At 37.6% G+C, this 72089-nt stretch overlaps 2 protein-coding genes and 1 non-coding gene across 3 annotated transcripts; all 3 read left to right on the forward strand.

Moving 5' to 3' along the window:
* Positions 1-10622: 10622 nt before the first annotated feature.
* On the forward strand, positions 10623-15591 carry LOC111876983 (uncharacterized). Its single transcript, XM_023873538.3, has 7 exons — positions 10623-11328; positions 13178-13684; positions 13768-13878; positions 13983-14102; positions 14203-14250; positions 14351-14781; positions 14874-15591. Exons 1-7 carry the CDS (start codon positions 10854-10856, stop codon positions 15504-15506), a joined length of 2325 nt encoding a protein of 774 aa, XP_023729306.1. The 5' UTR covers positions 10623-10853; the 3' UTR covers positions 15507-15591.
* A 1018-nt stretch (positions 15592-16609) lies between these two features.
* LOC122196714 (uncharacterized) lies at positions 16610-17901 on the forward strand. Its single transcript, XM_042899846.2, has 2 exons — positions 16610-16996; positions 17089-17901. Exons 1-2 carry the CDS (start codon positions 16610-16612, stop codon positions 17434-17436), a joined length of 735 nt encoding a protein of 244 aa, XP_042755780.2. The 3' UTR covers positions 17437-17901.
* A 2434-nt stretch (positions 17902-20335) lies between these two features.
* LOC111876991 (small nucleolar RNA Z103) lies at positions 20336-20439 on the forward strand. The gene has a single exon (XR_002845204.1). It is a non-coding gene; the product is annotated as a small nucleolar RNA Z103 (small nucleolar RNA).
* The last annotated feature ends 51650 nt before the right edge of the window (positions 20440-72089 follow it).

Raw genomic sequence — 72089 nt, forward strand, 5'->3', positions numbered from 1 at the left:
AGAGGTACTTCCTTGTTCCTCAGCACCTTGATCTTCCGATCCCTGATGGCCACCGGTCTCTCGGCATAATTCAGGCTCGCATCCACCTGAATATCCTCCAATGGAACCACTGCCGACTCATCGGCTATGCACTTCCTCAATTGCGACACATGAAAAGTGTCGTGGATCTGACCCAACTCCGCTGGCAACTCCAACCGATAGGCTACCCGGCCTATCCTTGCAATCACACAAAATGGCCCAATATACCGGGGCCCCAACTTTCCCTTCTTCCTGAATCGAATCACTCCTTTCCAAGGAGAGACCTTCAGGAGAACGAAGTCGCCGACCTGAAATTCAAGCTCGGATCGGCGCCTGTCGGCATAACTCTTCTGTCGGCTCTGGGCAGTCAATAACCTCTGTCTAACTTGCTGAATCTGTTCTGACGTCTGGAGCACAATCTCCGTGCTGCCCATCACTCTCTGACCCACCTCTCCCCAGCAAATGGGGGTCCGACACCTCCTACCATACAACAGCTCAAAAGGTGGCATACCAATGCTCGAATGATGGCTGTTGTTGTAGGAAAACTCTGCTAAGGGTAAATATGCATCCCAGCTACCCCCGAAGTCTAACACACACGCTCGAAGCATGTCCTCCAGTGTCTGAATCGTCCGCTCGCTCTGACCGTCTGTTTGGGGATGGTATGCGGTACTAAAATGCAATTTAGTACCCAGCTCCTCATGAAATTTCTTCCAGAACCTGGAAGTGAAACGCACATCACGGTCTGAAACAATCGAGATCGGTACCCCATGCCGAGATACCACCTCTCTCACATATATCTCCGCCAACTTCTCCGCTGAAGAACTCTCACTGATGGCAAGGAAGTGTGCACTTTTCGTCAACCTATCCACAATCACCCAAATTGCATCAACTCCCCTGGCAGTCCTCGGCAATTTGGTGATGAAATCTATAGTGATTTGTTCCCACTTCCACTCGGGAATCTCCAATGGCTGTAACTTGCCATGCGGTCTCTGGTGCTCGGCCTTAACCCTACGACAGGTCAAGCACCTCTCAACGAACCATGCGACGTCCCTCTTCATACAGGGCCACCAATACTCCTTCCTCAAATCCAAATACATCTTCGTAGCACCGGGATGGATCGATAATTTCGATCTATGAGCCTCTTCCATCAAAGTAATACGCGTACCGCCCACGAACGGTACCCAAATCCGACCCTGAAACGTCATAAGCCCTCGTCCATCCTTAACGAACTCTGAAATTAACCCCACAACCCGCTCTTTCTTCTGCATTTCTGATCGCACCACTTCGGCCTGTGCCCCACGAATAACATCCAATACTGGAGTCATCACAGTCAGTCTCAAACATACATCTCGCAATGGAGTGCTCTCCGCCCTACGGCTCAATGCATCGGCTACCACATTAGCCTTGCCTGGGTGGTACAGGATCTCACAATCATAATCCTTGACCACATCCAACCACCTCCTCTGACGCATATTTAGGTTGGGCTGATCCATCAAATACTTCAAACTCTTATGGTCCGTGTATATCGTACATCGAACCCCATACAAGTAGTGACGCCAAATCTTGAGAGCGAACACTACTGCCCCCAACTCTAAATCATGCGTGGGATATCTCGCCTCATGAGGCTTCAACTGCCTCGACGCATAAGCTATCACATGACCCCTCTGCATCAACACTGCACCCAGTCCCGAAATCGATGCGTCACAATATACCACAAAATCTTCCATCCCTTCTGGGAGAGCTAATACCGGGGCTTCGCACAACCTCTGGCGAAGTGTCTCAAAGGAGGTCTGCTGCTCGGGCCCCCATGAGAATGCAACACCCTTCCGGGTCAATCTGGTGAGTGGCACTGAGATCTTGGAGAAATCCTTGATGAATCTCCGATAATACCCTGCCAACCCAAGGAAGCTCCTGATCTCAGAAGGTGACTTCGGCACCTCCCAACTCATCACCGCCTCAACTTTGGCCGGATCGACCAATATCCCTTTCTGATTGACGACATGTCCTAGAAATTGGACCTCCCGCAGCCAGAAGTCACATTTGGAGAACTTTGCATAAAGCTTCTCCGACCTCAATACCTCGAGGACCTCCCTCAAATTCTCCTCATGCTGCTCTCTAGATCTAGAATACACCAGAATGTCGTCGATAAATACAATCACTGACCGATCCAACATCGGTCTGCATACCCTATTCATGAGATCCATGAACACAGTCGGGGCATTGGTGAGCCCGAAAGGCATCACCACAAACTCATAATGCCCATATCGCGTCCTAAACGCTGTCTTCTGGACATCCCCATCCCGCACTCTCACCTGATGGTACCCTGACCTCAGATCGATCTTGGAAAACCAAGATGCTCCCTGCAACTGATCGAATAAATCATCGATCCTCGACAACGGGTAACGGTTCTTGACCGTTAACTTGTTCAACTCCCGGTAATCAATGCACATCCGGTGTGAACCATCCTTCTTCTTGACGAACAGAATAGGTGCTCCCCATGGCGAGCTACTCGGCCGAATGAATCCCTTCCCCAGCAACTCCTGGAGCTGCAAGGACAACTCTTGCATCTCTGGAGGTTCAAGACGATAAGGCACTTTAGCAATAGGCGCGGCCCCCGGAACTAGATCGATACCAAACTCTACTTGCCTCACAGGAGGTACTCCCGGCAGCTCCTCGGGGAAAACATCTGGAAACTCGCGCACCACAGGGACCTCCTTAACTGATTTCGGTCTCTCGGAAACCTCCCGCGTATCCATCACATACGCCACAAAATCCTTACAGCCCTGCTGTAGACACTGCCTCGCCCTGGCGGCCGAACAAAAAGCTGATCCCGAACGGGTACCCTCGCCGTACACCGAAAGAACTCCCCCACTATGGTCTCGTATAGTCACCAACTGACGCTCACAATCGATGACAGCGCCGAATCGGCTCAACCAGTCCATGCCCACGATGACACAGACATCACCCATCGCAATAGGAATCAGGTCAATCGGGAATTCAACCCCGAAAATCTCTAGTACACATCCCCGAAGAACTTCCGTGGCACAAATCACTTTCTCGTCAGCTATAGAAACTCTCAAAGGTCGACTCAACGACTCACGACTAACGCTGATATGTTGACTAAAGGCTAAGGACACAAAGGACCTACTCGCACCTGAGTCAAATAACACTAAGGCAGGCACAGAGTTCACAAGGAAAGTACCTACGCATATAATAACATAAGCATAACATCTCGACATAAAATAAATACATGAATTACAACATACCTACCACGACATCGGGCGCAGCGCGGACCTCCTCCGCAGTCAGCTGAAAGGCTCTTCCCCGAGCCCTCGGGGCCTCGGCCTTCACCGGTCGAGTCGCAGTAGCTCCGGCAGCAGGTGCAGATCCCTGAAGAAGCTGAGGGCACTCGGCCTTCCTATGGCCTGTCTGGTTGCAATGAAAGCAAACCGTAAATCCCTTGGGACACTCCCTAGCAATGTGCCCCTCCTTGCCACACTTGTAGCAAGCACCAGATCGACACGCCCCCTCATGACCCTTGCCGCACTTTCCGCAAGTGCGGCCCTTCGAACCTCCTTTGCTCGCATCGGCGGACTTTATCCGCTTGGCTGCCGGCTGGAACTGAGCCGGTCGCCGGTTCACCCGCTGAGACTCAGCCTCCTCCCTGGCCTGGGTCTCCAACTCGATCTCGCGCTTCCTGGCATTCGCCTGAAGCTCAGCAAAAGTATGATAAGTGGAGTTTGACACAAACTCCCGGATATCCCTCCTCAACACTCCCAAGTACCGGCTCATCCGAGCCTGATCAGTGGATACCAGCTCGGGGCAGAACATCGCCCTCTCATGAAACTTCCGCGTGATCACCGCAACAGAATCAGTACCCTGCTTGAGGGTTAAGAACTCCTGTACCAATCGTTCCCTCTCCACCGGGGGAACGTACTCATCCCTGAACATGGCAGTAAACCCTCCCATGTCACTGCTGTAGTCTCTGCCAAAGTGAAGTTCGCCGTCACGAACTTCCACCAGTCCTTCGCTCCCAGACAGAGCTGGTTCAATGCGAACCGTACCCTCAGGTGCTCCGGGCATGAACAAGTGTAGAAGCACCCCTCTATATCCGCGATCCACCTCATCGCAGCAATCGGATCCTACGTCCCATCGAACTCCGGTGGCTTCGTGTTGCTGAACTCTCGGAACAGCAACGAGTCACCCCCCTGTGGTCTAGCAGCGGCCACAGCTGCGGTAGCTGCAGCGGTTGCAGCCTCAGTCAATGCGGTGTACCGCTCATCAAACGTCTCCATCAAGGTGGTCTTAATAGACCCAAACATCTCCGGGATCTCAGCCCGGATCGCCGCCGCTACCTCCTCGTGAATCATCTGACGAATCTCCTTGTCACTCACACTGCTCGAACTTGCTCCGTGGCGTGGTCTAACCATGATATCTCTGAAATACAACATAAATCTATCAGAGACTCCATCGAGTATAATCATACTCGATAACGCAACCCTACTCAGTCTCCGATATCCAGGGATTCTTACTTGGGCCTCCCATTGACCCGGTGTCTTCGGTAGTACGGGCCCAATACTACCGACCACACCGCATCAGCAGTCATCCCAAATCTTCCTCCCCAAACCCCGGATAGTGAGTACTCTACTTCTGTTATGCACTATCTACTCGCACACTAACAAAGCATCTCATATCGGCAAACTTCCCTAGACTAAGGCATCACAAATCAGGCCACTCTAGTCCTATCATGAATACCTAGTCTTCTAGCATGCATAACAATTCATATCATATAATATTGTAAGGTATTTTGGGGATCTTTACCGTTCGGGCGCTGACTGATCGTACACACTGCTTCTTTCTTGCTTACCACAAAACCATTTACAAAAGTTTATGCCTTTATTTAAAAAGTTTCCTCAAATCCTCGGTTTGAGTTCAGTTACCCCGAAGGTGCACCTGAATCCCTCAAACCAAGGCTCTGATACCAATTGTAACAACGCAAATTTTCAAACAAATTTTTCATTTAAAAAAATATATTTATTTCCATTCAAAACAAGGCATAAATAGTTTAAGTATTCTGTCAAATACAAATAGTCAAAATCCCAAGATCATAAAAGCATTCTTTAGTGTGTATCGATCACGCCGGCGCCTTCCCACGGTCCTCGCTAGTACCTGAAATACATGCACAACAACTGTAAGCATAAATGCTTAGTGAGTTCCCCAATATACAACTTACGCACATACGCCTTTCCAGGCCCTGACCTTCCGGTCCATGTGTCTCAAGGGACTTCCGTCCCTGCTGGGTAAACCTTCCGGTCCTACCCACGCCGACCTTCCGGTCCATCACACAATATATTGCCTTCCGGCCCATAATATAATCGCCTTCCGGCCCATAACATACATAGCACATATAACAAGCAGCTTACCACATATAGCATACATATCACATATCATAGCTGACCTTCCGGTCATACAGTCAAACCCTTCCGGGTACAGTATAGTGAGAAGACTCACCTCGCGAATGCTGAAAGCTAGCAAATCCTGAAATCACTCGTGCACAATCCGACGAGCTACAACCTCCCTATAACATCACATATCCCTCATTAACACTTATATCTTCTAAGTGTGACTATCCCTAAGAAGTCAGACTTAGGTCAACTCTGGTCAACGGTCAACGGTCAACTCGACCAGACTCGGCGAGTGCCATGGCGACTCGGCGAGTCTAGACGTCCTCCCCAACTTCCCTTGATGTTCCCTTTCTACTCGTCGAGTATCCCTCTTGGCTCGACGAGATCCTCGTGGAAGAATCGCGGGGCCACCCCGACTCCACTCGTCGAGTCTGAAGAACAGCTCGACGAGTTCCAGTAAATCTCCAAGCTACTCGCCGAGTCTGTTCATCGGACTCGGCGAGTCCATGCCATGCAGTCGATCAAACTGCTTCCTGAGATAAGTTTTGTCCCGAATACACAAGCATGGGACCTTCTGGGCCTCTAAAGGTCCTAATACAAGGTTATATTCGATTGGGTAACAAGGTAATAATCCATCTAATCATCAAATGGGTTCCATAAACCCTAGATCCATGCACACATCAAAATAACAGAAATGATCCGAAATGTTACCTGGATAACGCACCCTCTGTGTCCCCAAACCTCAGAACTCGAATCCCTTGCAGTTCCTTTAGCCAAACTCTTCTCCCCTTGCACCACAACTTCTTCAAGTCACCAATGGCCTTCAATCTTGCTCTAGATGCCCACAGCCGCTTAGGGTTCTTCTCAATCGACTAAAAGACGAACAATGACGGCATATAATGCGTTATATACGACCCAAACCTGAACGGTTAGGGTTTTCGCTAAACAGCGTAGACTCGCCGAGTCCATATCTGGACTCGTCGAGTCCAGTCGCGATCCCGCGACCAAGTCTGCGATCCTACTCGGCGAGTCTAGGCTCCAACTCGCCGATTCCCCTCTTAAATCACCCCAAAAACATAATTTAATAATACCTGAGATTCCGGGCTGTTACACCTTCACTTGGAGTTTACGGCCCAAGTGATGTTCCTTGGCCGTAAACTCCCTTTAAGGGATGATTTTGATGTCATTTACTCCCCAATCAAGTTACAAGTATCAAAGGGTAATTGTCTTAAAGCCTTAGGGGTGTTTAGGGCACTCTTAGCCCTTGAAAAAGGGGTTTACGGCCCAAGAGCATAGCCTTGGCCGTAAACTCCTAAAACTATATGATTTTGAAGTGTTTTGGTGTCCAAAATAGCTACAAGCATTAGAGGGTAAATGTCTTAAGCCTTAGGGGTGATTTAGGGCACTTATAGCCCTTGAAAAAGGGGTTTACGGCCCAAGAAATATCCTTGGCCGTAAACTCCTATAACGAGTGGTTCTTGATTGATTTCTAGCCTCTAATGTTTATACATTAAGTCCTTAACTAGTTGCCTAACAATGAAATGGGACTAGGTAGCTTTTAGGCCTTGTTTTGGAGTTTACAACCCAAGAACGCTCTTGGGCCGTAAGCTCCCGGATCTTGTATTTTAGACATGTAATCTATGTTATAAAGCATAAAACAAGTAATAAAACACATCTAGGAAAGTAGACTCACAATCTGGGATGAAAACCCGAAGATCCGTGAGAGAGAAAATGGCTTTTCTCTATTTGGAATTGTGAATTATGAATTAATTTAATTCAGAAATCTATTTATAGTCCTGAAATATTTTGGCATAAAATATTTTTATTCTGGAAATTGGACTGAAACATTTTGAAACTTGGAATGCTCAAATTTCACAAAACCAGGAGCATCCACTCTCCTGATATCTCCTTAAACGTAAACCCTAATGTACACAAACTTATTCAGAAAAGTCTGAAAATCACTGAGTCTGGACTAGCTTCTATTGAATAGATAAAGTTCGTACAAATGGAAATTGCGGGTTGTCACAGGCGCTGCCCTTAGACCCCGCCAAAGGGGAGCTGCCCCTTTGGAAACCCCGGACCCCCGACTAGTCATCGAACCGGCTTCTGACTCAATCTTATACATGCATGCACTTCGCACAACCCCCGTACATATATTAGAGTATAAATCATGAAGCCCCTTAGCTCACATGTTAGTTACAATTACTTAAAATGACATGGTGACACTAAAATCACCAATAACAAAGGGGTTGTTTGATTTGTTGCTGATCGGTCTGGCCAAACGTTTTTGTCTGATTCGGTTCGGTCAGGTTGTTTGATTTGTATCTGACCCGGTCCACATATCCTACTCATTCCATAAAAAAGAGTTGATTCGGCCCGCAGTAAAAAAAGGGTTGACTGATTCTTTTTCCTTCTTCCAAAATGCGCATCCTTTACACATCTTCTTCCTCATCGCCAAGTTTATGAAGGTGTTATATGTTTCTTCGAAGCGAAAATGTTTGAAGTTTGTTGACCACCTCTGCATCCCTTTGTAGCAGAAGATGGAGACCAAACGACTGTAGCATGTAACAAAAATTTTATTTGTTTTTTATGCTCGGTAGATTGCTTTAATAAGTTAAAGTAAGGTATGAAGAGGTTTGAAGTAGAGGGTCTAGTGATACGCCACGCAACACACACACAACAGTTTTTAAGTTAGAAGTCTTCTGAAAAACAAACAGCTGCAAAGGGCCAATTCCTACGCGAGTGCTACGCGACGCAACAATAAGTGGTCAGAAGTGGTTTTTTAGAAAAAAGAAACAGCACTGAACAAACGCAAGTCTACAACTCCATCACGCCCCCTCAGACGCCGACCTCCTTCTCCAGCGTTGCCCTCCTCCATCCCCGTTGCCGTCCTCCGTCATCGTTAGTTTCATATATCCTCTCCTCTCTATCTCTGCAAAACGATTTCAATGGAAGATTTGATCTCCTCGTTTGTTATAGAAATATCAATCATCTATTCAAACTATAGTTGCTGCTCAAACACTTTGGAATATTACTCAGGTAACAATTTTTTCAAGTGAATGGAACTGTGCAGTCAGCAGAACCACACCTTCAATATTTTGTGTTCAGATTTCTTTATGATTCTATCAATTGCTTTTTTTTCCTTTAGGGAATATGTTTGATGAACTTGAACAAGTGATGTTTATGTTATGCAGGTTGTGATTATCTCTTTAGTTGAGTTAGGATTTTTACAGTAAGCAAATAGATTGCAAGATTTTGTTATCATACAGTAAGAAAATAGATTGGTCAACATCCAATTATTATATTTATATAAAGTTAATGATTTGTATGGCCTGATGCACTCTTGTTGAAAGTTAAGGGTGTATTTTACATCAATCAAACTATGATATTGATATCATTTTTAGTGAAAGTGATGTCATTTTTTTAACAGCACTACCAAAATTCAGTGACCACTTAATATATGGTCACTAATAAATGTTTTAGAGACTAGATTTTGAGTCGTCACTAAAAAATTGGTCACTAAAAGTGACTTTTCTTGTAGTGATAGTACTCTCGGCCCTATGCCCCCATGTCACCTAAAAAAACTAGTTTCTTAAAAAAGACATTTCATTTCTTAAAAAAAAAAACTCATTACCAAATCTATTTAAATTAGATATTTTTCTATTTTTTCTTTTTTGTTTTCGATTCAAACACAATTTCCATTCTAGTATACTAAAGAACTTTCGGTTGCAGTTTTTGTTCCAAAAAATTAGGACAGATACATGGAGAGGGTAAATATATCATTGATTACATAAGGTTCTTGTGAAAAAATCTAAAGAAATCAAGAATGTGACGAAAAGAAACCTCTATTTGATCAAGTTATTGATTTCTTGCTTTTGTTTGCCTCCGCAAATCAAAGAAAAAGATATTTGTCTTTTGTTGCACCTACCTCTGGTTAGATATTCATGGACCTCTTTATCTTCATAAACACAAAACCACATGTTTACAGGGAAGAATAAAGAAAAATTGCTTGCAGGAGACAACCAAGAAGAAGAAGAAAAGACGCCATTACTGCAGACATCACCTCTTGAACTCTCAGATATGCTCTACTACACTCCTTATCTGTTTGCTCCATCTCTATCTATGAGTGTAAATTGAATTACAAACTAATACTCATATAGGGAAAAGTTCAATAGAGAACCATAATCATCGGTTCTTCAAGGAACCAAATCTTTTTTTCAATTTCTAGAGCTTATTTTTATCGAAAAAAAAAATCTAAAAATATCTAAATTCGTATATTAACATTGTGAATGTAAAAAATATTTTTTGGATTCACCGTGTGAATCCATATTCACGTTGTGAATTTTCAAAGATTCACATTGTGAATTTGACGTAAAAATTCGAATTTTGTATCATTGGAAAAATGATAAAAAGTTATGAATTTCTGTATTTTTAGTTTTTTTTTTTTGATAAAAAATAAGTTCTAAAAGTTGAAAAAAAAATTGGTTCTTTGGTTAATTATAGTTCTCTACTGAACCTAACCCTACTCATATATTCGAGTTCATCAGCATTTGAATGATTATTTTATTTTTGACCTTGATTTTGTAAAAAGCGAAAAAGAATATTCATATGGGGACTGGGGATGTAATTAACTGTTTCCTATATGAAATCCATGATTTCAAAGTCCTAACTAATTTTGAGTTCGGTTTCATTCTTATTTTTCGAATTTGATGAAGAATTTAGGGAATTATGATAATAAGATTTAGGCTATTTATCACAGTGGAACATGAATTTCATATTTTAATTAACACCCTGAATTTTAAAACAGGGAATCCATATTTAGTAAAACTGTCATACCAAGCTTCCAATATTAACCTTATTTGTAAACTTTATATCAATAAGCTCTAATTCAAATGTCACAGTGGCAGAAGCTTGAACTCCAGGTAGATGACTGCATATACAAAGGTGTTCGTTCTTTTCATTTTGTAGTAAAAGAATGAGGTTCAGTTACTTCTATTATATTTTGATAAATAATTTCATATTAAATTCGTCTCAACTTTTGTAACAAATATTCTTTGCTTAAAACTTTTATTATATGAGGGAATTACTTGGGGAGGACGCAATTTTAAAGTCGCTTTTGTGGGCACCACAAATCAACTTTATCTTTATATAACATGTGAATATAGAAGGAGGATTGACAGAAACAAACCAAAAATACAAAGAAAGTAGTCTCAATGATCAATGTTTCAAGCTAAACGTTGGTTGCTGAAAACGTTCTTATACACAGTTTACTGATAAATTTCTACTCAAATAAATAAAGATATTTTTTCCACATGTTAAAGTGGCTTTTGTGGGCACCACAAATCAAATCCGTTTTCCTATATAAGACATGTATGCAAGAGGAGTAACCAGGATTTAAAGAAAGAAAGAAATAAAAAAAAAAATACAAAGATGGCAGGCTCAAGCTCTACTCCACATGTCACACTAGAAGTTGGTGAAGAAAACCCATACCCACACCCATCAAATGTTTATACCCCCAGTTTTGTTACCTTGAAGTTAAGTGGAAGGGATGAGTATGAGATTTGGAAAACACAAATGCTATGTCTGTTAGAGAGTCATGGTATGCTTGGTTTCATTGATGGAACACATGTCAGCCCTCAAACCAGTCATAATGTTTCAGAGAAGGAGAACGTGGGTGAAGACCATCAAACTCATCACAAGCTGTGGAGAAGATCAGATGCTCTGGTGAAGGGTTGGATTCTTGGTGCTCTCTCTAAACAAACACTCACCTATGTTGTGGATCGTCTCAAAGCAAAGCTCTCTCAAGAGAGAAATGTAGCTGACTTCTGTGGAAAAGAAGTATGGGATGAATTGGAGACCATGTATGCTCCGGCTGTTGTTCCACCAGAATTGCTAGTCGTTGAAGGTAAAATCTTTAAACTAACACTCATATATGATGATGCATTTATAGCTTTTAATGTAAAAGAGTTGAGTCTAGACTGTCTAGTGTTAAGTTGTGACGTCTATTCCCGACTGCGACTAAGACCATCTCCAATGGGAGTTCAATAGAGGGTTTAACGGGGAGTTTAATCTCATTAAACTCAAAATCCCCATTATGGGAAAGTGACTAGGATTCAATGGAATGGGGAGTTCAATCCCTATTCAACTCTATATTCTCTCTCCTCACACACACACACACACACACACATATATATATATATATATATATATATATATATATATATATATAAATTATTTTTTATTTTAATTTTTTAATTAATGTTAATTTTAATTGTAGTTTTTAATTTTTAATTTCATGCTAATTAATTTTTTAAAAATAATAATAAATAAAAAGAAAATGATAAATGATGTGACAATCCATTAAATTTTATAGAGTTTAATGGAATGTAGAGTTTAATGGGTAAATTGTATAGTGAGTGAAATATATATGTATCAATCCAATAAACTCATATGAGTTCAATGCATTGGAGATGGTCTAAGCAGTGGGGTTCCTAGGGTTTAATTGCTAAATTGTAAACTCTTATTCCTTAAATTGTGACTCAAATCAAAAGAAACAAAGGGTTCTGGCTTTTGAGAGGCAAGTCTCTCCCAATTCCCATGTCACTGACTAAATCTGTTGCAAAGATATAACATGTAAAATGACCTAAAAACCCTTAACACTTGCATTAGCTTGTTTGACCATTGATTGGTGGACTTTACCTCTATGCACATACGATGTTTATATGAAGTATAGCAGAGTGCCCCGTTAAAATAATCTTTTAGACCCGGCCCATAAGCCGTTTTAGGCCTGCAATTGAATGTATGTATGTAAGGGTGTTCGTTTGGATGGATCGGTTTAATCCGATCCAAGTGAATCCAAATTAATTTCGGTTTTCAAAACATAGATCCAAATAGTCAAAACTAAATTCAAATCCGATCCGATCCAACCAAATTATAATTCGGTTGGATCGGTTTTTTACAATTCGGTTTTCAAAAATTAAGACATTTCAACCAATATATAACTTTAGTATTAACTTACCTTATAATATAAACTAAAAAAATATTGTTTAATTAGTTGTGAATTAAAACTTATAAATAACTATCAAGAAAAATATATTATAATTTACTACTTTATAGACAATCTTTTTTTTATAAGAAGTATATATTAAAGTATTATAATAGATGGAAATTTTTAATATACTAAAAGAATAATTTATTAAAGATATATATTAAAAAGAACAAAATAATAAATTGCAATTCGGTTTTTTTAGACTATTCGGTTTTTATTTTGTAAACCAAAACCAATCCAAAATCCAAAATAATAATTCGGTTTTGCTAAAAACCAATCCAAAAATCCGAATATCCGAACCAAATAGTCCGATCCAAATTGTCCAATTGGACAATTCGGTTTTATCCAAATAGTGAACAGTCCTATATGTATGTCTCTATGTGTGCATGATGCATGTGCGTGTGTATGTATGTCAATGGTTTTCTTTTTCATCCTTTGAAATCCCTAACGGATTGCTCTCGAGTTTCATTTAACGAGAGAAAGGAAGAGAAAAGAAAATAAGATTCAAGTTAATTTTCTTTATAAACTATCTTCCTAAATCGGAAATTAAGGAACCAGAGAGAAAGGAAAGGAAGATCAATTCCTTACTTTTGTTTTCTTCCGTTTTCTTTTCGGGAGTGGAGTGTAAATGTTTGGATTAAATTAGAGGATCCACATATATTCAGTCTTTAGTTATCACCTTTATAACAACATGATGGAAATTTAGATACATTACGAGATCAAGAAAGAGCAGAGGATCAGAAACAATTGTATAAGGCTACCCTCGGAGGAGAATGGACTGGTGTTGAAATAGTTTTGAGGGAACGAGAAGTTACAGTGTTAAATAAAATCACAAATAACGGAAACACAGCGCTCCATGTAGCAGTTGGTACTTCCAAGAAGCCATGGTTCTTGCAGCAACTGTTGGATGTCATACCAGAGAACACACAGCTATTGGATGTGAGAAATTCAGATGGAAGCACACTGCTCCATGTTGCTGCTATAGTTGGCAACACCGAAGCTGTTGACATACTGGTGCAAGGAAACCCAGATTTGTTGTTAGCCAAGGACAACGAGGGTCACACACCACTAGCCATAGCTCTCTCTAATATGCATACCGAGACGTCTAAGCAACTGTTGAAATACATTAATACTGACATAGAGAAGGATGCGCTGTTTTCTGGCACAAGTGGTGATGAGCATTTAGTTAATGTTATTTCCTCCAAAGATTTTGGTAAGTGTCGGCTCGACTCCAGTTCAAATAGTTAAAAGAACTACCCACTTAAACGAAAATGGCTGACTTTGGAATATATGTAGGCTTTGCGAAGGATCTGATGCAGCATTACAAAACATTGCATACTGATGCTGTGCTGATGGTTATAGCTCAAAATTTCCCATGCGAACTTAGTATATTGGAAGAATATATAGGTTTGTTGATTTTTAACTTGATTCTGCATGTTCTTTTACATATTGTGTAATTATTTATAGGGCGTCACAACAGAATTTCTTGTAATCCACTTTTTATACTGAAGGGACTGATATGGTCGAGCAACGAGTCTTCTCTTGCCAAACCTGTGGAGATTGTATTTTTTACATTTTGGAAAGATGTAGTCCATGTGTATCCTTGCTTTGTATTCTCCCATGCTGTATCGGTAGGTCATGAGTCTATGTTTCCTTCAATTTTTAACTTGTTGGTTGCGCATTCCGATCATAACCTGGTCCATCTAACAAACATTCTATCGACTAATGCAGTGACTGAATATTGTCTTATGCTTTTACTGCGGATCGGTAGGATATTAGGTAAGATGAATCATCAAGTACCATCATTGTATTACCAAAAAAAAAAAAAGACCAAAAGTTATTCCTTTGTTTGAGATGCTCATTTGGGTGTATGTTGCAGTGTTTCCATTTATTAAAGAGAGAGTTCAAATTCATGAAGATGCTATGGAACTATTAGAGGATGCATGTCGTTTGACAATTAAAACAAAACATCCCAGCTCTTTCCCTCAGTATTACACAAATCCAATTCTTGAAGCCGCAAGACAAAATTCATACGAGGTGGTACAGCGTATTGTGTCTTTCTTCCCAAGTGCAATTATGAGTGCTAATGAAGATGGCCACAACGTTATTCAATATGCTGTGATAAATCGATCAGAAAAGGTTTACAACCTACTCTATGAAATGAGCGAAGATAGGAATATATATCGAACAATTAAAGACTCTTCTGGGAATAACCTATTGCACTTGGCTGCAAGATTGGCACCATCCAATAAACTGAATCTTATATCAGGGGCAGCTTTACAGATACAACGAGAACTACTATGGTTTAAGGTAGGAATCTCTATGATTCAAAATCGCCATATATGATGATTAAATATCAACATTTGCTTATTAAGCCTTGTTAACATATTGTAATCTTGTAGGAAGTTGAAGGATTTGTGTGTCCTCTAAGCATCATTCAAAAGAACTCTAGCGGCGAAACACCAAAAATGGTATTTACTAGAGAGCACAAAGACTTGGTGATTGAGGGAGAAAAGTGGATGAAGTCTACTGCAGAGTCTTATACAATTACAGCGGCATTGATCATCACCATTGTGTTTGCAGCAGCCATTACAGTTCCCGGAGGAAGCAACCAGGATACTGGAATACCAATTTTTACCTACAAAACCGCCTTCACAATATTCGCAATATCAGATGCCATATCATTATTTGCAGCTGTTACGTCACTATTAATGTTTTTGTCGATTCTCACAGCACGTTTTGCTGAGCAAGACTTTCTCTTCAAGTTGCCTACAAAGTTGATAATTGGTTTGGCCACCTTGTTCATTTCAACCACAGCCATGATAGTAGCTTTTGCTACAACTTTGTATCTTGTATTTGGTCGAAGCCACTCAAGGGTTCTTATCCCTATAGCTGTGTTGACATGCCTACCAATTACTTCGTTTGTGACCTTACAGTTCCCTCTTGTCCTAGACTTGATGAGTGCCACATATGGTCGTAGTATTTTTGGTAAGAAAAGAGATTATTCTTATTGGGATAGAGAAATACTAATTTGATAATATATTTAAGATCATGGAATCATAGTGGAGGTTGTGTAATACATTGTAATGCCTTCATTCTTGGAAAATAGCTATTGTGAAATCATAGTTTACAGTACTGTAAGGTCCTGAAACGGATCTTACCAGTGATCAAACAATAACAACAATCGATAATAATAAAGAACAAAATAGAAACATGAATCTAAACAAGCTTGCACATGCTTCTATTAGCAAAAACGTCTGGTACAACTTGTGGAATAGCAGCCGAAACCCTGTGACATCAACAACCATTAAACAACCTAGTACACCTCTATTTATAAAGGACCTGGGCCGGCCTTGGGTTTACGGCCGTAAATAGGCTTACGGCCGTAAACTCGTAGCTAGACTACCAAAAATGTGTAATTAAACTAAAGAACCTATTATAGTGAAAGCCTAGACCAAACCATTAATTAGACCCTTCAATCTCCCTCTTGATTTGGTGCTAGCTTGAAGTTAATCTTTGTCCACAATCATCACATCATCTTGCCCCATAGCTCCATTCCACATTCGCTTGTTTATAATCTCAGCAACCATAGAGGTTTATTCTTTCGTGGCTGACTCAAATATCTGATCAGCAACTCCGATCTAATAATGGCTTAGATGATGAATGTCCCATCTTCTAAACAGGAACAAATCCCTTCTATCGTACAAACGAATGCATTCCTCCTTTAGTTTGATGACAGTAGATGCTGTGGTTTCATCAAATACCCAATAGAGCATAGAGCTTAAGGATCCATCCGGGTAACTTTGAAGCACGGGAATTTGCTTGACCTGATTTGTAGCAGGCCACATCACCACCTGGAGTGGATGCTTATAATTAGTAAAGTAATATGCCGGGATGGGAAAAAATTGAAAGTTAAATGGTTGTAACTTAAAGAAAACACAAAAAACGCTATAATTGGTTGATTTTTGAAACAATATGCAAATATGATTGATTTTTTTAAATAGAACGCTTTGCTAAGATAATATTTGAAAGTTATGATGTTTAAACATAAAGAAAACCAAACAGTGTGATGCTCATTTGGGTTTATGTTGCAGTGTCTCCATTTATTAAAGAGAGAGTTTGAATTCATGAAGATGCTATGGAACTATTAGAGGATGCATGCCGTTTGGCAATTAAAACAAAACATCCCAGCTCTTTCCCTCAGTATTATGCAAATCCAATTCTTGAAGCCGCAAGACAAAATTCATATGAGGTGGTACAACGTATTGTGTATTTCTTCCCAAGTGCAATTATGAGTGCGAATGAAGATGGTCACAACGTTATTCAATATGCTCTGATAAATCGATCAGAAAAGGTTTACAACCTACTTGATGAAATGAGCGAACATAGGAATATATGTCGAACAATTAAAGACTCTTCTGGGAATAACCTATTGCACTTGGCTGCAAGATTGGCACCATCCACTAAACTGAATCTTATATCAGGGGCAGCTTTACAGATACAACGAGAACTACTATGGTTTAAGGTAGGAATCTCTATGATTCAAAATCGCCATACATGATGATTAAATATCAACATTTGTTTATTAAGCCTTGTTAACATATTGTAATCTTGTAGGAAGTTGAAGGATTTGTGTGTCCTCTAAGCATCATTCAAAAGAACTCTAGCGGCGAAACACCAAAAATGGTATTTACTAGAGAGCACAAAGACTTGGTGATTGAGGGAGAAAAATCGATGAAGTCTACTGCAAAGTCTTATACAATTACAGCTGCATGCATTGATCATCACCATTGTGTTTGCAGCAGCCATTACAGTTCCCGGAGGAAGCAACCAGGATACTGGAATACCAATTTTTACCTACAAAACCGCCTTCACTATATTCGCAATATCAGATGCCATATCATTATTTGCAGCTGTTACGTCACTATTAATGTTTTTGTCGATTCTCACTGCACGTTTTGCTGAGCAAGACTTTCTCTTCAAGTTGCCTACAAAGTTGATAATTGGTTTGACCACCTTGTTCATTTCAACCACAGCCATGATAGTAGCTTTTGCTGCAACTTTGTATCTTGTATTTGGTCGAAGCCACTCAAGGGTTCTTATCCCTATAGCTGTGTTGACATGCCTACCAATTACTTCGTTTGCGACCTTGCAGTTCCCTCTTGTCCTTGACTTGATGAGTGCCATATATGGGCGTAGTATTTTTGGTAAGAAAAGAGATTATTCTTATTGGGATAGAGAAATACTGATTTGATAATATATTTGAGATCATGGGGATCATATATAGTGGAAGTTGTGAACTACATTGTAATGGTTTGATTCTTGGAAAATAGCTGTTGTGAAATCATAGAGTAAAATAGCCTGGATTTGTCATTACCGAAACATATTAACTACAAAATAATATAGTGATCTTATCATTATACACGGCCATGTTGGGTTATTCGGTTGGTTTAACGGGTCATGAGTTGGATCCGATCCAGAAGTGTTTGATCGCGCCTTGCTAAAATAAAGGGATTATACCCATGATTTTAGAAGTTGCACATGAGAAATGGTTAAGTTAGACCGAGTTTATGGGAGATGACGTTGATAAGCATGTTCATGTTTATTTTAATTATAAATAGGTGTATTATTTCATTTGTTTTGCACCTCGATCTATTTTTCATTCAAATATAGGAGCTTTCTCTCTGCAAGCATACTTTCACATACATACGTTAGTAGTGTGTGTGTTTTTTTAAGGGACCTGAACCTATAGGCTATACTAACACTGAAATATATAATTGCTTCTTAAGGTTTTATTTCATTTTATTGAAAGACATAAACTGCTTTTTAAGGTTTAGTCTTGCTAGTATGCATTTTTTTACTCTAATTTTTCTCCCACTAATAGCAATGAAGCCAGTGACATTAGGAATTGGCTTCTGATATGATTTTCCCAAGTTGTAGGTTTGTTGGGATTTATAAAACAATGACGGTAGTAAAAAATTACTCATACAGGAACAACTTTATTTTTTAAAGAGAGTTACAACTCTATATCTTGTATTTCACTTACTTTCTTTCTTCATACATTTTACAACAGCACACTACATCTATTTATAGGACAACAAACTAAGGAAATAGTGAAATACTTAAGAGTTAAGAAAACTTAATGGCTAAGTGTTGAAATGAGAGATACCAAAGGGCCTTTGGCCTAGCGGTAAGGAATGACTCTCTCAAATGAGATGTCATGGGTTCAAGTCTCACTATGAAACATAGGTGGTGTCTAGGATTAGATTAGAGTAGAATAGTTTGCCGTTTAAAAAAAAAATGTTAGAAATTAATGATAGTCTTACTCACCCCATGTTTCTCCAAAAACTGCCATGTGTCCATATTAGTCACCATTATTAATTTTTATCTTTAGCCCCTTCTTCATTGTTGACTTTGATCGACTTGAGTTCGACTTCTAACACTTCCCCTCAAACCCAACTGCACATGCCAACTAAATTCACTATTTTCAAAAATCTATGTGCCTTCAAAGCCTTCGTGAAAATATCTTCTATCTTCCACATATTTTTATATGATTTTATGTTGATATGCTTGTTTCGACTGTATGACACATGATTCTTTGAAAGTAAAACTGTAGATTCGTTATCAATATATACTTTAGCCAGATCTTTATATGTGAAATATAATTCACTCAAAATATTCTTCAACCATATAGCTTGACATGTGCATGTTGCAGCTGCCATATATATTAATTCCCATATTCCTTAATGAGTATGCTTAAAGTATTTATAATCAAAATATTGTCTTTCTTTCAATTGTCTGCTACAAAATGATGAAATTGGATATGCCATCATTGACCTTAGCAAACAACCGAAAATCTAATCTAATCTTAATAAAAGACTCTTTTAAGTTCCACGTGTCACCCTTTTAAACCCATGTTTTTCCACGTGGCAATTTCTCCAGCGTTGCTCAATTGTTTTCCCACTCTTTTTCTCATTAATGAAATCGACGATTATATCCCTATAAATCAGCATTTCAATTTTGAATAGTTTATCTTATACCAAAATACCTGCGATAAATATGGAAACGAAAAACGTTTTCGACCAAAATTTGTAATCAATTAAACAATTAATCGACGTCGGCCTGTATCTTTCTTCCTCCTAAATCCCAGAGGCTCAAAGCATCTCTCATATCCAATAAACATAAGTTGGTTTCTTTCCGTAAGCGTGCTTGCCATGGTTACTTCTCTCAAAGCCTAGGTATATATCGATACATGTTTGACAAAAACGATTGAAATGTCTTCCTTGTCCAACCCTTACGTAAGCAACCATCTAATCAATATGTATGTGAATTGCGGTTATTTGGAATATGCAAGTAAGGTGTTCGACGAAATAGGTGACAAAACTATTTTGTTTTGGATGGCTCTTATTTCCTATCAATCCGTGTTTTGTGTCTTTTCAATTTAGAAATTTCGAAACCACAAAAGGATTTTGGATTTAATCCCGTGACAGTCGTCTGAAATCATATCTTTTTGTAGGGCTGTAATAAATTGATGTAGTGATCCCTTTTTTCTGATGGTTTTTCAATCACAATCCAATTTGGATGTTTATATTTATGCATGATGATGATTGTTTAATTATTCCAATTTAATTCAAGAATGGAATCACAATACTCATACTTATTCTTAATGTTCGTTGTGATTAATTTCATGTCGATGTTTCGTTTTTTCCCAAATTGCATATTTTGTGTCAATTTGACTGTTAAACGAGCATACTAATGACTGTTTAATTATACCCATAATTCATGAATGAATAACAAACCTCCTACTGATGACTGTTTGAGAAATCTGGTTTGTTTATTTGCTGTTAATTTTATGAAATTAAGATTGGAAGCGATGATTAAAGGCCCATTTGATCAAGTGGATTGTAATGAGCTCAGATATTAAAGTTCTCTTTACAAGAGAGAATAAAAGCCATAAATATGATCCATCCTTTCCTTTAATTACTTTATGTTTATTTTTTCAAGTCATTTTATTAGGTTATTGAGTTGCTCATTTTTGAATAATTAAAGCTGCAAATGTTCTATTTTTGTGTTAATATATTTTTAGAAACAATTTAATTGAAAAATAATCAACTCATCATTTAGTATGATAAGAGCTCTCATAACTATGTTACACCTGTTATCGGGAGTTATTGTACAAAGATAAATGAATGATTATTTTCTTTGATTATAAAGGAACTAAATCGGTGCCTTTATTTAATGTGTAATATTTTTGATTTTTTGCATTAAAAGGGTAATTTCTGTAACTTTATGTTTTTACAAAGTAAATTCTACAATTTTCTTCCTTTAAAAGATAACTTCTCTCATTATTTTTTTTTCAATATGCATGACATGTATTTGCCTTATTTTGAGGATGATTTAGTCCGTGATGCAGTTTGTTCATTATATCAATATGGTTTAACCCCTTTTATTCTAATTTATTTGTTATACCAATGTACTATCAAATATATATTGAGCATACATTGTTATATTTTATAATAATGGAAATTTTTATGAAGTAAATTACTATTTTACCCCTTCTAATTTTTCCAATATAATTTGATTTTTTTTGCTAATAACAGTATTGCATTTTATGTTTCGCATTTGATAGGGGTAAAATGGTCATTTTTATGAAACCTATGTTTTAGTGGTAAAAATAGGCCAAGAACCAATATAATTTGCTTTTTTCCTAATAAAAACAATGCACTTTTAGCTAAATATATGGTATTTTTTATTTTTAATTCTATGATGTAGTTGCTTTCTTCATTTTGAGGATGATTTAACATTTGTGCAGTTTGTTCATTATCTCATTATGGTTTAAGCCTTTCATTCTAATTTATTTCTATTTTTCCCATGAAACTACTTTTTTGTATAAACATAATATGATTAGCAAAAAGGCATTCTACTATAAAAATTTTAAGATAAATTAAAATCTGGGTGTTATTAAATGAAAGTAGGTCGCGATTAGACGAAAACAATGAAAACTAATATGCCATAATATAGGCATTGTAATATAGACAATTTAAGAAATCAAACGCAATTAATTTGCAATAAAAGGGTAATTATGTAAATTTAAGTAAAATATAGCAACATAAATGCAAAATATGTATTATTATGCAATTATACTTTTTTTGCACATTATGTAGTTAGATGTACTTTTTTAAATAAGGCATTGTAATATAGAAATTTTAATTTATATGAAAAGTAGGGTGTTATTAAATGAAACGTAGGCTTCTATTATACGATATAAATGGAATGATGCTATAACTTTACATTAATATTAAGTAGGATGCAATTAAACGAAAGTAGGTTGCTATAAATGAAAAGTAGGTATCATTTATGTCTTATTAGGAAAAAATGGGCTAATTATCTTAAATTTGAAATTATAGGGCTATTTATGTAAAATTATATAGTATGTCATCGTGAGTTCCAAAATTAGTCAATTTATACCAACGTACTTTTTATTTACAACAAACATACACATAATATGACATAAATAGGAAGTATGATGCTATTAAACGAAAAATAATATAAGTTTACATTGCTTTAATTTAGGTTGCTATTAAACAAAAAACATATTTTAGAAATGTACTCAAAATTAAACAAAAAACTGAGTTTCAAATGTGTCAAAGTTTTGGGGTTTTTTTTCAAAGTACAATGTCTAATAAGGAAAAATTAGAAGAACATTAAAAAAAATTATATGTTTAAATACAACAACATATGACTTTTTGTATCTGATTTAATTTATGCTACTTTTAGGTTGATTAGCAATACTTTACAATTACCTCTTTTACTATTTGCTTGATTATTTGCCTAGTGTGTTCAACTTATGAACTTATGTATTTTTCAAAGTAACAAGTACAAATGTCTTAGTTTCACATTATTCTTATTTATACATTGTACTTTTTAAATATAATTTCATAATTGTAGTTTCAATTTACAAATAACTTCTTAACCTTAAAAAGTACAATGTTATTTTTGGTTTGTCAATGAAACTACATGGCTATTTTTTGTTTTGCCTATGAATGTGTTATGTAATTTCTGTTTTGCCCACATAACTATTTTTTTGTACACAAATAGAAAGTAAATGACCATTTTACCCCTTTCATTTTTTCAATAAAATTAGTACTAATTTTGGCTAATATAACAACGTAAATTATATTGTTGTCCTTTTTTTAACTAAAAGAATTTTACAACTAATAGCAATGTACTTTGAAAATACATTGTTGTAATTTATAAAACTTCACATTATTTTTCTTAAAATCAAAGTTACGCCATATTTTTTGTTGATAAAATATTTTAATTTTTGTCTATATAATGATTATAAAAATAACAACCGTGGTTTCCACGGGTTATAACCTAGTATCTTGTATACCAAACATTTTTTAATTATCAGGAAATAATCGTGGAAAAAAAAAAGGTCAGTTACATTTCTACTTAATAGAAATCATTGACTTTCCAATGTGTAATTAATATTTGATAAGATAGTAAAATTCTGATTTTACCCCTAGATAAACGATTAGTCCAAAATCATTCTCACGTTCCTAACCTTTTTTTCATTCTAAATATAACCTGTAACATCCCGAGGTTGAGGTATTTTCAATTGCAATCCTTTTTATTATTAAATATTGCATTTTGGCCCCCGTGTATGAGAAAGAGTACAAAATGGCCCATAATGGCATTATTGTAATTTTCAATCGGACACACGTACATTGGGCGTACTACATGGTACGCTAGGCATAAGGAGCATTAAAAGAAACAACGTCGTTTTAGGAGTACGCTGGACGTACAATGCGTACGATGGGTGTACTCTGTCCGGACAAAAACCCTAATCTTGAAGGTTTAGACCTTATATATTGAACATTTAGTCCCATTTCCCCACCCCATTCCAGCCTCCGTCATTAGAAACGTCTTCTCTTGCAAACCCTAGCTCCATTGTTGCATTTTGATGCTTGAGTGTGTGTTTTTGTGGTTTCAAAGGAAGAAGAAGGTGGTGATGAAGCTTTGAAGCTAGAGTCTAGAAGCAAGCTTGGATCTAGAAGTCTTGCATTATTCTCTATCAGAAGGTATAAAGTTCCTATGTTGGAGACCGTGTACTACTGAAGGTCTCAACCTGGAAGGGTATGTGTTGGGGTTTGAGCATTCTAACACTCCTCAGTGTACATGCAACCCTAAATACCTTGGATCTATGTTTTTCTCTATTATACATACAAATATGAACATCCAAGGTATTATCCTAATCTAGCATACAAAACAATGAATATAACAAGATAGAATACATACCTCTTTGATGTAGAATATCTTCATGAAGCTTGAGTGCCTAGTGCCTCAAGTGTGACACCTCAAATGGTTCACACAACACCAAATACATTTGGAATAACTTGAAAGAAACTTGAACACTCCATGAAAATCGGCTAGCCCTTTTTTCCACACATAATGGCCGATTTTTCCCAAAGAATGTGATCTTATATAGTTGTTACAACTAGGGTAAACCATAATTGTCATGGCTTTCCATTTCTTTGGATCCATGGTTCAAATACACCATGGAGCATCCATGGAACATCTTATGGGTTTTAGCCCAACTTGACAATCCATGGAGCATTAGCCCACTATATAAGTATGGATGATTTACACAATCAACCCATATATTTAATTAGCCTTCTTTTGATCACTTAATTAATATTAGATTAATTCTTGATCAATACTAATTAAATAATCTTATTAATATATTAGAACTTATAATATATTAATCAACCTTAAGTGTTATTTCTCTCATTATAGTCTATCCAAGTGCATGATGCCATGCAACCCAAATGGACCATGTCGGGTCGGGTCAAGTCTTACCAATTATAGTTATGGACTTAGGCATTAATCCAATAGTCTCCCACTTGGATAAGACTAAAACTACTATTCCAAGTATGACTTCAAGAACCGACTGGCAATCGTAGCTCTCAAAAGCTTCCGTCGAACTCTAACCTTGTCAATGATCTCTGACCTTTGTCAATGACTTGTCCATTAGATAAGTGATCATATATTCCTCCATTCAGGATATCATATGGACTGAGACATGGATTATCAATCATTCTCTCTGTCCATTTGTTGTTTCCCGATTTCCGATTCGTGATGACTGACTGATTGAACAAATCAAATCAGCCCTGGCTTGGCCAAGCACACACATGTATCATCATTAAATCATCAAGGGGCCCACATATATCGCTTTTATCCCTGATGGTAAAAGGAATGGATAAACTTCGACTCATATGGCTTGTTTTACTACTTGTTGAATCATACATAAAGGCACGTTTTATAACATCGAGTTACCAATGTGTTTTCGTGAAATCAATGTACAACCAACTCATACTAACAACTCATATCTCTAGGTTTGAAGAATATAAGATATTATTGTCTCATGATCACTCGTGATAAAATCCATGAAGTGATTCCAATGAGCGCGGGTTGAATCTAATACTCAGAACTTATGAGCACTCATGAGTGTTGTAGCACCACCTTGTCTAACATCTTAGACCTCTACAAGCCCAACCCATGACAGTCTTGATTTGTATCTACTTCCAACATATGACCGACTGTGGATGATTTGAATAACTTAGTCATTCAGAAAGAATAACCTAGTTTATTCTGGAAGTCAAAACACGCAAAATGAAACACAAGAATAAATGAATCTAATATGGTATCAAAACTATGTGTCACACCCCCGAACCAGGCGGCGGAAACGTTCGGGGGCTGTCGTGACTCAATTGAATACCATAACATTGAATATATATGAAACGTAACAACATTCGTCACCATGCATTAATATAGTACAACCAGTAAAGTTTACATGAAGTACATTGTTTAAACATTACATTCCCAAAAATAAATTGTTTGATTCGTACATAAATAAACTGCTAGCCATCACTGAACATGATTTCCTTTGATTCACTGGTTCCCTGAGAATACAAGTATTTTGAAAAACGTCAACATGTGAAATGTTGGTGAGTTCATAAGCTGTATTTGAAGAAAAACAATGTTTCGTATCGTTTGAAAACCACCAGAAAATCCGATATTTTCTGCAAAAGAAAAGCTTTTGAAAACGTTTGTGAAGATCCATAGGTATGCTTGTTTGTTTCTATACTTGTAAAAATTGTTCATTAAAATTGTATGCATTTCGAATCCGTATGTATTGAAAACCCTAGGAAAACCCGATGTTTTCCTAATTCTTTGAATTCCATGAATTTACATTGAAACCATTGCAACGTGTGAAGTTGTTAATACCAGGCGACGTTGGATTATTTTTGAGCATGATTAATTGCTACAAACACGCATTACACAAACGACTAGTTTATAGCTATACTAACGATCCCGTAGGCGTCGTCCTTACTAATCACCTTATCCAACCGCCCTGACTACGTGTAGTCCCACATCCGAAGAGAAAGAGGACACGAAGGCCTCGATGACTCCATTATCCGGTTGGGGATAAAAAAAGTACGAGGGGTCCCAGACCCGCCTCGCATGAAATGTAGACTCTACTAGCAATACCTAAGGACCCTTGGGGACCAGTAGTATACAAGCCATTGAAAGTCCTTTTACGTTGTGTTAGATCGGTAAAACCCAACACTTCGTAAGATAGAGGTCTTCGGGCCTTAAGATCAGGTCATTGGGCTAGCTAGGCCTAACAAACAAGATTTTACACTTTTGGGGCCCAAAGATGGTGCGTAGACGTCTGTGCACACTCGCATGTATATTGAATTCCCAAACGTTACTTGTATGAATCGTAGTGTCGTAGTGTTAGTAGTTTCAGATTTTTATTGGTTCGAGACCGAACCAATTCGTTTAACAACGACTTTTGGTATTGTAATCTATTGTATTTCGTCGATAGTCGCGGTGCCATTATTTGATCAAATTGCATGTATTGAATAAGCCTTGGAAGTTTTCTGTTTTCAGCCCCTCATTGTTTGTAAAATTCACTTTTTCACCCTTTAATTAAATACTTTCCGGTTTGGTCCTTAAATCAATTTTCTTGACATTTTAACACCAAAAATTATTGAAATTAATATTTTTCAGCATATTTTTCATAGAAAACAGTTTAAGTCCTTGTAATTTCAGTTTTCTCGGTTATAACCCTTCTTTTTCGCAATTTTGACAATTTTGGCCCAAATTGTAAAATTTTTGCAACTTTGGTCCTTTTTAAATTTAAAAAGTATTTTAAACCTTTGAAAAGGACTTGGAACACTTATAGTCCACTGTTTTGCAGAAAAATACAGTTTTGGCCCTCCAAAACAGAAAATCTCGCATAATGGGCCTCATTGGGCCGAAAATGTCATTTTTAGCCCATTAAGCTTGAAATTTATGTTTTTAATCCCCTAAATGAGTATATTTCCAGTAATTGTTTTATTGAAACTGTTTTGACACACCTCATCCATCAGAATTCGTGATATGTCAATTTGGGCCCTTAATTTTGTATTTTTCACATTTTAGGTCCAAAAATTGTGTTTTTAGCCCAAAGAAATTGTTACTAAGCCATTTAGCTATTTTTCTAGAAACACTTTGTATGTAGAAATATATTTGATGCTAAAATCATTTAACATAAGGTATATCTCGATTTTGAGGGATTTTATGGCTAGATCCAACATTATAACACACAAAAGCACACATATAAGCATGGAAATCATACAAAGCATACAAACACATATAGATCTACACTTTCACTTGTATTCCCCCCCCCCCCCCCCCCACAAAACTCATAAAAACAGAAAATAGGGGGTATGAAGCTCACCTTGTTTGAAGTTTTCGGTTTTTGAAGAAAAGATGAAAGGAAATGAAGTGATTTTCGGCCTTAGCACCTTTCCTTGGTAGATCTCGAGTTTGGTGACTTCTAAGGTGCATGATCACAAGTTGGAATAGATTTAGAAGAGGTTTTTGATGGAATGAAATAGCTAGATCATGGATATAAGTAAATACTTACCTAAGATGATGATTAGCTTGAAAGATCCACTTGGAAGCTTCTAAATTTCGAGATTTTTGAGTGGGGAGGGAGGAGTTTTCTTGAGAGAGTTGAGAGATTTTTGTGAATGTGTGTGTGTTTGAGTATGGCCGAGAGTGAGAGAGAGGAGAGAAGAGAAGTGATTTTGAAGTGATGTTTGCATGGAAGAATGAGATATAATGCATGGATATCCAATGAATAAAAATGAGGTGGCAATGGTAAAGTCAACTCTCCTCTTGGGCTTGATTTGGGCCGAAAACATGGAAGCAAAAAAAGAAATTTGGGCCTTTTGCTCCTAAGCCCAATATTAGAGTTAGTTTGGGTGAATTTTATCATAAAAGAATATAGTATGATTTTTCCGTTTTTTTTTGTTGGACTAGTTTAGGGTATTCATGGATCAAAGCTTTTACTTCATTCCATTCCAGGCCCAAGATGGCCCAAAATGTTGAAATAAATTAGTGTGGGTCTAATTAGAGCCCAATTAGGGTTCTAAGCCCATGATAGTCCAATTGGAAGCTTATTGGTCCATTTGGATCCTACAAGGAAGTCCTAGTCCAAAGTGGACTTAAACAAGGGCTTCTAGGGTCTCCAATTGTTTGATGACTATTTGTAGTACTTGCACGATGTATTTGATTGAAGTTTTTGAAGTCATAATCATAGGTGTTACACATGTTCTTAAGTTTTTGATTCACATTAGCTTGAATGTATAGATTACATGACACAAAATCTCCAGTTGTGACATCATCCCCCCGTTAGAGGGAATTTCGTCCCGAAATTCTGTTTGAAAGCTAGATTTGAGAATGCTAGAATAGGTGAGGGTACTTTTGCTTCATTTGATCTTCGCGCTCCCACGTGAATTCTGGCCCACGCCTTGCGTTCCACCATACCTTCACGATCAGGATGCGACTCTGCTTAGTACGCTTCACCTCCCTGTCCATGATTTCGATTGGTTCTTCGATAAACAGGAGATTCTCATTGATTTCGATTTCGTCAAGAGGAATGACAAGGGTTTCGTCTGATAGGCACTTCTTTAGGTTAGAGACATGAAACACGGGGTGTACACCGTTTAGCTCCGCGGGTAGTTGTAGTCTGTATGCTACTGGGCCTATTCGGGCGACAATTTCGAAAGGTCCAATGTATCGAGGGTTCAGCTTTCCCCGCTTTCCGAAACGTATAACCCCTTTCCAGGGTGAGACTTTCAATAGTACTCGATCACCGACCTGGAATTCTAAGGGCTTTCGCCATTTATCGGTGTAGCTCTTTTGTCGGTCACGCGATGCTTGTAATCGAGCTCTGATCTGAACGATCTTTTCTGTGGTTTCGCGAATGATCTCCGGTCCTGTTAGTGCCCTGTCCGACGTATGTGTTCTTGCTAGCTGGATGTCACCTACTTCAGCCCAACATAACGGTGATCTACATTTACGCCCGTATAGTGCTTCGAAAGGAGCCACCTTGATGCTCGAATGGTAACTATTGTTATATGAGAATTCAATCAACGGTAGGTGGGTATCCCAAGACTTTCCAAAGTCTATCACACATGCACGAAGCATGTCTTCAAGCGTCTGAATGGTTCGTTCGCTTTGACCGTCCGTTTGTGGGTGATATGCGGTGCTCATGTCGAGGTGAGTTCCCATTGCCTTGTGGAGTGATTGCCAAAAGCGCGATGTGACCCTACTGTCCTTATCCGAGATGATAGATTTTGACACCCCATGGAGTCTTACGATTTCTCGTAGGTACAAACGTGTCAGTCTCTCCATCTTGTAGGATTCTTTGATTGGCAGGAAATGGGCAGATTTCGTCAGTCGGTCGATTATTACCCATATGGTGTCCAGTCCGTCCGACGTCTTGGGCAGCTTGGTCACGAAATCCATAGATATCCCCTCCCATTTCCACTCAGGGATTGCCGGTTGCTGTAACAATCCTGAAGGTTTCTGGTACTCCACCTTTACTTTGGCGCACGTAAGGCACTTACTAACATAGGTCACGATTTCCGCCTTCATGTTAGGCCACCAATAGTGTTGTTTAATGTCCAAATACATCTTGTCCGAACCAGGATGAATGGAGTATCGTGTCTTGTGGGCTTCCTTCATAACAGTCTCCCTAAATTCTCCGATTTTTGGGACCCAAATACGGTTCGTGAAGTAGTATACCCCATTCTCCCTTGCTTCAAGGTTCTTTTCCATCCCGCGCAATGCCTCGCTAATTCTATTTTCCGTTTTCATAGCCTCCGACTGGATTGATGCAATTTGAGTGGCCAGATGAGACTGAATGGTTATCGAGTGCGTTTTCGTACGGCGATTAGAGTACTCCTTCCGACTTAATGCATCAGCTACCACGTTGGCCTTGCCTGGATGGTACTTGATCTCGCATTCGTAGTCGTTTAGTAATTCCACCCATCTTCGTTGTCTCATGTTCAGCTCTTTCTGATTCAGGATGTGCTGGAGGCTCTTGTGGTCCATGAAGATGGTGCACTTTGTACCGTACAGGTAGTGCCTCCAGATTTTCAGAGCGAAGACCACGGCTCCCAGTTCTAGGTCATGGGTCGTGTAATTTACTTCGTGCGTCTTTAGCTGGCGGGACGCATATGCTATCACTCTTCCACGTTGCATGAGAACGCAACCTAAGCCCTGATTCGACGCGTCACAGTAGACCACAAAATCTTCCGTTCCTTCAGGTAGAGATAGTACAGGAGCGCTACAGAGAGCTTGCTTCAAGGTTCGAAACGCAATCTCTTGTCGAGCTGTCCACTTGAATGGCACGCCCTTTTGCGTAAGCAAGGTAAGCGGCTTGGCGATCTTAGAGAAGTTTTGGATGAATCTCCTATAGTAGCCTGCTAGGCCTAAGAACTGACGAATTTCTGTGGGCGTAGTCGGAGTTGCCCATCCTTCCACAGCTTTGACCTTAGAGGGATCCACATGAATTCCGTCTTGGCTAACTACGTGGCCTAGAAAATTCACGCTCCGGAGCCAGAACTCACACTTGGAGAGTTTGGCGTAAAGCTTTTCCGATCGTAGAGTCTCTAGGACTTGTCGGAGATGTTGGCCATGCTCCTCTTTGCTTCGAGAATAGACGAGGATGTCATCGATAAACACAATGACGAAGTTGTCAAGGAACGGTCGACAGATTCGATTCATTAGGTCCATGAATGCGGCAAGTGCATTTGTTAGACCGAAGGGCACTACGACGAATTCATAATGTCCGTAGCGGGTTCGGAAAGCGGTTTTTGGAATGTCTTCTTCTCGGACTTTGAGTTGGTGGTATCCGGACCGTAGATCTATTTTAGAAAAATAGCTAGCTCCTTGGAGCTGGTCGAATAGATCATCGATTCGTGGGAGTCGGTAGCGATTTTTAACAGTGAGTTTATTTAACTCTCTGTAATCGATGCACATTCTGAAACATCCGTCCTTCTTTTTGACAAAGAGCACCGGAGCTCCCCATGGCGAGTAGCTAGGTCGGATAAATCCCTTGTCCAGAAGCTCACTGAGTTGGCTGGACAGTTGCTGCATTTCAGCAGGAGCCAACCGATATGGTGATTTAGCGAGAGGAGTTGCTCCTGGAACGAGGTCGATTCGGAACTCAACCTGTCTCTCTGGGGGTACTCCTGGAAGATCTTCAGGAAACACGTCCGGAAATTCATACGCTACCGGAATATCTTGAATGTTAGTTTCTTCTTTGGTTTTGTCCACTATGTGAGCCAAGAACGCCAAATTGTTCTTTCGCAGATGTTTTTGTGCTTTGATGCACGAGATAAGACGAAGATTCGTGCTAGGTTTGTCCCCGTAAATTACTAGGGTTTCATAATTTGGGAGACGAAGGCGAACGGCCTTCTCGTGGCACATAATCTCAGCATGGTGGGGGCTTAACCAATCCATGCCGATAATCACATCGAAACTCCTAATTGATACTGGCATTAGGTCTATTCGAAAAACGTGTTGGTTGAGGGTTAGGGTACATCCGATGTAGATTTCCGCAGTGGATTCGGTTTTCCCATTGGCCATTTCCACCGTATAGGTTTCATTTAGCTTCTGGGGTTGTTGTTTTAATAAATATCTAAACTTCTTGCTTACGAAACTTCGCTCCGCTCCGGTATCAAATAAGATGCATGCATAAGTGTGGTTTAGGAGGAACGTACCGGTCACAACTGCGGGGTCCTGAACTGCATCACTCTGACCCATAGTCAGCATTCTTCCCGCTCCTCTGTTTCCTGAGTTGTTGTTAGGGCAATCTCGGCGGAAATGCCCCGTCCTTCCACACCCGAAACAGGTGTGGCTAGGCCCTGCATTGTTGCCGCCGGCATTGGTGTTGTTGTTATTGCGGTAGTTGTTGTTGTTGTTGTGGTTGTTTCCCTGACTTTGGTTCTGAGGAGGGTATGTCCTGCAGAACCTTGCAGTGTGTATCCTTCGGTTGCAACTGGTGCAATGGAGTTCCCTGCATTCGCCGTGGTGATGGAGGCCGCACTTATTGCATTTGGGGAGATTACCGGAATAGGGTCTTGAAGCATTTGAAGCAGCTGAGGCTGGAGCACGTGGTGTGGCTGGAACCGGTGCGGTGACAGCGTTAACTGCCACTGTCTGCTGCTTTTTAGAGGCCTCGGGGCCCTGACGCCCCTTTCTCTTGTTGCTCCACCCTTTCTTGCCATCACCCTCCTTTTTCTTCTCAGTCTCCACTGGCTTCTCGCCCTTCTTGTTGTTATGATCATATAACCTCTTTGCCAATCTCTTCGCACCGTCAAACGTTTCAGGGTTCGCAGCTATCACATTCCCTTGAATGGGAGGTGTCAGTCCCCAGATGAATCGTTCAACCTTCTTTCCTTCTGATGTGATCATACCCGGGGACAACAGAGATAGTTCGCTAAATCTCGATATGTAGGCATCGATGTTCGCATTCTGCACAGTGAGGTTCCATAGTTCCTGCTCCATCTTTTGTATTTCGCCTCGGTGGCAGTACTCAGCCATTAACATTTCTTTCATTTCTGCCCAGGGGATAGAGTTGGCGACAGGGAGCGTCATAGCTTTCACGTGTCCGTTCCACCAAGTGAGTGTTTGGTCCACAAAAGTACAGGCCGTGAACTTCACCTTCATCTGCTCGGGGCAATCGCATATCTCGAATACCGAATCTACCTTCTCGATCCATCGCTTCAGAGTGATCATCCCTCCAGTGCTGTTGAAAGTCCGTGGTTTAGCGTTTGCGAAGTCCTTGTAGGTGCACGTTTTAGTGGGTCCTTGATTCGTCCCGTTGTTCGAACTTCCGGATCCTTGCCCGTTGCCTCCTCCGTTGTTCCCTCGGTGAAGTTGTGCCATAGCTGCTGTGACAGCAGCAGACACGGCTGCCTGGAAAGCAGTGGTGTCAACTTCGGGCGGGGTTGGTTCAGGATTTCCGCGAGTAGCTCGGCGAGGCATCTTTCTGTCATGAAACGGAAAGATGTTGAGTGTACGTGATTTCTATGAGGTTGCGATCCTACTAACTACGTGTATGGTACGAACCTAAACATTACTACCATCGGGCATACAATCATAACGTCTCAACACATAACAACTGGTAATATCATAGCAAAACACATAAAAGTTCATTAATATTATCTGCATTTAACACAGGAAAATTTGCTCGTAAGAGCATACATAAGTGACACTAATTCGACAGCATAACGGCTCTATGAGTAGTGTAGTCACTTAAACATAGAGCCGGAGTACATAGCATAGTTCCTAATGACCTACTATGATAAGTCTATCCCTAACCGCGATGAGTTGCGTCTGGAGGTGGTGTCGAGGTCATATGCCGAAATGTTGCACCAGTAACTGCGCGAGTATGTAAATATGCTAACATTATTCCTAGGTGCTATGACTATTGTACAGACTAAGCGAACGTTCTCTTTTTGGTGATAAAGGGTATAGTTTTAGGTTCCCTAGCTATCCCGATCTCATCAAGACATGTGTTAGTTTTACTTTGGAGAGAATGTAGTTGATCAGGCTACATTCACTCCTTGGTATCACTAAGAACAGTCCCGAATTAACCGAGATACCAGCATTATTGTGTTTGATTCGGCGTTAGGTCCTTATCCCTAATGCAAGCAAGTGTGTTTTATTTACTTGTTTTGTTCAGAGTTATGTTAGTCCCTCTTTTTGGTTTATAGTTGCATATCAATGTGTGGCTCGACATGCTAGTTCACTATAAACAAAGCTCTGATACCAACCTGTCACACCCCCGAACCAGGCGGCGGAAACGTTCGGGGGCTGTCGTGACTCAATTGAATACCATAACATTGAATATATATGAAACGTAACAACATTCGTCACCATGCATTAATATAGTACAACCAGTAAAGTTTACATGAAGTACATTGTTTAAACATTACATTCCCAAAAATAAATTGTTCGATTCGTACATAAATAAACTGCTAGCCATCACTGAACATGATTTCCTTTGATTCACTGGTTCCCTGAGAATACAAGTATTTTGAAAAACGTCAACATGTGAAATGTTGGTGAGTTCATAAGCTGTATTTGAAGAAAAACAATGTTTCGTATCGTTTGAAAACCACCAGAAAATCCGATATTTTCTGCAAAAGAAAAGCTTTTGAAAACATTTGTGAAGATCCATAGGTATGCTTGTTTGTTTCTATACTTGTAAAAATTGTTCATTAAAATTGTATGCATTTCAAATCCGTATGTATTGAAAACCCTAGGAAAACCCGATGTTTTCCTAATTCTTTGAATTCCATGAATTTACATTGAAACCATTGCAACGTGTGAAGTTGTTAATACCAGGCGACGTTGGATTATTTTTGAGTATGATTAATTGCTACAAACACGCGTTACACAAACGACTAGTTTATAGCTATACTAACGATCCCGTAGGCGTCGTCCTTACTAATCACGTTATTCAACCGCCCTGACTACGTGTAGTCCCACATCCGAAGAGAAAGAGGACACGAAGGCCTCGATGACTCCATTATCCGGTTGGGGATAAAAAAAGTACGAGGGGTCCCAGACCCGCCTCGCATGAAATGTAGACTCTACTAGCAATACCTAAGGACCCTTGGGGACCAGTAGTATACAAGCCATTGAAAGTCCTTTTACGTTGTGATAGATCGGTAAAACCCAACACTTCGTAAGATAGAGGTCTTCGGGCCTTAAGATCAGGTCATTGGGCTAGCTAGGCCTAACAAACAAGATTTTACACTTTTGGGGCCCAAAGATGGTGCGTAGACGTCTGTGCACACTCGCATGTATATTGAATTCCCAAACGTTACTTGTATGAATCGTAGTGTCGTAGTGTTAGTAGTTTCGGATTTTTATTGGTTCGAGACCGAACCAATTCGTTTAACAACGACTTTTGGTATTGTAATCTATTGTATTTCGTCGATAGTCGCGGTGCCATTATTTGATCAAATTGCATGTATTGAATAAGCCTTGGAAGTTTTCTGTTTTCAGCCCCTCATTGTTTGTAAAATTCACTTTTTCACCCTTTAATTAAATACTTTCCGGTTTGGTCCTTAAATCAATTTTCTTGACATTTTAACACCAAAAATTATTGAAATTAATATTTTTCAGCATATTTTTCATAGAAAACAGTTTAAGTCCCTGTAATTTCAGTTTTCTCGGTTATAACCCTTCTTTTTCGCAATTTTGACAATTTTGGCCCAAATTGTAAAATTTTTGCAACTTTGGTCCTTTTTAAATTTAAAAAGTATTTTAAACCTTTGAAAAGGACTTGGAACACTTATAGTCCACTGTTTTGCAGAAAAATACAGTTTTGGCCCTCCAAAACAGAAAATCTCGCATAACGGGCCTCATTGGGCCGAAAATGTCATTTTTAGCCCATTAAGCTTGAAATTTATGTTTTTAATCCCCTAAATGAGTATATTTCCAGTAATTGTTTTATTGAAACTGTTTTGACACACCTCATCCATCAGAATTCGTGATATGTCAATTTGGGCCCTTAATTTTGTATTTTTCACATTTTAGGTCCAAAAATTGTGTTTTTAGCCCAAAGAAATTGTTACTAAGCCATTTAGCTATTTTTCTAGAAACACTTTGTATGTAGAAATATATTTGATGCTAAAATCATTTAACATAAGGTATATCTCGGTTTTGAGGGATTTTATGGCTAGATCCAACATTATAACACACAAAAGCACACATATAAGCATGGAAATCATACAAAGCATACAAACACATATAGATCTACACTTTCACTTGTATTCCCCCCCCCCCACAAAACTCATAAAAACAGAAAATAGGGGGTATGAAGCTCACCTTGTTTGAAGTTTTCGGTTTTTGAAGAAAAGATGAAAGGAAATGAAATGATTTTCGGCCTTAGCACCTTTCCTTGGTAGATCTCGAGTTTGGTGACTTCTAAGGTGCATGATCACAAGTTGGAATAGATTTAGAAGAGGTTTTTGATGGAATGAAATAGCTAGATCATGGATATAAGTAAATACTTACCTAAGATGATGATTAGCTTGAAAGATCCTCTTGGAAGCTTCTAAATTTCGAGATTTTTGAGTGGGGAGGGAGGAGTTTTCTTGAGAGAGTTGAGAGATTTTTGTGAATGTGTGTGTGTTTGAGTATGGCCGAGAGTGAGAGAGAGGAGAGAAGAGAAGTGATTTTGAAGTGATGTTTGCATGGAAGAATGAGATATAATGCATGGATATCCAATGAATAAAAATGAGGTGGCAATGGTAAAGTCAACTCTCCTCTTGGGCTTGATTTGGGCCGAAAACATGGAAGCAAAAAAAGAAATTTGGGCCTTTTGCTCCTAAGCCCAATATTAGAGTTAGTTTGGGTGAATTTTATCATAAAAGAATATAGTATGATTTTTCCGTTTTTCTTTTGTTGGACTAGTTTAGGGTATTCATGGATCAAAGCTTTTACTTCATTCCATTCTAGGCCCAACATGGCCCAAAATGTTGAAATAAATTAGTGTGGATCCAATTAGAGCCCAATTAGGGTTCTAAGCCCATGATAGTCCAATTGGAAGCTTATTGGTCCATTTGGATCCAACAAGGAAGTCCTAGTCCAAAGTGGACTTAAACAAGGGCTTCTAGGGTCTCCAATTGTTTGATGACTATTTGTAGTACTTGCACGATGTATTTGATTGAAGTTTTTGAAGTCATAATCATAGGTGTTACACATGTTCTTAAGTTTTTGATTCACATTAGCTTGAATGTATAGATTACATGACACAAAATCTCCAGTTGTGACACTATGAATATAAATAAAACACTTTTTATTTATCAACATAGTGATTACTCATTATGCATTGTTTCGGTTTTATCACCTTTATTCTTGAATTAAAACAATAGTTGTCGCATGCTTCGAGCATGTACACTATGTTTTTCTAAACAATAGTTTTGCCATACACCAAGTATGCACTCTATGTTTGTCTATGATCCTTACTTTGTGAACTAGATCGATTGAACATCTTTTCAATGATTCTCTTTTCACACTCCCAAATCCTTATCGAAAATGTAAGAATTCCAAATTCCTATCATTTATCGAAATCTGTTAGATTCTAAACATATATGCATTGATCCTCTTGTAATGATTATGCACAAAGTCACAAAGACTTGACAACAATCACTACGGAACATTCCAATGGAGATCAACTCCATGGAAACATCCTTCCTGCATTAAGTTTTTCTAATCTTACACAGATTGGTTCCATCTATGGAGACAACTCCATATTCCCATTTTGACTACCCCTTCTGAACAAGAGTTGCCTCTTTTCAGATTAGGTCAATATGGTCCTTCCAAAGTTAACACTATACTTCCAACTGTCCTTTAGCAACGAATCCTTGGTAAAACCTTAGATTGTCCTTGACAATTGCTTAATCACTTTAGTCAAATCCAATTCTACAACTTTTCCCCTCTTAATGCACCAGGCATTTGGAAAATTTAGAAAGGATAAATATTATAGCATATGCAATCGTTCCTGTTCCCAAAGCAAATGGGACGCGACTCATGATGTCTCACTTAAAGACATGAATCTGGACTAGTCTTTTGCTACAATATTTTTATTATTTGCCATGCTCTCAAGATTTGACTATGAAGAAGGATGTCGTAATCATAATCGAATTTTGAGAACGCAATATATAGAATTTCCTTATGTTGAACCAATCCAACATGAAATTCATATATATATATATATATATATATATATATATATATATATATATATATATATATATTCTTGACTAAAGATGATTAAAATCTCAATCTAAGCTTAAAATCTCACACTAAGCCTTTTAGAATTGACATGAAGTATAATTTCCTCTCCCTTAATTATAGAAAAACAACTTTTTCAACCCCTGCAACCTCACGAATTGAAACTTTTGTTTTCTATAATTAACATTGCTAACTTGTAATACTTATGATAATTATCGTGCTCCCACTAACATGATGATTATTAGCATAAAAATTTGTTGGATTAGTGTCTAAGTCCATAACTATTTTGGTATGTACTTGACCCGATTATGAGCATAGTCCTTTTGGGTTGCCTTCACCATAGCAATATGTAGGATGATTTAAGGAGAGAAAGGTTTAAATATGATTTATTAATATATTATGAGAATAATATATTAAAGGAGAAATCATATTGTTTAATTAGTATTAGTCAAGAATTAATTGATAATTAATTTTGTGGCTAAAAGAGATTAATTATATTTAGGGGACTGGACTGCAATTATTGGATAATTGAGTTATTGGGCTAAGGAATGCTAAAGGAGTAAGGGGTGAACGAAATTATGATGGAAGCCCATCATATTTTCGTCCATGGCCTTATCTAGAAGGTTCCATGGGCTGCTTAGAGTTGAAGCTGTCCATTAGGGTTTTGACTAAAACCCTAGCAGCCCACACAAGTATATAAAGGACCCCTTAGGCTCCAAAAACGTGGACAAATGATTCTATAGGGTTTCTAGTCGTTTTTGGTAGCCTCTTTTCTTCTCCTCTTCATCCAAATTGTATAAGGTGTTTGTGACTCCATTAGAGGTGCAACACTTGAGGCACTAAGCTTTTGAAGCCAATCCAAGCAAGGAATTGATTGTTATTGCTATATAACCATCAAACGTAATTCTATAAACCCTAATTCAGTTTATAATATGTTAGATCTAAGTTTATTAGTCTTGCATTCATAACATGTACAATAGAGAAACCTAGATCCAAGCATTAGGGTTTGTATGAGCACATAGGATTGATCTTATGCCCAAAACCCATCAGTGGTATCAGAGCCTTGATTGGTTTCAGTTGTATGTGATGCTATGTTGAATTATTTACTGAAAAAACGATTTTTGGCCTCTACCCGACCTGAGTCGGCGAGTCAGTGGATGAACTCGGCGAGTCCAGTTCTTGACTCGGCAAGTCCAGGGGTCAGACAGAGGGAATTTCGGGATTTAACTGCTGTTTTGACTTGGATTTAATGCCTAATTCGTTTTTTGATGTTAAAATCTGATTTTTATCTTAAATTAGTGATTATCCTTGCCAAAACAATACATAATTTCAAATCTTTTAAATATTGGTTGTTTATATGATAAATATGGATTATTTCAAATTATTTGGTAATTATCTAGTGACTAAAATAAGATTAGGTCAAATATAGATAATTATGTAATTTATTGTTTAATTTGAATTATTTGTTGTTTGATCCCTAATGTTTTGAAATGTTTCAAAATTTGCCCTCATGTTTTGGAATTTAAAAGTTTAATTTTGAAATGTTAAATTCTAAAACCTTAGTAATTTGAAAAGTTAAAATCAGACCCTTATGGTTTTATAAATTAATTAAAGTGTACAATTAAAAGAGATTTAATGAACCCATAAAGTTTTGGTTTACATTTAATTAAATTAAAAGTATAATTTACTAAATTGAACCACCTAGTATTTTAAAAGTGTAAAATACACCCTATACTATATATAACATTAAAAGTCTAATATTATATATGTATGAGTAAACAGTCAGTCTTACCGTTAGTAGGCCTGATTCACGAAGCTGGTCTATAAGGGGTGTTTAAGGAAGTTGCCTATAAAATGGCAATTGAATGGGTATCCACTCTTACCCACCGCACTCTTGACTAGTGGAGGTTCATTAGCCGAACGGGTAGGATAGGACAGAAACCTTCCATTATAAGTATAATGAAGTACAAAGTAACTAATTTTTTTTTTCAAATTCCCAAATCATAGTTACTTTAGGCAAAATGTGAAATTGTATGCTAACCCATAGAATTACACTTCGTACCCTTGTCAAACGTTAGTGGAGCGTGTGTGGTTAACCGGCACACTAATTTGGGGATGACATTGGTGGCAAAGGGTGGCTCGATGCTTATCATAGATCAATGGAGCGTGTGTGGCTAACCGGCACATTGATTAGGTGATAATAGCATTGAGTGCACCACGTGATTCGTATGGTTATTCAAACCTTATTTGTGATCCTCGGCATCCCAGTCACAAATAGTAGGGCATAATCGAGATTAAACATGCCGTTGAAAAGTTCAATGAATCTCAAAAGATCTAGGAGTTTCAATTCATTTAAAACTTAAGCTTCTTTTTCGTTTTTCATGGTGGAAATTGGTAAATCGTCATTTACCTACCTTCAAATATTTTGCAACTAGATTACGACATCCCTTTTCTAGGTTGTAGAATATTGTGTTGGATCCTAGCCTTAATAACTCATTTGGGTGTTTTATTAAGGACTCAATCAACTAAACTTGAATTTTCTCCCGTTTTGTAGATGTCTGACTCTAACCGTGGTATTCCTGAATCCCAAGGAAAAAGTGTTCCTAATGAAAGTAAAAGCTTGATTCAAAGTGAGAGATCAATGTGGACTAGCTTGATTTCACTTCCTCCTCTTCCTCCCGTTGTTCTCCCTAACCCAGATGATCGAAGATTTGAAAAGTTCAAGATCACCGAATCCCTATTGGCAATGGAACATCAAGATGGTAAACCCGTGTGTGCTCACATCCTAGGGATGAAATCGCACATTGATAGGTTGATTATGTTGGGTGCATCTATCTCAAATAAGTTGGTTGTGAACTGGGTTCTTCAGTCATTCCCTGAATCATATGATAAGTTCATAAGAGAGTATTATATGATGAAACTTGACGCAACCCTCATTGAATTGACTTACATGCTTATTGCTGCTGAATCAGAAATGATTTGGCGAAGTAATGGAGCATATTTGTCTGATAACTCAACCAACCATGCTTCCATGGACACCACCTGTTCCTGCTGCCAAGGGAAGGGGCAATAGATACGAAGCTGCCCGAAGGACTTGAAGAATCTAAGAGATAGGAGAGTCGATAAGTATGGATCTACTTCAGGTATAAAATCCACTATCTAACTCCATTTAAATTACTATTCTTTATTCATAATGTGATAAGATTACATTTTCATGTTTTGCAGGATTAGAGAAAAGAGAGGAAGTCTGATGGAAGAGCAAGATGAGTCTGATCACGAAGAAATGGATTTCGATCGCATGAATTCGAAGATCAGATTTTGAGCTTAGGAAGTTATGATAGATTTGTTAGGAGTATATGATTACATAGTTTTTTCATTTGAATTTTGCATTATAAGGACATGTTTTCCGCTGTTTTTATGAATAAAATAAATTTTGTTTTTTATCTTATTTGTTTATCCTTGCAATGGAATATATGAAAAATTGATGTTTGTGTACTTCTATCATTAGCAAAATGGATTTGATTCTTAATTATGTTATTTGTGGAAATGTCAAAAGTTTACCAAATAGGGAGAGTTTCTCATCGCCCAAGTTTCAATTGGACAGAAAGTTGGAATCATGCAATGTGTATTGTATGATGAATGAAAAACTTTCACATTTGGAAAACTTAGACTAATTCTTTGGCAAAGTGTCTATTGAAGAACAAGGAGATCAAGTATATAAGGTTGTGCGTTGATCAAGTCCACCACAAGAGTGACAAAGACATTCGTCATGATTTACTAAAGTCTAGTAAATATGATTATACTTATAAGATTAAGTGTAATTCTGAGTTGATTGGAAAAGTTTCAATGAATAGTAGATCGAATAAAGAAGAATCAAGTAGGCAAAAAGATAAAAGTTTCTCTATTCTAAGAAGAAGGGAGAGTACCTTTTATTGTGTTTTATGATAAGTCTTAATGATTAAGAACCATGTCTCAATTGATCCTCTAAGTGAGTCTTAGTACAATTGCATGTCTAAGAAGAGGAATCAAGAATTGTAGAAATAGTTAAATCAAGAAGTCAATCATACTTCGTTCCAATATCAAGTCTTAGAGTCAAGATTGTGACATTGAGTGAAAAGTCTTAAGTAGGTTTATAACACTCATCAAATGTGGAATTTAGAAAAGGTTTCCTTATTCTTGCACATTTGAAATTGGTAAGTTGTGCTGTCTTGGATAAGACAAAGACCAACTAGGACCAATTATGTGAAGTGTTTTGTCTTGATAAGAACTACACTAACTCTTGAACATTTGCTTTGTCAAGAAATGTTTCTTAACAAGAGAATCTTATATGTCAAGGAGTCAGTGGGAGTCTTAATGGTCTTGAAAAGATTCAAGAACAAATCAAGAATAAACCTTATCGATCATCACTAGCACACGAATTGAGGTTTACAACCTATCGTGCTGACATTATTTTATTTCTGTGTCATTCCAATTGAGTTAATTGTGTATGTGAGTTCTATGAGTTCTCATTTGAATGCATACTAGCGCCTTAGTCGATGGAAAGTACATTGATATGAAAGGACAAGTTAATAAACTACTTGGAAGACATGGTGGGCACTCGTGTTACCATAGGGCAAGAAATCAAGATTAAGAAAGTTTAGTCCATATGAGTTTGGATTTGTCGCAAACCTTGGTTTTGGCAAATTCACATGGATAGGAACTCATACACCATAAAATCTGAGTGTCATAAGCTTCCCTCCTTCATGAAAATGACTGTGAGGAAATGCTTTCACTAAGAGAGATCTTAAGAAGATAGCAATTAAAAAAAATTGTATTCTCAAATTCGATTATGGTTACGGCATCCCTTTCCATAGTTCGAATTGTAAGATTTGGCAATTAGTTTGAACATTTGGAACTTAGTAACATAAGTTCTAAATTGTTTAAGCACACATATGAGCTATCTAAGCCAAAGGTGTATAAGTTTAAGAAGCTTAGATAAAGGCTTATCGAAGCATCTGGTATTAGAAATATGAATTTCAGAAATTCAATAGGCATTGTTTTTCCTGGAAGCTCATTTGTTTTCTGAATACATGTGAAAGCTAGTGGGAGCATAAGTGTTATAATAATCATCATGATAGTAGGAACATAAGTGTTATGATTGTATGATTATTATGGCAAGTATTGCAAGTTAGCAATATTAATTATAGAAAAACAAAGATTTAATTTGCAAAGTTGCATGGGTTGAAAAGTTGTTTTGCTATAATTAAGGGAGAGAGTATTATACTCCGTTTCAATATCTAAAGCTTAGATTAAGAAATTCTAATATTTTAAGTCAAAGGATACATTGTGTGTTCTTAAAAATTCGATTATGATTACGGCATCCCTCTTCATAGTTCGAATTATGAGAACATGACACATAAAATATTATGGCAATAGATTGGTAAAGTATCATATCTTTATGTAAGACATTATGCATCGTGTCCCATATGCTTCGGGTATAGGATCGATTGCAAATGCTGTAATATTTACCATTCTAAAATTTTTTCAAATGTCTAGCGCATTCAGAGGGAAAAAGGACTAGAATTGGTTTTGACTAAAATAATTAAACAACTATCAAAGGACGATCCAAAGTTCGCTGAGGATTGGTTGCTTGTGAGTAGTTGGGTGTATGGTATTGGATGGACCATATCGAAATTATTATGAATAGATAAGATTCTAATAAGGATGAGTTGTCATATGGCAAATGTGGAAATATCTCCATATTGAGAGTTGGAGATTGAGAGTCTATGCCTAGATAGAAACTTTATGCATGAAGGATGTTTAAAGGAATGTACTTTGAATGTGAGACTTCACGTCTATGGAATTGTCTTGTAACAATTTCTAAGAAAGTACTTTGTAATTTCATTGGCCAAGTTTTGGTGACTTTTGTGCTATGACTTTACGAAAGGATCGTTGCGTAAAATGTTAGAATCTAGCATATTCTAGTAGTGGAAAGAACCTTGTGTTCTTACACTAACAATGGGGATTAAGGAATTGTGAAATGAGCATCATTGAAAAAGTTTTTTCAATTGATCTATTTCACAAAGCATGGACCATAGGAAACAAAGTGTGCATGCTTGGAGCATGGGACAATTGTTGTTGTAATTTAAGTAATAAGTTGATTATCCGAAACATTAAATGATAAATAATGAGTAATCAATATGGTTGATAAATAGAAGTGTTTTACTCTCACAAGTTTGAGGCTATATAGGATTAAGTATCAGTGTTATGTTTCAATTTGCATGTTTTGACTTCCAGAATAACTAGGTTATTCAAACATCCATAGTTGGTCATACGTTGGGAGTAGGTATGAATAAAGACTGTCATGAATCTGTCTGTAGATTGTCTGAAGTGTTTAGACATGGCACAAGTTTGCTGCAGAGTTCATGAGTGCTTTGATAAGATTAGAGTATTGGATTAAACCCATGCTCACTTGGATCACTTCATGGTTTTATCACGAGTGATTAGTGAGACGATAATATTGTATATTCTTGAAACCGAGACGTGTGAGTTGTTATTTGTTGGTCGGTTACACATTGATAATAAGTAAACGCACCAGTAACTTGGTGTTATAAAACTTATTTTTGTGTGTGATTCAATCAATAAATGCATGCGAGCATTTGAGTCGAAGTTTATCCATTCCTTTTACCCAAAGTGGGATAAAAGCAATATCTATGGGCCTCTCGATGATTTAGTGATGACACCTAAGTGCTTGGCCAAGCCGTGACTAAGTTGATGTGTTCAATTGTAGTCTGTTATCAGTCGTCATAAATCAGAAGTCGGGAAATAGTATAGAGAGAATGATTGAAATTCATGTCTTTTGTCTATACGATATCTTGAGAATGGAGGAATATATAATCCCTTATCTAGAGGACATGCTATCTGATAAGATCAGAGTTGACAGCGGCTTTTGAAAGCTACGATAGCTGATCAGGTTATGAAGTCATACGGAAAATAGTTATTAGACTTATCTAAGTGGGAGACTATTGGATTAGTGTCTAAGTCCATAACTATTTTGGTATGTACTTGACCCGATTATGAGCATGGTCCTTTTGGGTTGCCTTCACCATAGCAATATGTAGGATGATTTAAGGAGAGAAAGGTTTAAATATGATTTATTAATATATTATGAGAATAATATATTAAGGGAGAAATCATATTGTTTAATTAGTATTAGTCAAGAATTAATTGATAATTAATTTTGTGGCTAAAAGAGATTAATTAAATTTAGGGGACTGGACTACAATTATTGGATAATTGAGTTATTGGGCTAAGGAATTCTAAAGGAGTAAGGGGTGAATGAAATTATGATGGAAGCCCATCATATTTTCGTCCATGGCCTTATCCAGAAGGTTCCATGGGCTGCTTAGAGTTTAAGCTGTCCGTTAGGGTTTTGACTGAAACCCTAGCAGCCCACACAAGTATATAAAGGACCCCTTAGGCTCCAAAAACGTGGACAACTGATTCTCTAGGGTTTCTAGTCGTTTTTGGCAGCCTCTTTTCTTCTCCTCTTCATCCAAATTGCATAAGGTGTTTGTGACTCCATTAGAGGTGCAACACTTGAGGCACTAAGCTTTTGAAGCCAATCCAAGCAAGGAATTGATTGTTATTGCTATATAAAAATCAAAGGTAATTCTATAAACCCTAATTCAGTTTATAATATGTTAGATCTAAGTTTATTAGTCTTGGATTCATAGCATGTACAATAGAGAAACCTAGATCCAAGCATTAGGGTTTGTATGAGCACATAGGATTGATCTTATGCCCAAAACCCATCAAAATTATGATCCCACTAGCTTTGACATGTACTTAGAAATCAGCTGACTTTCTTACCAAAGTTCAGATTTCTGATACTAGATTGCTTTGATAAAACTTTATCAAAATCATACACCTTATCTTAGATAGCTCACAGGCGTGTCTAAACAATTTCAGAACTATGAAAATGGATGTCGTAATCATAGTCTCAATTGTTTAGACCTTTGCTATTTCTCATCAGTCCAAGTTGGTGTGCCCTACTAACGTCTTTGACAATGTAAATATTGCTATCTACTTAAAATCTACTTGATGGAAGTGTTTCCTCACCATCATTTTCATGAATCAAAGAGAAACCTTACCCTTAGATTTTTGTGGTGTATGTGTTCTTATCCACATGAATTTGTCAAAACCATAATCACAAGACTAGGTAAGTGACAACTTCTAACTCATATGGATTGAACTTGTACAATCTTAACTTCTTGCCACCTGGTAGCTCAAGGGTCTGCCATTGCTTCCAAGTTGATATGCAACCAATTGAGAACTCTAAGAACTCATATGGAAAGCCAACTTTAACTGGAATGGGCACAAAAATAGAAATATGTCAACTACATGTTTTTTTATTCTTGATTAGATCTTGAAATTCTTTTTAGGATCTTTAAGACTCCTACTGTCCTCTTGACATATAAGACTATCTTGCCAAATATTCAAGAGATAGTGCGGATTCTTTATCAAGACAAACACTTCACAAAATTGGACTAAGTTGGTCTCTATTTTATCCAAAACATCACAGCTTACCAATCTCAAATGTACAAGAGTAGAATACATTTTACTCTTACATTTGACAAGTGTTAAAACCTTCTTTAAGATATGCTACTCAAGTTACAAGCTTGGATTATGACTCTAAGAATTGTTTTGGAATGAAGTATGACTCATATTTTTGATTTAACCATTTCAACAATTCATGACTCCTCTTCTTAGTCATAAGAATGCACTAGGATGACTTTAGAGGATCAATTGTGATATGGTATCTAAATCATTAAGATGATCATATACATGATACTAAAGTACTTTCCCATCTTTTTAGATTTGAAAAACTTTTATCTTTCTGCCATACTTTGATTCTGCTTATTCGTTCTGTCTCACATTGAAACTTCTCCAATGCTACAGACTTATACTTAAACTTATAAGTATAACCATATTTACTAAACTTATGTAAATCATGACGAATAGTCTTCTTGATCTTTTGTGGTGGACTTGACCAGTGCACAAGAATGTGTACTCGATCCCTTAGTCCTTTCCTTATTCACATAAGGAATTAGTCTTAATTTTGCAAGCTGAAAGTTCTCATTCAACATACTATACACCTTGCATGATTCTAAGTTTTGGTCCAATTAAACCTTGGGTGATGAGAATCTTTCCTTATTTGGTAATATTAGACACTACCACAAACAAAAGAATCAAATCCATTTTTCCAATATTGATATCAATGGAATCTTATAAGCAACAACTTTTCACAAATGCCATTGTAAGGAAACTTAAAATAAATAAAATCAAAACCTTTTTCTTTTATTTTAAAACTTTGCGGAAAAACGTATCCTTATAATTCATATGAAAACCTTGCTGTTATCTATTCCTAAGCAATATAAATATCATAACTCTTAAGTAATAGCCCAAAATTCTGATCACCGAACCATGCGATTGAAATCCATCTTCGTGATCAGAATTAGCATGTACTTAATAGAGTTAGACAATGGACTTTACCTGAAGTAGAGCCAAACTTATTGACTTTAACATCCTTAGGTAAATTTGGCATCTTCTCAACTTATGCCCCTTCCTTTGGCAATAGTTACCTATGGACCCTTGATAATGGGACTATCTCAGACTTAGCCTCTCTCTTTACCATTTGGTCAACCGAGTTGATTATGGCCGATCCCTTTCCATTGGGAAGAGAGAGCTTTACTGGATATCCAATGTCATCATTATCCATAGCGTTTTAGGAAGTTGATCTTAGCAAATAGATAAGATCATTAAGGTTCTTGTCTTAGTCTGTTTCATAGGATTCCCAAAAGAACTCACTATGTGACTTAGAAAGTAGTTGAGCCACCAATTTTCTCAAGACTTTGACACCCAACTCTCCTGACTTGTCAATATGTGACTACATCTCCAAGATGTGATCACACCTAGGCCTTGCCTTGCCAATAGGGATTGAGTGACCTTAAACTTTTTAGGAACTTGTGGGTTAGGGAGAATAATTGGAGGAGGTGAAAGAAGTATGATATCCATGGGACATCATCTTCATTTAGGAAAGTTTGTTTCAAGAGATTTTGGAAGATCATAAATGTCTAGACCAGACATCTTTTTGGGAGATATTCAAGATAGTTGATTTAAAGTTCTTAATATGACACCCAATAAGAAATATTAAGGCTAGGACCCAACAAACTATCTTATAACTTAGAAGAGGGATGTCGTAATCCAAGTTATAAAATTTTTGAAGGTAGTTGAATGACGATTCACCAATTTCCACCAAGATAAACAAAATGTATTATTAGGTTTTAATTGGATTTGAAACTCCTAGATCTTTTGAGATTCATTGAACTGTTCAATGGCATGTTTCAATCTCGAGTGTGCCCTGCAGGTTTTCTGACTGGGATGCCGAGGATCACAAAACAATGTGTGAAGTAACCATGCAAATTACTTGGTACCCTTAAGTGTTTACCCCTCAATCGATGTGCCGGTTAACCAGACACACTCCATCGATACTATGATAAACACTAAGTTACCCTTTGCCTAACTTGTTAAATACGAGTTAGTGTGCCGGTTAACCACACAAGTTCCACTAACCGCCTTAAACAAAGTGCAAAGTGTAATTTCATGGATTAGCACCTTATTCACATTTTCCTAAGTAACTAAGATTGGTTATTTCTAAGTGTTTAATTACTTAGTATTTATCATTAATACTTTTAATGAAGGGAGATTATAGTCCTTGTCCTACCCGTTCGGCTAACGACCCTCCACCAGTCAAGGAAGCGGTGGGTGAGAGTGGACACTCATTAAGCTGCCATTTTATAGGCAACAACCTTATACCCCCCCCCTTATAGACCGGCTTCGTGAATGAGGTCTACTAACGGTAAGACTGACTTGCTCATATACATATATATTATTATTAACTTATAATATTATACTAGTATAAGGATTGAATTTTAACTTTTAAAATTCTAAGGGCTTAACTTGGAATTAAAGTATTCATAAGAGAAAACTTTTCAAATTCAAAAACTTGAGGGCAAGTTTTGAAACTATTCAAAACTAATTAATTCTATAACTTATGAGTTTAAAGTAGTTTTAATTAAAAACTCTTCAAGTTCCATAACTTGAGGACAAGTTATGGAAGACTTTAAACTAATTAATAAAAAAAATAACTTTTTTATTGTAACTTATGGAACTAATTAAGGTTACACTTTTTTTATTATTATTATTTAATGAAGAGACTCTTGAACCTCCGTAACTTGAGGAAAAGTTATGGAGTCATAAAACCATTTAATTAGAACTAGAATCTTCATTTTGTAACCTTTGCCAACTTTTATGAGTTTTATGATTCTTAAATGTGACTTTTCATATAACTTAAGGACAAGTCACAAAAACACACTTTGGAATCAACTCTTAGATTAAAATGGATTGAAAACAACTATTTCAAACAACTTCTCTATTAATCTAAGAACCTCATAAGAACAAGATAATTCAAATCATCAATCTTCAAGAAATTAGCATGAACATACAAACTAATACAAATATTGAAATTATGACAATTATCTTAGAAATTGGATTAGCATGAACATTACCATATCAAAAACAAGTTTATAAGTCCAAAAAACATCTTAGGGTAATGTTCCTAGTCCAATTCCAGCCAAAATAATCGAATATATGCTGTCAGGGGGTCCAACTCGTCGAGTGCACGAACCAACTCGGCGAGTTGGATGCATTTTGCCTTGGACTCTGTGAGTCCATTCATGGACTCGGCGAGTCTGCTGTGTAGAGAGCATCAAAACTCGATTTTTTCAGCTACTTTTGCAAGTATAACAAGAAAACAAGCACAGGCTTTGATACCACTGTTGGGTTTTGAGCATTCTAACACTCGAAAGTGTACATGCAACCCTAAATACCTAGGATCTATGTTTTTCTCTATTATACATACAAATATGAACATCCAAGGTATTATCCTAATCTAGCATACAAAACAATGAATATAACAAGATAGAATACATACCTCTTTGATGTAGAATGTCTTCATGAAGCTTGAGTGCCTAGTGCCTCAAGTGTGACACCTCAAATGGTTCACACAACACCAAATACACTTGAAATAACTTGAAAGAAACTTGAACACTCCATGAAAATCGGCTAGCCCTTTTTTCCACACATAGCGGCCGATTTTTCCCAAAGAATGTGATCTTATATAGTTGTTACAATTAGGGTAAAGCCTAATTGTCAAGGCTTTCCATTTCCTTGGATCCATGGGTTCAAATACACCATGGAGCATCCGTGGAACATCTTATTGGTTTTAGCCCAACTTGACAATCCATGGAGCATTAGCCCACTATATAAGTATGGATGATTTACACAATCAACCCATATATTTAATTAGCCTTCTTTTGATCACTTAATTAATACTAGATTAATTCTTGATCAATACTAATTAAATAATCTTATTAATATATTAGAACTTATAATATATTAATCAACCTTAAGTGTTATTTCTCTCATTATAGTCTATCCAAGTGCATGATGCCATGCAACCCAAATGGACCATGTCGGGTCGGGTCAAGTCTTACCAATTATTGTTATGGACTGAGACATTACCAACAGTATGATACATTTTGGTAAACGTGGGAAGCTAAACCCTAGGTACATCGGCCCATTTGAAATCCTTGCCAGGATTGGCCCCGTGGCGTACAAACTCAACTCCCATAGAAACTTAATAACGTACACCCTACCTTCCACGTATCGAACTTAAGGAAGTGCCTATCCGACGAGACCCTCGTAATACCACTCGTTGAAATTGAAGTTAACGACAGTCTCTACTTCGTGGAGGAACCGGTTGAAATCATGGATCGGGTGATCAAAAGAACAAAGCAAAGTCATATTCCTATCGTGAAGGTCCGTTGGAACGCTTAACGAGGACCCGCATTCACCTGGGAACACGATGATCAAATGAAACAAAAGTGTCCGCATCTCTTCCCAAATTCTTGAAGTCCCAGTCAAAACGCTAATTTCGGGAAAAAATTCATTCTAACGGGAGGAAGATGTGACAACCGTCAATTTCCAATCGAGTCAAAGTCAAATAAAGTCAACAGGTCGAACCAGTCAACTCATCTAACCCTTGTATATTAGGGTTTACCTTATGTTACTATTGTACAACTCGCTATTTTAATAAGAAGTTATCACTTGGAAAGTTCGTACGTTCAGAAGTTCTAAACCCTAATCGGGGTCAGTGATGAAACTATTCGATAAAACATTATTCCATGCCCCTCGGGGATGTATAACAATCATAATGAGGCTTAATGAGGTGTACGAACCTTGCATTGCGAAGCTAAATATCCAAAAAGGTCACAAACGAAGTATCTCTCAGTCTCTCGTTATCAATCTCTCTCTCTCTCTCTCTCTCTCTCTCCCCCCCAAATCTCTATCATAACCTCCCTCAATTTTTTATAATGATTTAGGGGCATCCCGACCCTTAACTTAGCCAAAAACTACACAAAACGGGGAGTTAACGCGAAAATCAGCACTATAGGGTTGAACCTTCTTAGGGCCGAAACCCTAAGAAGCGAAGCCCCTAAGAACCGAAGGTAACCCTAAGAACTGAACCAGGAGGACCGAACCTGCATGAGACCAAAACTGCATATGGGGCCGAATATCGGAGGATCGAAACCGAAACAGTAGGACCGAACTTCGGTCCTTCGCTTCCTTTCTCACCTTCGCCTTCGCTCCTTCCCTTCTCGCCTGTGAGATTTCCTGGAACCAAACCTCCTCTCGGTCCTCATCCTTCCTATACCGAACCTACCTTCGGTTATCAATCCCAAAGACTGAACCCTCGGCTCCGGATCCGGACTTCGTAGATTTCACATCAATTCCCGATTTTCTACCATTTTCGCGTTTTAAGCCCGTTTTTCATGATTTTGACGTGGGATTTTCACCCAAACTCATATTTTGACATATGAAACACTATATATTCATAATTTAAACATAATTTAAGGGAAATCTTTTCCTAAGAATAAAATCTAGTGGGTAAGATATTGAGGTGGAGTGTTGACTTTACCTTTAAGTCATGACACAAGCAACCTACCACACCCACTCCAGGGCCATACCAGTCACTATTCTCCATACTTAGTCAACTAGTTGTCCTTTCACCCTTTTTCACCAGCCATAACCAGATCAAAGAACTTAAAATCTTTACATCTCTTCCCACATTATTCACTCTTTCTCAAGAAGAATCAAACCGATTTCTCTCTATCTCTCACTTTTCCTCTCTAAAACTCAAAATTGAAGGCTATCCTTGAGCTTTTCCTCCAATTTTGGTAAGTAACTTCATACTACATTTGATTATCTTTCATCCTTTCACTCAAATCATGGATTCCTTACACAAATATCATCATATTTGCTACTAGATCTTAGAGTCCTCAAGTATCTCCCAAGTGTTCTTGACTTGGAAATTCCTTTTCTTCATCATCCATCTACTGAAATCACTCAAGGTGAGTTCATACCCCCCCCCCCCCAAATTTTCATGTTTTCTTCAAGTTTTAGGGGGGGGGGGAATACAAGTAAAAAGACCAACAACATAAGTAAACTCAAACATCAGCTTTCAACAGAAAAGTTAATGTTCATTCACAAACTGTTTTGGACATTTTAAACTTTTTTGTTTTCAAAACAATATTAGGTGCAAATAGTTCAGGTTCATACCTTTAAAATGACTACATGCACATGTCCATACGATGTTTCTAAAATTTATGGTGATTTTTACAAAACTGTCTATCACTGTAGCTACGAATTCGGACCTGTCCGTGGATATGAACATTTTCACACTAGTTAGGGGCTCTTAAAAATCATAATAAAATTTGTGAACAAACTAGACACATTTTCTAAACTCTCAAAGTTTGCAGTTCTGGTTTTCGACTTCGTATGTTTTTTCTGTGATTTTTCTAACTCAGTGCAAAAATGGTAAAAACGAATTTACATATTACAACTTTAATAACACTTTGTAACATGTTGAGCAAAGTATAAATCTTTGATGGCTTCATATTTTCCATGTGTTTTCTGTTGGGATGTGATTATATTACAGAAAAATGTTCACTAAATTGTAAGAACACATCATTATTACAATTAATGCATGATGAGGCATAGTAAACATAGTTATGTTTTGCTACATATTCTACTTACATAGAAAAAGGAATACTAAACATTACAAACATTTTGATAAACTATAATAGGTATAGTTTATGTTACATATACATTACGAAAGAGTACATTTCTACAAAAAGGGGTTTTAGTCTCACACTACGTAAATCTGTTAATGAATAAATTTGTTACACATTCCCTTCACGTTACTTCCAAAGTAATGCAACAAAGGTCCTGTTGTAGAGAGAACGTGATAGTTGTGTATAGATCTATAATGGGTCTGAAAAACCCATACCTTAGCTGCATGCAACAGCTAGACCGGCAGGTCTGGGGTGACAAATGCCGTTAACATTCCAATGCCTGAAGAACGTCGTATACAAGGCCGACTAAGTCATAGTATTGTTATAATAACTCACATGGGGTATTAACAAACATAAGATTTACGGGATTTCCATTTAAACTAAGAAGTTTATATCGATTTAAACTTGCATGATTTACAATTTATATGGAAGATACTAGTACATTATTAGTCTTGGCATTTAAGACCACAGTACTTTTTAAAAGGAGAATATTAGATTTTTCTAGAACAAACTTTACTTTTACAAGGAAGGATTTCATCATTTCATTCAAAAGCTTATGAACTCACCAACTTAAATGTTGACACTTTTTCAAAACTACTTGTATTCTCATGAATACGGGAAAACAAGTAATCGGCTGCTTTTGAGGATGGAACGCTAAGGCGTCAAACATTGTATTTTTGTCAACATAATGTAATTGATTTAGAAACATGTAAACTTATACTACGATGTGACTTTTCAATTATATTTATGTTGGTTGGTTGTACTTTGAGAACTATTATACTTGTTGTTGTGATACTATACATGAAGTCCTCTACCCCCAGACTTTTCCGCCATCCTTGGTTTGGAGGTGTGACATATTTTGAGCTATAGGTGAGCCGTGGTCTCTATCTATTGAATAAGTGACATGTAGAGCCGGTATTTTGAGTAGTTTATCGTTTAGCTTTTCATCAGGTTGTGAGGTGAGTTTTCCTCACTGTACTTACGAGTCGAAGACACAAAGGTCGGCCCATTGGATTGATATCCTGGTTTACTGTATGTGTTATGTTGTAGTGATCTGTTATATCTGTGTCCTAGTATATAGGATGTAGTATGTGGTAGTGGTATGTGAATATGCATGTTTGTTTGATAACCAGTTATATGCTTATCTGTTGCTGGATATATGTTATGTCGAAACAGTATGGTTGGGTTGAGGTGGTACTGCTTTGTGCGGAAGCCAACAAACCTTGAAGCAAGCCAGGCATAAGCTATAAGTCCCCAGGGAAAGTCATACTTATGTTGTAGGCTCAAGAGCAAGCCAGACATAAGTTGCGGGCCCCGTGGGCAAGCTAGACTTATGTTGTGGGCTCATGAGCAAGCCATATATGAGTTGTAGGCCCGATATGCAAGCCAGACTTATATTGTCGGTTCAGGGGTAATCCAGTCTTTTAGCTGTGGACAGTACATGGTGTTTTTTGTTATGTTTATGTGGTGGTACTTTTGAGGAACTTACTAACCGTTGGCTTAAAATTTGTAGTTATGGTTTAGTTACTTTAGAGGACCGTGGCAAGTGGAGGCGTGACCGTACACATCCTGATTTGGTATTGTTGATCTTGGGAGACTCTAGCTTTTAATAACATTTTGGAAATAATGATTTTGTAAACACTTTTATTAGTAAATTGGTTGTTTTAAAAGTTTAAATTGGTTGTGATTTTTGTGATTTTACATAACCTCTCCTTATATATATATATATATATATATATATATATATATATATATATATATATATATATATATATATATATATATATATATATGATAAATTAAAAACAAACTTGAAGATCGATTAGATCTATAAAACCAGTAAATTAATAAATGAGTAAACAGCAAGAACACAAGAATGGATCAAAGATGTCGAATGATTAATAAACAATCCTCAGCAGAGCTCGATAAAGAACTTCTACTGTAGAGGATTTAGGGTTTACAAGAACGATGAAGAAGATCTGTAAAGCTATCGTAATTGCTATCAATCGTTAACCTAATATGCATGCAAGCACATTATTATATACTAAACCCTATCAGCTCACGGTTGGATAGGCCCAAACCGGAGTACAAAACATGGACTATTAACCGAGCCCAATAGACGCAATATACAAAAATGCTACTCTATGCTACCCAAAAATCTCCCCCTTTGCGTCAAATTAGAGCGAGATCACTTTGTCTTCTTACTTGGGCCAGCAGCAGTAGGAACCTTCTTCTTTACAGTCTCAAACAGACGAGAGATTAGCGCGAGGATTGTCTATCTGAATCGGATATACCATTGTATCATATCGTCAAAGTATTTGATATCATCCGCTGTATTTTCTTTGCATCTGTGGATGATCCCCAGCACATGCTCTAGACAAGCAGTGGTATAAAGATGTTTATCCGCTAAGGCAAAGAGACATTTCTGTCCTTCACTCCTAGTGAACATGACCGAGTTTCGCCTGGGGTCAATCTTTCCCATCTTCATCTGGTTTAGATCACTGGCCGAGCCAACAGGAGAGATCTTCGGTTTCTTCTTGAAGACATTTGCGATCTCCTGATCCATCAGAGCGACCTCCATGATATAGCACACCAACATCCTCTTGAGATGGTCAATAATCGGACCATATTCAGCTTCATTAGTCAATAGGGTGTTATGCAGAACGATCCAGTCATGGGGGTTGAGGTTCGGTAAATCTGCTAAGGATATGGCATGTTCGGTTTTTGCGGACCCTCTGAGCACTTTGAACCGAACGTTGAAAAATTTCCCTTCAGTGTATGGCTTTAGAACCCGAACGTTGATGATCTTCTGAGCACTCCAGGTTTGGTACTGGGGTTGAGTGGCCTTCAGATAGAACTCAATCAATTCCCGATCAACCTCCGGATGAGGATGAGGGAACTCAGCAACGTTGGCGAAGGCGTGAAAGATGAACGCCTTTCGGGTTAAGGGCATGTCGAACTGAGAGTCGACCGAATTGTAGCAGTCAAAGAAGATTACCGGTTCAAGCCATAAGATACTCGGAGTATCGATTGCCTCCTTTATCATCCTTTCGAGAGTCCAAGCAGGAAACAGAGTCTTCCTACTCTCGAGAAGGTCGTGGGTTTCCTTATGTTTGCGCTCAACTTCTTCAGCTTCTCTCGCCACACGAACGTTATCATCTTCAACATTGCGTCGACTTTTGCATTTCAGCAAGTCAGCAATGGTTTCTTGATCATCTTCCTCTTCATCCTCAGCAAGTTTCTTGCCTTTGTCCTTCACACCCGAACCAGAGGCTTGACCTGTAGGAGGAGGTTCGGTTGTGTGAGTTGCCTTTGAGGAATGAGGTGGTTGCGATCCGGACTCCTTTTATCCCCCTTGTTTCGGAGTGGACACGAAACTGGGTAGCCCTTCAATTTTACTTAGCAGATCCAGGGCAGGAGCGAGTTTCTCTGCAAGGGTACGCCTCACAGAATGGTTCAAGATCGGATCATGCGCTTCGAGGATGTTGGATATGGCTGAGTGTACATCCGAAACACATGTCTAGATAACTTCCCATTCGGATCGAAGAGTGTCAATTTGTTGTTGAGAATTTGAAAGTTGAGCACTCTTGACCTTTAGGGCAGTGGTCTTCCTTGCTAGAACATCCATCAACGAGTTCTCAGTAGCCAGATCCTCTTGGAGTTTTGAGAGGCGCTCGTCAATGGAAGTGCGGAGGGCGGAATTGTCATCACTGAGCGATTGGCGAAGTGTGGCAAATGACTTCAACTCCGTGGAGACAAACGTGGCCAACTGTTTAACAATTGGTTCCAACGTTGTCTGGGTAGCAGTGGCACTCTCCTGCAATGATTGTAACAGGGTAGATGCGTCTGAGAATAGTTTATCGACTTTTTTGGTCGCAACCTCACAAGCTTTCGTCGAGGCATCTATGGCGGCGGTGGCAGAAGCGACAGAATCTTGCTGAGCCCTGGAGAAGGCATCAACAATCTTCTGAAGAGCAGCTTCAGAGAGAGATGATTGAGAGTTGGAGGAGGAAGCAATGAGCAAGTCGACCTTCTCATGCAGCTCCTTAAGGTGCTTCTTTGTTACCGGAGCATCCTCATCATCGTCGCTTTGCACTTGAAACGGACTGTAATAGACCGAATCAAATGTCATGTTCTCCCCACCAAGGAAAGGGTTATCTCCGTCAGAGGCATGACCGGGAGATGGTGGTGGTGGTGAAGCTGGTGGTGGTTCGGTTGTATGGGTGGGTTCTGGTTGGGTTGTTTCAGGTGTAGGGGTAGGTGTAGGTGTAGGTACGGTTTGTTTTTTAGTAGGGGTGGGTTCGGGTGGTTGTTGGGTTTCGGTTGTGTGTCTGGGTTCGGTTGCTGGTGGAGGTTCGGTTGCATCGGTATGAACCCCCGTATCGGATACGTTGGTTGTAACCTTTGCTGTGGACGTAGTTGTTGCGTCGGTAAAGATGGGTGGTGGCATTGGGAATGAGGTTTTGGGAATATGGATAGAGGGGTTTATGGTGGGAATGGAAGTAGGAATTGTTTGAGTAGGAGAGGGAATTGGAGAAGTATGGATTTGCATGTCTGGGGTAGGTGATCTAGGTGGTGTGTTGCCCCTTGGAGGTGTGTTGCCTCTTGGAGAGTCGTCAGAATCCGAACTCTCACCCTCCGACTCACTTGAAGAGGAAGCGATAATGAGCTTTCGCTTTGGTTGAGTCTTTCGCCTCTTCTGCTGCGGGGACTGAGCAGCTTTAGTAGCTTTCCTCTTTTTAGGAGAAGGACCTTTAGCCCCTTTTGCCACCTGTTTGCCTTTGTCTGCCTTTTTGCCTCTCGGAGCAGGCTTATCGGCATCGTGAATAGATTTGAGCATCTCCGGCGTGAGATCCCTTGGACCAGACCTCTTGAACTCCTTATAGGTCGGGATGATCCTGCTGTCAGCTGGAACATCAGCGTACATGGTCTCCGGGATGGAACCATTGAAAGGGAATTTCGATGCATCTGAGACGATGATCTTCGTGGTATGGAATGTACCAATCGAAGACATCGGTGCACCGGCAACAGTGGGGACATTGTTCTTATCCATCGCCCACTTAGTGATCAAGGTCCAAAACCTGGCATACGACACCTCAGAATGTCGTGAAGAAGAAGATAAACTCTGGATGAGTTGTTGCCAGAGAACCAACCCATAGTCGACATTGACGCCGTTGTAAACTCCATACAGAATGGACAGGAATAGTCGACTGGAGCCATCTGAACTTGAGCTCCTTTCTGAGAGACCCTTGAAAAGTACAGTGAACATTCTGTTCCACTGTGGCGGTAAACACGACTTTTTGAACTTTGCGACGGAGGTGAGCGCCTCCGTGTACCCCATATTATAGAACATATTGAAGAGATGCCCCATCGGAATAGTCTCCGGATTAACCCTTGAAGGGTCAGCTTCAAACCCCAGCAGTGAGCCAAATCGTTGCTTGGAGATAGAGGCTTTATGATGAGCAACTTCGAAAAAGATCCTGTCGACGACTTTGTCGTAATGCGCCGTCGCGTAGATCTGTGAGAGGAACTCCATTGGCACTGATTCTGCCCGTGAAAGTGCAGGTGCGATTGGCGAATACTTCAAACATTCGATGACTGGGACCATGTAGGAGTCATATGCGTGAGGGGTTAAGTCAATGATGAGACATTGCTGAGGGCGAATGGGCAGGATATGAGAAGTAGCGTGAACGGAGGATGAATCTGCCATTGTTGAAGAGAGGGAAGAAGATGATGAACAGTTAGGGTTCAGGGAATTCTTTTGCTCTGGGAATTTTGATTACAGTAAAGAGGTAAATGGTAGATGCTAACGCCTTTTTATACTCGGGTTTAAGGAGAGAGAAGGATCTTTCCAAATCTTCAATCGAAATACCAAGAGTTTTTCGGAGTGACTGATGCGTGACAGTTGTGGAACCAATGATCACGCATGAGAGAAAGTGTCAGATTCCGAAGAACACGCCTCCCATCAAGCGCCGTTTCTGCTAAACCGTTTCAAATCCACACGCGCCTTTCTGTGCCAGAGAGGAATCGTTTCAAATTCGCACACGCGTCTGCGACGTCAGTTAGAGATTAGACGCTTCAAATTCGCACGCTTTCCCTATTCCGCCGTTTGAAATCAAATCAATTAATCTCCCGCCTCAGTCAGCAACTCTTCATCTTATCCCTTTAATGTGTAACGGCATCTTTTGAATAACACGCCCACGTGGATTAATTCTGACCACATCTTTATAATTAATCACCGATCCAAAGAAAAAGCCTGTAATTATTAGTACCAGAATGTTGGAAAATCAAAGATTTTCGTGCTAAGGGTGTGAAAAGAAAAGAAATAAAGCAAATCTTTTTAGGAATAATTGTGATGTCAATAATGACACGAAACAAATGATCCCGGGCACGAATCTCTTCCTTCAAAGTCAAGAGAGACCTTAAAGTGTTAGTGTGGTTTCCCGTTGAATAACGATCAAACACTTATTAAGAAGTGTTGAAAGGCTTCTTTTAATTAGGCCTCTTAAGGTGGCTTTAGCTTTGATTCAACAGTCCTAATCTTGAAATAAGATAGAAAGTGAACAAAGTACTTGTGAGACCGGTGTAGTCTGTTGAACAAGTAGGTAGGAAATAATTTTAAAATGGCTTGGAAAATATAAAATCTCAAAAAAAAAATTAAAACTGGATCCCAAGGGAAGAAATGTTATGGTGTTTAACAATTTCAAAGGAATCACACAAAATAAAAACTTGAGAATTCATGAGGATACGTCCGTCAATTTGTTAGTGAAAACTTGAGCAAATTGATTGTTCACCGTCAATTCAGATTTGGTATTGAATTTTGGGTTGCACTCAGCTCGTAGTGGCACGAAACTAAGATCATGAACACAGTTTTTGAGTAACCATAAACCTCAGTGGTAAATTCTGAGAGTCTCAAGGGTTACTTTGGTGAAACGAATTTAATGGAGAAATGTAATGGAGATGGTGTAAGAAAGCAAAGTACCTCTGCTGTGAAAAGTAGGACTAAGCAGAAAACTCTTATTTCATGTGAGAAGAGAGTTAGGTAGCTCATGATTAGAATAAATGTGATAGCCTAATTGGGAAGACAAGGTTTGTGTATACCATGTCATTAAGCCTAGTATTCAGAATCTGATGAGGCTTGGGGCACATACAGCAGCATGCTTCTAGGGACACTTAACTAATCCAACAATTATATCCCCATAAACGAACGAACACTCAAAGAAAAATTAAAGACAAAAAGCAAATAAAGAACAAAATATTTTTGGAGTTTTGATATATATATATATATAAAAATAAGACTAAGAAAGAAAATAAAAAGATTTTAAAAAAACTTGGAAAAGAAAAGAAAAACATTAAAAAAAAAACTTTGGAAAATTTTGGAACCGAACCCGAACGTTCGGTTGAGAAAAATTTTGAAAAACCGAACCCGAGCGTTCGGTTGGTTTCGGTTTTGAAAATTTTTTAAAAACCGAACCCGAGCGTTCGGTAGATTATGGTTTTGAAAAATTTTGGAAAACCGAACCCGAACCTTCGGTTGATTTCGGTTTTGAAAAATTTTGGAAAACCGAACCCGACCTTCGGTTGATTTCGGTTTTGAAAAATTTTGAAAAACCGAACCCGAACCTTCGGTTGATTTCGGTTTTGAAAAATTTTGGAAAACCAAGGAATTTGGACTTTCGAAAAGGAAATACTTTTGACAATAAGATAAACAACTTTGTACATGAAATTTACAACCAAGAAAACTACCTTTGAAATGATGAGCGAGTGCAGATGGTTCAACCGAACCCGAACGTTCGGTCTATTTCGCTTCTTACGTTTGAGATCGAGAGGTAGTTTGTGGTACTAACTCTGATTCCATCATACCTAGCCCTTGTAGAATTTTATTGAATGACGCTTTAGGAAGAGCTTTGGTAAAGACATCAGCCAGTTGATCAGTGGTTCTAACAAAGTGAATTTCAACGTTTCCATCTTTCACATGATCTTTGATGAAGTGATACCTCAGTGCTATGTGCTTGGTCTTGGAGTGTTGCACTGGGTTATGACAGATGCTAATTGCACTTTCAAAGTCACGATATAGGGGAATCTTTTTCATATTGAGTATGTAGTCTCTGAGTTGACTCTGGATCCAAATCACTTGAGAGGTGCAGGATGCAGCTGCAATATATTCTGCTTCAGCTGTAGATAAGGACACACAGGTTTGTTTCTTTGATTGCCAACTAACCAACTTCCCGTCAAGGAATTGGCAGCCACCAGTGGTGCTTTTCCTGTCGAGTCCACAACCTCCAAGGTCTGCATCTGAGTAGGCTTGAACGAAGAAGCCTGAGTTGGAAGGATACCATAGACCTAAAGAGGTAGTTCGCTTGAGATATCATAGAATGTTCTTCACTGCAAGCATGTGAGGTTCGCATGGGTTTGCCTGAAATCTAGCACAGTAACAAACAGAAAACATTATGTCAGGCCTGCTAGCAGTGAGATACATTAGAGAGCCTATCATTTGACAATAAAGCGTAATATCAACAGCCGGTTTATCCAGGGATGGAGTGAGCTTGGTGCCGAACGCCATTGGAACTTTGACTTTGGAATCTCCCATCATGCCAAATTTTGCAAGGAGAGTCTTCGTGTAAGCTTCCTGATTAATAAAGATGCCTTCGGGTCCCTGTCTAATATTTAAACCAAGGAAAAAGTTAATAGGACCCATTGAGCTCATTTCAAATTTAGTCTCCATCAGCTTTCTGAAATCAGCCGTTAAGCTGGGATTCGTAGAGCCAAAGATGATATAATCGAAGTAAATTTGAACAATCATAAGGTGGTTACCTTCCTTCTTGTGAAAGAAGGTTGGGTCAACCGAACCTTGTTTGAATTTGGACATCTTTAAGAATTTAGTCAGCGTTTCATACCAGGCTCTCGGAGCTTGTTTCAGTCCATACACGACTTTATCCAAAATGTAACAATGATCAGGATACCTTTCATTCACGAATCCAGGAGGTTGCTCCAGGTATACTATTTCTTCGAGTTCACCATTGAGAAATGCACACTTGACGTCCATTTGGTAAACTTCAAAGTTTTTGTGTGCAGCATAGGCGAGAAAGATTCTAACAGATTCCAGTCTAGCAACAGGAGCAAAAGTCTCTTCGTAGTCAATACCTTCCTCCTGACAGTATCCTTTCACTACCAGACGTGCTTTTTTCCTTATAACGTTCCCTTCCTTGTCCATTTTATTCCTGAAGACCCATTTGAGACCAACAACCGAGGCATCTGGAGGAGTTGGAATAAGTCACCAAACTTTGTTCCTTTCGAATTCATTTAGTTCATCTTGCATAGCTTGAACCCAATCGGAGTGATCAAGAGCAGTGTTAACTGTCTTTGGTTCAACTTTTGATACGAATGAGTTAAACATGCAGAATTCGACTTTAGAAAACAAGGAAGTCTGTTTTGCCTTGAGTTGTGATCGAGTCAGAACTTTTTCAGATACATCACCAACAACTTGAGAGACAGGATGATCTCTGGTCCATTTGGTGAGAGGAGGGTAGTTAGGATCAAAGGTTGAATCTAATTCAGCGTTTATCATTTCTTCTGGTTCGGACTGGCTATCATAGTCGTAAGACATATCGGCTTGCTCCCCCTGAATAGATAATCTTACAGGAATGTCTTGAGAATCTTGAGCTACAGAGGTTTCTTGTGGTGCTGAGCTTTCAGGCGTTGATGCACCTTCGGATGGTGAGTCACTTTCGGTTGGTGAAGTGCTTTCGGTTGGCGAAGTGCTTTCGGTTGGCGAAGTGCTTTCGGGAGTAGTTTGAGACCTTAGCTCCTCCTCAACTTGTGAGCTCGGCTGGGATGATGATGGCGGATCCTCCCCCTCAACTGAAGCATTGGGTGGTTGAGGCTCATCAGAACTTGATCCTCCTTCATTCATTCTCATTGCAGCGTCTTCAACAATTTGCTTCTTGTGATCTACCTTGTTGTCTGCTGCACTGGCTTCAGAGAGAGTGGCCTTCTCTGGTTCATCAAATAGCTCCATGAACTTCTCGAATAGATTAGCGATCGAGGCTGTGACTTGGCCAGTTTGAGGAAAGATTTCCCCAGCTGTGTCTTCGTTGGCCTTTAGCTTTTTGACATAGCTATCATCAAAAGTCACGTAGTAAGTTTCTTCTATTTTCCTCGAACGCTTGTTTAAAACCATGTACGCTTTAGAAGTGAGAGAATAGCCCAGAAATATCCCTTCGTCAGCTATGACATCGAACTTGTTGCGGTTTTCTTTAGAATTGAAGATAAAACACCGTGAACCGAACACATGGAAAAACTTCAAGTTTGACTTCCTGTTGTTGATGATCTCATAAGGAGTGAGAGTGAAACGCTTGTTAAGATATGACCTATTCTGTGTAAAACAAGCAGCAGAAATAGCATCATCCCAAAAATACAAAGGTAAGGAAGCGAAACTTAGCATGGTACGGGCAGCCTCACACAAAGATCGGTTTCTTCTTTCGACGATTCCGTTTTGTTGAGGTGTGTAGGGAGCTGAGAAGTTGTGACTAATTCCCATTTCTATCAGGAATTCTTCGAATTCATTATTTTTAAATTCCAGACCATTGTCGCTCCTGATGTTGCAAACGACCTTCTTCAGCTGTACTTCAATCTGCTTGATGAACACCTTTAGCTTATGAGTCGCTTCAGATTTAAGCTTCAGAAAGAACACCCATGTAAATCGCAAAAAGTCATCAACAATAACAAGAATATACTTGCTACCACCGATGCTTTCGATAGATGATGGACCGCACAAATCAATATGAAGTAATTCTAGTGGTTTAACAACTTTAGTGTTTATTATAGAAGGATGACTTTGACGACTCTGCTTCCCCATTTCACATGCAGCACACAAATGGTCTCTATCGTACTTGAGCAATGGAAGACCTCGAACATGGCCTCCAGTGACAAGTTTGTTGATATCTTTAAAGTTGAGATGAGAGAGCCTTCGGTGCCACAGCCAGCTTTCGTCAGATTGTGCTTTTGATAACAGGAAGATAGTTGGGTTTCCTTTGATGGGTTTGAGGTTTAGAGGAAACATTTCACCTTTACGCTCCGATTTGAGAATAACTCTTTTCGTTTTCTTCTCAATTATTTCAGAGCCCTCATCGTCGAATGAGACTTTGAGACCGGTACCTCCAACAAGCTGAGATACACTGATGAGGTTGTGTTGTAGCCCTTCCACGTATGCAACCTTCCTTATCGTGAAATCACCATTTGTAATCATTCCATATCCTTTTATGGTGCCGAAGGAGTTGTTTCCAAACTTGACGTTTCCACCATTTGAAAGAGACCTGTATTCCCTTAGCTCTTCCTTCCTTCCTGTCATGTGACGCGAGCAGCCACTGTCAATGTACCATTCTTCGTCAAACTGCTCGTCACTTATAACCTGCAAAAATTAAGCAGATTTAGGAACCCAAAGTTTCTTGGGTCCACGTGAGCCTTTCATAGGAATATGAATAGTAAGAGAGATGTCAACAAGGTATGTTCTTTTTATTAGTGTTGTTTCATCTTTCTTTTTGATGGTAAAAACTTTAATTTTATTGGGATTCGATGCTTTCGGTTCAGATTCAGGTTTAACTGATGAGACCTTTTGTTTTCCTTTTTGTTCAGCTGATGATTGAGATTTTTGAGAGGGAATAGAATGGAATTTAGAACGAGGTGAAGAAGAGATAGAAGAGTTTGAAGAATTAGAGGAGTTAGAATGAGAGAGCTTAATGTCTTGATGTGAGAAATAAGCATTCTGAGATTGCCAAAACTGTTTTCTTTCAGAGATTCTTCTTGTATCTCTGATTCCTTTGATGTTTTTGATTTCTCATCTGCTTCGGTTGATGATGGATGTTAGCTTTCGGTTTTTGTTTTTCTTCAGCTGGTTCACTCTGAACTGATGAAGTTTCACTTGGGGATGTGACTTCTTTTGCAGGAATTTCATTTTCCTGAGGAACTTCTTTCGTACCACTAGTACTTTGCACTTCAAAGCTATCAGGTTTATTCAAAGGTTCTGACACATATCTGCCTTTGCTTTTCCATGAAGTTCTTTCAGACAAACCTACCGTTTCATCAGCATTGTCAATGGGAGCTGACCAGAAGAACTCGTCACAACCATCAGCATTTTCTTCGTTTACAATAGCTGTGAGTTCAGCAGTCTGATGTTCGGTTACGCCTGTGACCTTGTACACCTGATTTGGAGTGGTTCTTACTTTTTGATATACTACTGCCTTCTCTGCAAGAATCGGGGACTTTTGTTGGGACATACGAGCGAACTCCACTGAATTTTCTGAAATAAGATTCTTGTGGTTTTTGGGTTCGCTTTTGACAAATTCTGAACAGTCAACTATATCCTCTACATAAATTTCACTCATATTGTCGTCCTCATTAAGCTCAGATGCATTTTCAACATCAATTTGATTTTCTGAGCTCAAGTTGGCGTTTAAAGAGTCAAATTTTTGTATGGTTTCGGTTCTCAGTTTCAGTTTATCATTTTCATCCAAAAGGTTTTTAAGCATGTCCTTATGGTCCTTGGACTTAATAAAAGATTCGATTTTGTCCAGTCCATACATATATGTCGGATTAACATCCTCAGATGAAATAACACTCTCACAATTATACGCTTCAACATCAATTTCATCCTCCTTAAACTCAAGGAAGGGTAAAATCATGCGATGAATCTTTTGTCCTATTTCACAATCCAAATGAAGCTGAGTAACATTAGTGTAAAGACGTTTGGCAATCAAACAAAAAACATTTCGCTGTTTCAAAAGCTTTAAATTGTCTCTTTGCAAATAAATGTTTTCATCTTTTATTTTGATTAATTCCGACTCCTTCAGTTCGATCCACATCCACCGTTCCTCACTCTTCGAAGACACCCTGCTTAATTGGTCAGTTAGGTTAGAATTGGTGACTCGAGTTTGAGTTAAACTACTATCTAGATGAGAGATTCTTGAATTAACACTTTTTAATTCTTTTTCATATGAGCATTGTGGGACTTTAAATGAGACAAAAATTGATTGTACCTTCTTGATCAGCTCATCAAGCTCGTTGAACTGCACGCTGAGCGGTTTGGCTGTAAAGCACAAGTTCTGTTGCTCCTTCGTGTCATCATTCCCACCATCAGTGTTGTATCCCCTCATCTGAGATACGTCGGACACCATCAAGCATCTTCCTCCACTTCTCTCTTCTTTCGCCACATAAGCATTTCCATGAGAAGGCTTCCTCACTTCATCATCTTCAGAGTCGGTTGACCAGACCTCCACGCCACCGAACTCATCATCAGCTACCGAACCCTGCACAATTAACGCATTCATAGAAGGTTTAGCAGTAGATTTCTTCTTCCTGATTTCATCTAGCTTTTTCTGCAACAAAGCTTCTTCATCCTTTTCCTCATCCTTTTCTGCCATCTTTTTGAGGACACAATCCTTTGCATAGTGGTTCTTTCCTCCACAATAACAGCAGCTCACTCCCGAATCTCCTTCAGCCTTTGGTTCCTTCTTTGATTCTTCAGCCTTCGGTTCATCTTTGACCTTTTCAGAACTATAACTCCCCTCCCAGTTTCGGTTTTTATTGGTGGGGAATCTCTTCTTGATGAACCTCTTAGGGTTTGACACCATCATAGCATAGTCTTCAGAAGTGAGGTCATAGTCCTCCAAGTTGAGGTCTTCTTCCTCCATCACCGCTTTGCTTTTGGACAGGAGGGCCAACGAACCAAGGCTTGAAACCACATTTTTCTCCTGTAGCACGATCTTTTCTTGAGATTTTAGAATGCCCACCAGTTTCGCCAAGGAATAGGATTTAAATTGCTCGTGCGCTTTAACTGTGGACACAACTGCTCTCTACTCAGATCTGAGTCCGTTCAAAAACGTAACCTTCTGCTCGATAAGCTTCCTTTCAATGTCGTGTTTGATCATCTTGCTAAGAAGATGATTAAAGCAATCGAACGTTTGAGTCACTGTTTCTTCGGCTCCTTGCTTGAATTCATCAAACTCAGACAAGAGTAAGGTTTGAATGGAGTGTTCAAGATCTTCGTCTGTAAAGTACAATTCACGTAGCCTGTCCCATATCTCTTTTGCAGTCGTGCATGAACTCACCAGCCTAAAAGTATCGGATTGAAGAGCGAATCTGATCAATCTTAACGCTTTGATATTGCACTGAAATTTATCTTTTTCGTCTTGCGCAATATCTTTAACATCTTTCAGAAGATCATTGTACTCCTTTTGAGTTTTAATAATCCTTGAAGTTGCTGAATGAGAAAAGGGTCCAGAAACGATTGCTTCCCAGATGAGGTATCCATTATCCTCAGATCCTATAACGTAATCTTCAAAGTGATGCGCCCAGACTTCATAATCATGGGTGTACAGGATGGGAATCTTCGTTGTTGATCCAATGCTGTTCGAAATATTAATAGGATTGGATTGCGACTCGTCCATAATTGATCGAATAACCTGTTCAAAGATCAGACTTGTAATATATCAAATTAGGGCAAAACAATAAATATCAAGATACGTCAATTATGAGATGACGGCTTAATAAATATCAATAAATGCGGAATAACCCTAATCGAAACCTTTTTCACAGAAAAGAAGTGTATGATTTACACAGCCTCCTGCTCTGATACCAATTGATAAATTAAAAACAAACTTGAAGATCGATTAGATCTATCAAACAGGTAAATTAATAAACGAGTAAACAGCAAGAACACAAGAATGGATCAAAGATGTCGAATGATTAATAAACAATCCTCAGCAGAGCTCGATAAAGAACTTCTAGAGTAGAGGATTTAGGGTTTACAAGAACGATGAAGAAGATCTGTAAAGCTATCGTAATTGCTATCAATCGTTAACCTAATATGCATGCAAGCACATTATTATATACTAAACCCTATCAGCTCACGGTTGGACAGTCCCAAACCGGAGTACAAAACATGGACTATTAACCGAGCCCAATAGACGCAATATACAAAATTGCTACTCTATGCTACCCAACAATATATATATATATATATATATATATATATATATATATATATATATATATATATATATATATATATATATATATATATATATATGAGAGAGAGAGAAAAAAACAATTTTATAGTCAAATGAGGATTCAAAAATTCTTAAAATTGAATACTTTTTACAACTTTTTTTTTCTAGCCTTATATGCAAAAAAAAAATCCCTTAATTTTTTGCAGCACTACAATATGTTATGATTTATTGTCAAAAATGTCTTTTGAAAAAGTATACATATATGCATATTTTATAATATGCACATCAAATGAGCATATAATGCAAAATTTTGAAGACTTTATTAAAAAATAAACAAATAAGGTTAGTTTTAATGGATTAATCGGTTTTTTCTTAAAGAGTTAAACAAAAAATAATTTCTCATGTTTCATTAATCTTTTAATTCTCAAACTGATTCTAACTATTGTTTTTATAGTTTAGGTTAAAGAACTTGTTTGTAACACGTTAATTACATCAATTTATTTGGTTTTACGGGTTTACTTTTCTAATTTTATTATATTAAAAACATAATTTTTATATTTTTAATTTATTATCTATTAATTTTAAAGTCTAAATTTCTTTCAATTCAATTAAAAAACTCAAAACTAATATCTTTAAAAAAAACGCAAAAACATACACACACAATGTGATTGGAACCATAAAAACAAAAAATCCTTAATATATAACTAACAAATAGTGTGATGGTGTGATTGTGTAATTTGATTTGGACAATTGAATGAAAAGAATGAATGCATATAGTGATGTGTATATTTTAAATGAAATATCATGCACCATATAATTACTATAAAACTATGTAAAACGAATTCAAAATAATTTATGTTTATTATTTGTAGAATGTGCAATAATTTAGGGTTATTTTATTTTTCATTATTTTTATAGTTATTTGATGAATCTTTTTTGACTTTTTAGGTATTGATTCTTTTTTTATTATTATTATTATTATTATTATTATTATTATTATTATTATTATTATTATTATTTTTGCAAAAAACGTAAACCATTTCAAAATACTCAATTCTTTAAGAATCATATATCATTCTAATATAAATAAAAAAATTTAAATTTAAATTCCTGAATTATTCTTAATTACTAATACATTCTCATGAGATTTAACTCTGGTAAAAATAAAAATGAAAAATTTACATTCAATGCAAAAATATAATATTTTTATGAGAATTAACATAAATTATAAGCGCCGTAGTAATATGCTTATTATGCTTATTAGCATGATATAAATGAAAGAAAAAATAACATATTTTACAAGTGAAAATTAAACAATATCGTATGAATGAACATAAATTATGCATGGAAAACTAACATTCTCAAGAGAATATACATAAATTACAAATCTGTTTCTCTTAATAGAATAAATTATATATAGGTTTAGGTTCTATGGAAAACAAAAACCCTAAAAATACATAAAAAAAAATACTTAGAGATTACAAAAAAAAATTGAATTTTTTTTTATAAAAAATCACAGCTTTTTTTTTTTTAAAAAAATTCGTTGAAAAAAAAAATAAAAAATCACAATTTTTTTTTTATAAAAAAAAATCCAAATTTTTTTTCTGCGAATTTATGTAGAAAGCTTCGATTTTTTATAAAAAAAAAAATTCAAAAAAAGATTTGTGATCTCTAAGTATTTTTTTATGCATTTTTATGAATTTTAGGGTTTTTTGTTTTTCAAATAACCCTTCCCTATATATATATATATATATATATATATATATATATATATATATATATATATATATATATATATATATATATATATATATATATATATATATACACACACACACACACACAGAGGTTTAGGTGTTTAAAGTAATTATCGTGTTATTGTATGCTTAAATGTGGACCAATCATTTTAAAAACCTGGATAGGGCTAAAATTGTAATCTTAGCGTTTAATTAATTTTGGTAATTAATTATTCAATTCATAAACCCTTTAATTTAGGCAAAATCGTTTACATTTACCCCTTTAAATCTCTAGACAGAAACAAAGAAACAAGCCATGTTGACACGATGGAGCTTCTGTGATAGTTGGGAAATCGCAAGGACATGCAGAGGGAAGAAGCATCGGGATAACACCGATCCTGGGGGCGATCACCGCAGAAGAGGTCAATGTCTGCGACGGACATCACCGACGAGCAATGATGAAGTTCAAATTATTGGAGGAACCGCAGAAGTTCTTGGTCTTCAACGTTAGAATCGCACCTCCACCAGTGACACTAATTGGCCGTCATCGTCTCTGCCGCCGGCTGTTCTCCTCCATGTGACGATTCAGTTTTCCCCCTGAAAATGATCTAGGCTTGTTTAGGAAAAGATTCCTCCGCAGTTGAAAAGATCCGATTATTGGTTCTGCTCATCGATCCGATTTTTTTGGAGATAAAGATGATAACGCATGTTCAGCTAGTGACGAACATACGATGCCTTGATTAATGTTGATGTTGAGCAGGAATTGGTGCGTTTTCTATTTCTTATAATTACTTAAATCATCAATGGATTATTGTCTAAGATGTGGTTGAATTTTTGTTGAAGTTTGTGTGATTTTGGTCAGTAAAGATGAAATGAATAGGAAATATTTTGTTGCCTTCGTTATGAGATTTGATTGTAGCTCTTAGGATGCACACCAACTAGTCGATAAAATACTTGAACCAACCTTTTCAATTTTTATTCAAGACCGTTATTCAGGGTATGCTTAATTTTCCTTTGGGTATGAACTATGAACTATGAACTACGAATTACGAAGCATGTATTTTAAAATTAAAATCCAATTTTATCTTTCTTTGGTATAAAATATATATTTCTTTTGAACGAATGGGGGAAATGCCCTCTTTTTTTTGTTGGTTTGTTGGGTACATAAGGGCAAGAACAAGATTGTTCTTGTATTTCTTGACTGGAATTCATGTACAATGAAGGAAACGTGGGGTTCATTAAGAGGAAACGTAGAAGAGAGGGGTGAGTGGAATCATGAACTCTAATTTTATTGGCATTTGTTCACGAATTGTATGAAATCACGAATCCAATTATGTTGGAATGGAATCATGAATTATAATTTTGTTGGAATGGAATCATGAATCCATTTTTCTTTAATGGGTTTTGCGTGACTTTATTTTGGGTTTGCTTCTTTATGCATGAATTTTATCTTATATTGTTGGTTTATAATGATCAAGTGTTGAATACCATTATTTTTGTAGGTACAAAATGAGAGATATCAAAGCAAAACATGGTACATATGAAACTTACAACATTCTACTGGAATGGAATCTTGAATTCTGATTCTGTGAGAATAGAATTTTGAAGATGAACATTGTATGGGATGAAGATGAACAATGACCACCAATCTTCCAAAAAAAAATGGATAGTTTTACCAGAATAATATACAATATAATGAAATATATATATATATATATATATATATATATATATATATATATATATATATATATATATATATATATATAGTATATTATGGTAGAATGATTGATATATGGTGTTTTTTGTGTTATTAATAAGTGTAACATTCGCATAGAATAGTATATAAATTTTTTTTTCTTTTCTAAAAATGTAATGATTTTTTTTTAAACTTGTATCCAAAATTTTGTTATTCTTCAAGAAGTTCATTGAATCAAAATATATATTATGTCAGAATATGTAATTATTATATGGTTCAATCATATTTGTTATTTTTCAATATATTGACAAATGTATTCCGTCAGAATTTTTGAATTAGGAGAATTATCATCCATACAATCAGATTTTTAAAATTATTAAAATCTATTTTCCTTAAAATATATAATTTTTCTTTTTTAAATTTATGTTAATTGACTAAAATACCCTTAGAATGAAATTAGTTGATATTTTTTAATTATATTTAATTTAATAATATGTATTATTCACTTTCCAAAATTAAGTAAAATGATTGGTCCACAATTATGCATATAATAACACAATACTTAGTCTGAATATATATATATATATATATATATATATATATATATATATATATATATATATATATATATATATATATATATACTGGGGTACCCTCACGATATGGCGGCGGCTATTAGTTTCATTTCGATGAATACCTATAACGTTTAATTTTTTTTTGGTAAATAGTTTCTTTATGGCGATTAGTTTCATTTAGAGATATGCAATATTGTAAAAAA

Source organism: Lactuca sativa, chromosome 2, assembly GCF_002870075.4.
Source record: "Lactuca sativa cultivar Salinas chromosome 2, Lsat_Salinas_v11, whole genome shotgun sequence".
Classification (NCBI taxonomy): domain Eukaryota; kingdom Viridiplantae; phylum Streptophyta; class Magnoliopsida; order Asterales; family Asteraceae; genus Lactuca; species Lactuca sativa.

What these genes read in the sequence shown, in the direction of transcription:
- LOC111876983 (XM_023873538.3), top strand. Translation starts at nt 10,854, where the DNA reads ATGGCAGGCTCAAGCTCTACTCCACATGTCACACTAGAAGTTGGTGAA. An exon ending in AGAATTGCTAGTCGTTGAAG is followed by an intron (nt 11,329 to 13,177) that starts GTAAAATCTTTA and finishes ATGGAAATTTAG; the next exon opens with ATACATTACGAGATCAAGAA. An exon ending in GAGAACTACTATGGTTTAAG is followed by an intron (nt 14,782 to 14,873) that starts GTAGGAATCTCT and finishes GTAATCTTGTAG; the next exon opens with GAAGTTGAAGGATTTGTGTG.
- LOC122196714 (XM_042899846.2), top strand. Translation starts at nt 16,610, where the DNA reads ATGGAACTATTAGAGGATGCATGCCGTTTGGCAATTAAAACAAAACAT. An exon ending in GAGAACTACTATGGTTTAAG is followed by an intron (nt 16,997 to 17,088) that starts GTAGGAATCTCT and finishes GTAATCTTGTAG; the next exon opens with GAAGTTGAAGGATTTGTGTG.